This window comes from Lolium rigidum, chromosome 3 (assembly GCF_022539505.1).
Source record: "Lolium rigidum isolate FL_2022 chromosome 3, APGP_CSIRO_Lrig_0.1, whole genome shotgun sequence".
In the NCBI taxonomy this organism is placed as follows: Eukaryota; Viridiplantae; Streptophyta; class Magnoliopsida; order Poales; family Poaceae; genus Lolium; species Lolium rigidum.
Window position 1 is genome coordinate 143,394,163 of NC_061510.1, and position 72,089 is coordinate 143,466,251.

General features: G+C 45.4%; 1 protein-coding gene, 1 long non-coding RNA gene and 1 pseudogene across 2 annotated transcripts; all 3 read right to left on the reverse strand.

Moving 5' to 3' along the window:
- Positions 1 to 6,037: 6,037 nt before the first annotated feature.
- Positions 6,038 to 9,629, reverse strand: LOC124702428 (tubby-like F-box protein 6). The gene is made up of 6 exons (XM_047234570.1): positions 9,267 to 9,629; positions 8,611 to 8,698; positions 8,390 to 8,519; positions 7,805 to 7,984; positions 6,927 to 7,401; positions 6,038 to 6,406 (listed from the first exon to the last, which is right to left on the reverse strand). The coding sequence occupies exons 1-5, from the start codon at positions 9,612 to 9,614 to the stop codon at positions 6,933 to 6,935; spliced, it is 1,215 nt and encodes a 404-aa protein (XP_047090526.1). The 5' UTR covers positions 9,615 to 9,629; the 3' UTR covers positions 6,038 to 6,406; positions 6,927 to 6,932.
- Positions 9,630 to 25,043: 15,414 nt separating this feature from the next.
- LOC124698338 lies at positions 25,044 to 25,438 on the reverse strand. The gene is made up of 2 exons (XR_007000936.1): positions 25,373 to 25,438; positions 25,044 to 25,225 (listed from the first exon to the last, which is right to left on the reverse strand). It is a non-coding gene; the product is annotated as an uncharacterized LOC124698338 (long non-coding RNA).
- A 13,963-nt stretch (positions 25,439 to 39,401) lies between these two features.
- On the reverse strand, positions 39,402 to 45,401 carry LOC124695601 (annotated as a pseudogene).
- Between the last annotated feature and the right edge of the window lie 26,688 nt (positions 45,402 to 72,089).

Genomic DNA, 72,089 nt, shown 5'->3' on the forward strand with positions numbered 1-72,089 from the left:
CGGGCTCGGTCCATATTTTATAGCCCGAAGCAACAATTGGGTCGGGCCTAGGCTTCCATTTTCGGCCCAAATTTAGCCCAGCCCGACCCGACTACTCTAGTCTATGTGTGGATCTGGTATGCCCCGCCCCACAATTTTCATCACAGCCGCCATAGAAAAGCCACACTCTGCCCGCTACCCCCTCCTCACAACCCTAGATAACAAAAATCCCCTCTCCCAACTCACAACGCCGCCATGGAAGACGCGAGTAGCCGAGCACTCCACCCTCCCCCGACACATCCAGGCTTCGTCGTTAGCTCGTACACAGCTTCCGCCATCCGCGCGTATATAGCCGACGTCGTCCACTCGTACCCGGCCACGGCCGTCCGCCCATGCGTGGCTGCGCTCGCAGTCTTCCTGCGAGTCAAATCCTCGTCCTCAATTTGGCATTCTGATGCTACTAGTTTCTCTATTAGTTATCTCTTATCTGTGTATGTCCGTTTGTAGATCTAGCTCTTGTCGTTACCAACATGTACCTCTTAAAGTCGTAACTTGTGCATGTAGATAGATCTGTTTATGTGAGCAGTGAGCCTGTGAGGGACCAATGTAAATGTGGATGTTTATCTTATTTTCGTGTATGCATGGAAATCAAATGGATCTATACGACCTAGAATCTATCCATCCATTTGTTTGATTTCTTTTTCTCCCCTTTTTCATACGGATTTCTTCTGGAGTCTGCAACAACCAACAACACAACCTAATTTCACCCATATTTTGCTGCCGAACTTGCAATGATTTGCTTGGAAAGCATCAGATTTGGGCCATCGGGCCGGGCCTCGAGCTGTCAGGCTTTACCTTGGGCCGGGCTCGGGCCTGCAAGGTGCTGAATTTTGTCGGGCCGAGCCGGGCTTGGGCTTGACATATTGAGGTTGGGCTTCTTTTGCCCGGTCCGTCCCGAGATATGCCCAGTTATAATCAAGAGCAAATCCTATGTGTGCATGATGCAAGCCCATCACTTGTTGTGACCAAAGTCTTGACAACCCATGCACTCCCCAATGAAGACCAAAGATGCACCATCTTCTAAACAAGAGCCGGAATCAATGGCAAGTCAATCAAGGTCATCATCGATGGAGGAAGTTGCCACAACCTTGCAAGCACCAAACTATGTTCCAAGATCAACCTCCTGCTCCGAAAACATTCCCATTATTACCATGTACAATGACTAAGTGACAACGGAAATGTGGAGATTCAATACACCGTCACAATATCCTTCAAGATTGTAGCATATGAAGACACCGTTAAGTGTGATGTGGTACCAATGACGGTGTGACATATGCTATTTGGTCGCCCTTGGCAATATGACAAGAAAGCAAACCATGATGGTTACACAAATGCCTATAGTTTCAAGGTCGACGACAAGTCCTTCATCCTACACCCAATGACTCCTAGCCAAGTAATTGCGGATAATGCAAAGGCTTTAGCGAGGGCTAAGGAAGCTACTACCAATAGTGAAATGAGAGATGAGAGATGAGAGAGTGACCCACCTAAAACAGACTCAGCGCCACAAGCCAAATGTGAGCGAGATGAAGAGTGTTCTCATAGCCACCAAAAGTGAGATGAGAGAAGTGCACCACAACCCATCCACAAAAAAGCACTATGTGCTCATTTGCAAGGGGTCGCCCTCAGAGACTAACAACTTAACAACACTTTCTTCGTCTTTGTTGTCTCTTTTGAAGGAGTTCCAAGATGTCTTCCCCGACGAGCTCCCTCCCGGTCTACCACCGTTTAGAGGAATCGAGCACCGCATCGACCTCATACCCAGCGCTCCACTACCAAATCGAGCCGCCTACCACACCAACCCCGAAGACACAAAGGAGATTCAACGACAAATTCAAGATCTCCTTGCAAAAGGGTATGTTCGTGAAAGCATAAGCCCTTGTGCGCTTCCTGTCATTCTAGTTCCTAAACCGGATGAGTCGCAAAGAATGTGTATGGATTGCCGTCCTATCAATGCAATTACCGTTCGATATCGCCACCCCATTCCGCGTTTAGATGACATGCTTAATGAGTTGTGTGGTGCTACTATATTCTCGAAAATTGATTTGCGTAGTGGCTATCACCAAATTCGCATGGCCATTGGTGATGAATGGAAGATAACATTCAAGACCAAACTTGGTCTCTATGAATGGCTTGTCATGCCGTTTAGTCTTTCCAATGCTCCTTCAACCTTTATGCGTCTTATGAACCATGTCTTGAGACCTCTCATTGGCAAGAGTATTGTTGTATATTTTGTTGATATTGTCATTTATAGCAAGAATCTCGAGGACCATGTTGGACATGTGAGAAAAGTTTTATGCATCTTACGCAATGAGAGGCTCTATGCAAATCTTCCGAAATGCACTTTTGCACAAAACAAGTTGGTTTTCCTTGGTTTTGTTGTTTCCTCCAATGGCATTGAAATGGATTCTTCGAAAGTTGAGGCTACTCATAATTGGCCTACACCAACCACCGTTGGCCAAGTTCGAAGTTTCCATGGTCTTGCCGGTTTCTACCGACGCTTTGTGAAAGATTATAGCACCATTGCTTTCCCTTAGAATGAGCTTACAAAAAATAATGTACCATTTGTTTAGGGCAAGGCCCAACAACATGCTTTTGATGAATTTAAAAATAAACTCACCGAGGCACCATTCCTTGTCCTACCCAATTTTGCTAAAACTTTTCAGATTGAATGTGATGCAAGTGGACTTGGAATTGGTGGTGTTCTTATGCAAGATAGCAAACCCATTGCATATCATAGTGAGAAGTTAGATGGTGCACGCCTAAACTATCCTATATATGACAAGGAACTTTATGCTTTAGTTCGAGTTCTTGAAGTTTGACAACATTACCTTTGGCCAAAAGAGTTTGTCATTCACTCCGACCATGAGTCTTTGAAGTATTTGAAAAGTCAAACCAATTTGAATAAAATACATGCAAAATGAGTTGAATTCATTGAGTCCTTTCCATATGTAATCAAATACAACAAGGGAAAGGACATTGTAATTGCGGACGCTCTTTCCCGCAAGATCACTCTTTTACTCACTCGTTTGGATTTCCATGTTTTGGGTCTAGATGAAATCAAAGACATATATCCTTCCGATACCTTCTTTGGCCCAATTTTTGCAAAGTGTTCTATTGAAAAGGGCATCGATGATTTCTATTTGAACCAAGGGTTCTTGTTCAAGGGTAACAAAATTTGCATTCCCAAGTCTTCGCTTCGCCTTTTGCTCTTACAAGAATCACAACGGTGGTGGTCTCATGGGACACTTTGGACGAGAGAAGACGTATGCCATGCTAGCAAGCCACTACTATTGGCCAAGAATGTACCGCGATGTTGAACGCCTTTGTCGAAGATGCACAACATTCTTACAAGCTAAGTCCACTTCCAATCCTTACGACCTTTATACTCCTTTGCCTATACCTTATGCACCTTGGTCCGACATAAGCATGGACTTTGTACTAGGATTACCTCGCACTAAATATGGCAATGATTCAATTTTTGTGGTGGTTGATAGATTCTCTAAAATGAAACATTTTATACCTTGCTCCCGAACGGATGATGCTTCACACATTGCCTCCTTGTTTTTTAGGGAAATTGTGAGACTCCACGGTGTACCAAGAAACATTGTCTCAGACCGAGATGTCAAATTTATGAGCTACCTTTGGATGACACTAATGGCCAAGTTCAACGTCAAGTTTTTGTTCTCTTCATCCTCGCACCTACAAACCGATGGGCAAACCGAAGTGGTGAACCGACGCCTCTCCACACTACTACGAGTCCTCGTCAAGAAGAATTTGAAAGCATGGGAAGATTACATCCCACATGCGGAGTTTGCCTACAACCGCGCCAAGCACTCAACAACAATGAGAAGTCCCTTCATGGTCGTCCCACCAACGGCGATCGACCTACTACCTCTTCCGCTACATGAGCAAGTAAACATGAACATCGACAAACAAGCCCAATACATGAAGAAACTACATGAACACACAAGAGCAACAATCGAGCAACAAGTACTTCGTCAAGCCACTCGACTCAACACAAAGAAAAAGCAAGGATCTTCAAAGAAGGAGACCTAGTATGGATACACCTTCGCAAGGACTGGTTCCCTCAAGAACGCAACTCGAAGCTCAAGCCCCGAGGAGATGTTACCTTCAAGGTCCTCAAGAGCATCAACAACAACGCCTACGTCATCGACATACCAACATCCAAGTACTTGGTGAGCAACACATTCAACGTGTCAGATCTCTCACCCCATCATGAAGATGAGGAGAACATAGAGTCGAGGACGACTCTTTCGCAAGGGGGGGGAGATGATACGGGGTGGCTTTTGGACACCTCCGCCTCAAGACCGACAAGCCCTACTCGTGGCCCAATGACACGAGCTCGGGCTAAGGCCCTACACCAAGAGGTTAATTCGCTCCTTTCTATGTACACATTCGACACACCTTTGAATGGTATTCTATTCATTCCGAGACCCTTTGTGTGATCAGGTACGAACCTCGGGAAGAAGGCGTGGAAGAGCGCTCCGGAAAGGACCACGAGGTGGAAGAGAGTCAACGTGACCACGCCCTTCTGCTCCAGGGCGCCAAGGACCAACAAGGACATCCTGCAGGCACGGCACGACACTGCCGCCAGCCAAAGCGGCACTACCGCCTGGAGGACCGGACCTGCCGCCAGACAAAGTGGCACTACCGCGTGCCACAACGGTACTGCCACCAGGAAGAGCAGCACTGCCGCCCGTGCCACCGGCACTGCCGCCAAGGGGGCCGGCACTACCGCCCCAGCCACCAGCTCGACGCCCAGGCCGGCACTACCGCCCATGAAGGCCGGCACTGCCGCCACAACAAGTCAACAGCGAATCTGGGCCGTTCATCTGCCCATCTGTGGCCCTGTTCGTTTGTACCAAATTACCAAATTACCCCTGCTCGAATCTGGAATATAAGTACTTCCCTTCCAGCCCCTCTCTAGGGTTAGACTTGTTTTGAGATAGATATGAGCTTTGCTCCTCCCCCATGGGAAACCCTTCTAGATATGAATCTATGAAGTTTATGAAGGATCTTCTAAGTGATTGGTCTCTTCCATTCTAGGGATTCTAGTGTTCTTGGATCTTTTGCTTCTTGCAATTCTATCTATTTGCACTCTTTCTCTCTTTGGAACTCTACCAATTGCTTGCCAATCTTTTGTGAGGGATTCTACTTCTTGTTGGTCTTTGCCTTGCAATTCTACTTCTTGTTATTCGTGTTCTTCACCACCTCCCTCAAATCCGTGAAGATCGGACCTCCCCTAGGGCTCAGCCCTCACCATCGATAGTCATGTTCCGAATTTTGTTGTGTTTATGAAAAACTAGACAAATATTGTAATATTGAATGTATTTGATTTTTTTGGTACTTTCTGAAACTTGGTAGAATTTTATGAAACCAGGTTTATTTTGAGGTCTTAAACTCATTAGAACTTGATGGAAATTCTTGTGTTTCATCAGGTTTCATAGAGTTCCATCATGTTTCAAAATTTAATTTTTGAAACTTGTCAAAATATATTTCAAACTGATCTTGTTTCGAAGTCCTCGTCATTTAGAACACAAATATGCACTTGAAATATAAATTGGACATATGATTTAAAAGCAAGATAAGATGTATACAAATTTTAGAATCTAATAAAAAAAACATAGGATGAGAGGAGATAAAGCTAGGTGGTGGTAAAGTGAATAAAAAAATGCTTGCACATATTTCAGATTATGTCACCTGCTCGCGATGGGAGTGTTCGAATCTAATTGCAGATGAACGGTGACTAGGTGCAGTCCCGTGCATGCTACAAGTGGGTACTCTAAAGTTTTGCCAATCGAAATCACTCAGCAATTCGTGCCCCATCCCCGCTTCTCCGCTGTCAAGCGACACGGTTTAGTGTCAGATCTAGAACAAAGCGACTCGTGTGAGGATCATGGGTTCATCCGCTCATGGAGCGGCGACACTTGCAGGACAGGCGGCTTCCAATTGCAAATCCAATGCTAACACAACTGAACACACGCCCGTACATGCCTGCTTTGCAATATGCATAACGGTTCTTCCAGCACACAATTTACAGCTACACTCGAAGCTGCCGAACTGCAACGATGACCGTCTTATATAAACTCATCAACTGACAAAACAGATTCGGCCATGGCCCATGGCCACACAGCACAAGCCTGCTCACTGGTGGAAAAACCTCTATGTTTTCACTTGCCGGCACCGGCACAGAATGTATTTAATCAGAACGGAAATATAGACTACATATATATAGCTGCTATATACACCCTGGCGCCACTGGAATAACAACTTCAAGGCGACGATTTACCAATTCTTCAGCTTTGGCATTCCTGCTTCCTTCCAGCTGCCATGATTTTCCCAGCACCTGTAGGTACATGAGGTCCATGGATTCATCAAAATGTGAAGTTCAAAAGCAAGATTTAGGTTGTGAGTAGCTGCAGCACTAATAGCTTTCTAGCAGGTGCTCTCAAAGTTGTAAATTCATAAGTTCAGCATAAGAGATTGCACGTAAAAATTGTTTGATGCGCAAATATCAGTCTACTGTCAGCATCTACTGTCAGCATCTACTTTGCAAGGTAACTCTGTGAACAGAGGATCCCAGTTGGAATTGGATATTGACAGGTTGGATCGTTAGAGAACCCAATAGTCAGTTAGAATGTACGATCTTGTCCAACTGTAGCTATCCTATTGTCTCTGAAGTCTAGGGAGTCAATGCGAAGCAGAGTTAAAGCTTTAATCAAGCAGCTCAATATGTAATGTTGGGCGTTACAGATGGACACGTGGATGAAAGTCGGTATAAATGCCAGCATATTCAGCAGACTAATCAGCCATTTTCAGGATGTAGGTAGTGTTAATACGAAAAAAAAAGAGAGAGAAAGGATTACCTTGTCTCATTCACAAGCAATTTTGGTATCGAAACTGCTCAGACATATTGCAAACGCCTGAAATGCTGATATGGGATACCGGTAGTCCATGGTGAACAAGTCTTTGCCTATCTTTCCAAACTGGAGAATCACCTTGTCCTGTTCCTGGCCAGCGGGTCCAGTTTCGTCTGAAGCAACCAGCTGAAAGTTTTTCACTGAGGCAACAGTCACCCGTCCACGGAAATTGAGGCACCAACATTGCAGCTGTTCATGCCACCTAGGAGACTTGTTCTTCAGCACCAACTTCTCTTCGTTCTGAGCAGGTATCTGTGGAGCTGTACTGTCCATATGAGCAGATTTGGATCTGAAGAATGGAATGGACGGGAAGGAGTCGATGTTATTGAGAGGAAATTCAGTCTGTGTTGGAGCTTTGCCCCCTTCTTCAACAGCTGATGCAGGGATTGAACTCATAACACAGTTCATCCTTCTTGGACCTCTGCAACAAGACAACACGAATGATATCATTTCATCTCGCATGCTATAGGAGAAATGTAATACAGTTTTACAATGCAGTGTCAATGAGCATCTAAATGTTCAGCTTATTAACGGAGACCTGTCTTTATATATACTTCTTTCGTTCTTCAATTAAATCTAATCAGCTTATGCAGTGGTGACACCATCACTATTTTAATCAATGCATTTCAATTAAATCTAATTGGCCTATGCAGTGGTGACACCATCACTATTTTAACCAGATCAGAAGAGGTGATTAACATAGTGCTGAGAGGTAATTCATATATTTCGTGTTTGCTACTGATCAAGTGTTAATATCAATATTTACAAAAATAACAATATAGATCTAACCTAAGGCGGCGGAACAATAGTGAGAATTGCCATACCTGGAGCCTAACACATTCAATTCAAAAGAAATCTGTGAAACTGGATAGTTGCCAGCAGGAATTCTTGGGGAGACCTGGTTCAAACCAACCATACGCGCAGACCGGCTCTTCGAGACCACAGCTCCATCATATGGTGGATGAGCATCATAGACGGTAAACTTCGTTCCCAGAAAGTTTGACCTGCTCAGAAAACAATTGGTTTAGTCATTTTTTCTGTTGTTATTGTGGACTAGGTTTCACCGTGAAAATTATTCAGACAACAATAAGGTCAAAATATTTTTCCAGTGAAAACTTCCAAGAAGCAAATGTACTTATATACAAAATGCGTGTTCATTGTAATATGTAAGACCAGCTATTGCTCGATCTGATGCCGTGGGTACAACCTACTTTTCTAAAAAATGATTTAATGCTTAGTATTACCTTTAATCATAGGATTAACAGAAAAAGAAAAAAGAAAACACTACTGCCCATGAGAATTTATCTGAGATAACCTACAGTAGAGCTAAAGGGTGTATCTTTCGCATAATACGAAGGAAACTAGCACAAATTATAGCTTTAAGTGGAGATCAAATCTCAAAGGGTGACCTTAGCTTGCCAATATAGGTGCTGCTCCCCTTTGACATATCACCCATATCCAGGGAAATCAGGTAGTCTGTGTATGTGGGCTTTCTGCATTTGCGTGCAGCAAGCAAGAACTTGCCATCATCAGCCAGTGCTGCAAAAGAAACAACCGAAAAATAGTAAGCATATATCGACAGTATAAGACTTATTTGGCCAAGCAAAATAGGAATGACTAAGCAACATACCTTCCGTGATTCCAATGTATAGATAATACGTCTGAGTAGTGCGGTTTCTTCTTATGAAACATTTAAGAGTACTCTCCTTTGGGCCAGGCTGCACATTATGGAGACAACACAGATTCAGTACTGAAACAACATTACATTACACTGAAATGGGGCAATTTCTTACTAAATCGTCAACGCAGTGCCCATTGACACTGGGATTTAAAGACAGATAAGCTTGTGAAACACCGTATTTAAAAGGAAAAAAAGGATACATCAAGTACTAGCATTCTTTTATGATTTTTATCTGACTTCGCACAATTTGGTTGATGCATAATTGTACGATGTGGCAACAACCCTGTCCAGTGTGTTCATAGGATTATTATGACCAGGAAGACATCCGACATTACAAGTTTCGAAATATAAGAAGCCTTTATGGTTGGCACCTTCAATGAAAAAGATAGGTCACTGATTTGATCCCCTGAGATTTGAGCAATAATGCAACATAAACCTTCCCAAAAACAATGCAACATAATGGAGTTATCCAATCACTGTCCCTCACGCAACCACTTGTTAATAGAAACGCGTGACCAACACTTGATGGTCCTAAATACCGAGAAAAATTATCCTAATCAGCAGTTAGTACACCGTCACAGTCAAGGTGCATGATCGAATCGAACCTGCTTGAGTGAGATGGGGAAGGTGAGCTTGCCGGAGGCCTCGGGTACGCGCACGACCTCCTTCATGATGCCTCTCCATGCCCTGCAGACGCCCGCGCAGGCGACGACGTCCCGGCGGGAGGGCCAGAGGGTGTCGTCGACCTCGACCCTGACGAGCACCTCCCTGAGCAGCTCGGGCGGCAGCTGCGCCCAGCAGGTCCCCTCGAGCGCGTCGACCAGCCCGGCCGCGGCGGACGCCCCCACCCCGGGGGCGGCGACGGCGCGGTGCGAGCGGGAGGCGCGCAGGCCGTGGCGCGAGATGCTCCCGAACTCGTCCCGCATGTCCTGGATGAGGCTCCGGAAGGACATTTCCCGCCACCACGCCCCGGCGGACCCGAGGAATTCGAGCAGGGAGGCGCCAATCCCGTCGCAGAGACGGCGAATCAGCTTCGCGCCATGGCGCGGCGCGTGCGGGAACCGGTGGATTGCGCTGGAGGCTGCCCCAATCGCGAGCAGCAGCAGGGAGGATACGTTGCAAGCTAGAAGGAGAAGGTTTGCCGGAGGCAATTCGGAGAGCGGTGGCCGGAGCAGGAGCAGCGCGATTTGGACCCACGGAAGGATAGAAAGATAGCAAATTGAGTACCAAATCGCGGCTGCGATCGACGGAGAGATTGTCGGTTCCGTGGAGGCGGTTGGTGAGGACACCACCGCCAACAGGGAGAAGATGAAGAAGATGATGATGATGATGAAGAACAAGAATTGGAAGGAGGAAGAAGAAGAAGCAAGATTCGAACAAAAGAGAAGGGAAAGGATGATGAGGAAGCTTTGTTGGGATGAGGGGCAGGGTTAGGTGGCCGGGGAAGGGAATTTGTAGGTGGCGGAGCGAGGTGGATTGGTGGCACGGCAGGGGAATCGGGCGGGGAATGAAATGCTCGTGATGTCGTGGTTATATAATGGGATTTGAGCGGTGACGGGACGGGATTAGGGTTGGATCTCTATCCGAGTGGCTGGCTGATGAAAGCGGCAGCCGCATCATCATATATCCATCCGGCCACGCCCACGGACACGGACTCGTGTCCCGTTAATTACGCCACTAATCAACTAAGCTAATGCGCGCACGGGGACAGCCCAGCCGAGCCGAGGGACGAGACAATTCTTTTTGGCAGAGACATGCTGTCAAGCCGGCGCGCGTCAGTGTCATGGAATGGAAGGGAGGTGTCAGGATGGCGATGGAAACATCATTACCCAAGGCAGGCCCGTGCCGTGCATGATTGATCTCTGCCGTGCTCTGCTCTGATCATCGGCTTTGGGGTTTGGAGCTCGACTGTTTGGTGCTTTTGACTCCACCTTGACCTGCCATGACCTCACTCCTCCGCTCACAAGCGACTGAGTAGTACTACATTAGAACACAATTAGGGCATCTAACCCATCCCCTAAAACTAGTTAACCATTTACGCAAATTTCGTAGGATTTAAATGATTTCGACTACAATTTACACATAGTTCATAGAAATAAATAAACTAAAACATGAACGTAATTTAAACTAACAAACTAAAACTAGATATTCCTCCTCCTCCATCGTCGTTGCCGCCTAGTCGTCGAACGCCGATAAGTCGAGGCTGTAGTGCTCGTTGTCGCTTCCTCCTCCGTCGCGGCGCCTCTCCTTGTACATGGTATACGCCGCCGCCTCTGCCACGACGCGCTCGGGATTTTGGCGGTGGAGGTTTGCCATGTACTCCTTGCCGGCGCGCTCGGCCTAGAGGAGTTCCCACGCCTCGCGGTCCTCCCTCGCGAGTTGGGCCACGCATCCGCGATGGGAAGGCGCGACGAGCTCCAGCACGGGCTCAGCGGGGCTGACCAGGAAGTTGAGATCGCCACCCTTGCTGCCGGGGAGCCTGACATTCTCGATATTATGCCTCCACGCCGCATCGCCGCGTGCGCTGCCGACTGGAAGGTGCCTAGCCAGATCCGCCGGTGAGTGTTCTGGCCAGTGATCTCGGCCACCCAGGTTCCCCACTCGCGCTGTCGCACGCCATGGTAGCAGCTATGCGGTGGCGGCGGGAGGTCAGCGGGGGAGCCAGTTTGGCAACGCTGCGATGGGCGGTTGCAGTTGGCGCTGCGGATGGGCGGAGGGGAGCGCCGGCTGGAAGATCCAACCATGGGGATGGTTTTGGCGGCGACGGGGATTGGTTTGGCGGCGTGATACGTCTCCGACATATCGATAATTTCTTATGTTCCATGCCACATTATTGATGATATCTACATGTTTTATACACATTATATGTCGTATTTATGCATTTTCCGGCACTAACCTATTAACGAGATGCCGAAGAGCCAGTTGCTGTTTTCTGCTGTTTTTGGTTTCAGAAATCCTAGTAAAGAAATATTCTCGGAATTGGATGAAATCAACGCCCAGGGGCCTATTTTTCCACGAAGCTTCCAGAAGTCCGAAGGAGAGACGAAGTGGGGCCACGAGGCGGCCACACACTAGGGCGGCGCGGCCCAGGCCCTGGCCGCGCCGGCCTGTGGTGTGGGCCCCTCGCGTCGCCCCTTTACCTGCCCTTCCGCCTACAAATAGCCTTCGTCGCGAAACCCCCGATGCCGAGAGCCACGATACGGAAAATCTTACTGAGACGCCGCCACCGCCAATCCCATCTCGGGGGATTCTGGAGATCACCTCCGGCACCCTGCCGGAGAGGGGAATCATCTCCCGGAGGACTCTTCACCGCCATGGTCGCCTCCGGAGTGATGAGTGAGTAGTTCACCCCGGGACTATGGGTCCATAGCAGTAGCTAGATGGTCGTCTTCTCCTCATGTGCTTCATTGTCGGATCTTGTGAGCTGCCTAACATGATCAAGATCATCTATCCGTAATTCTATATGTTGTGTTTGTCGGGATCCGATGGATAGAGAATATTATGTTATGTTGATTATCAATCTATTACCTATGTGTTGTTTATGATCTTGCATGCTCTCCGTTATTAGTAGAGGCTCCGGCCAAGTTTTTGCTCTTAACTCCAAGAGGGAGTATTTATGCTCGATAGTGGGTTCATGTCTCCGTGAATCTGGGAGTGACAGAAACCTCTAAGGTTATGGATGTACTCGTTGCCACTAGGGATAAAATATTGATGCTATGTCCGAGGATGTAGTTATTGATTACATTACGCACCATACTTAATGCAATTGTCCGTTGTTTTGCAACTTAATGCCGGAAGGGGTTCGGATGATAACCTCGAAGGTGGAATTTTTAGGCATAGATGCATGCTGGATAGCGGTCTATGTACTTTGTCGTAATGCCCAATTAAATCTCACAATACTCATCATATCATGTATGTGCATTGTCATGCTCTCTTTATTTGTCAATTGCCCGACTGTAATTTGTTCACCCAACATGCTATTTATCTTATGGGAGAGACACCTCTAGTGAACTGTGGACCCCGGTCTATTCTTTTACGTCGAATACAATCTACTGCAATACTTGTTCTACTGTTTTCTGCAAACAATCATCATCCACACTATACATCTAATCCTTTGTTACAGCAAGCCGGTGAGATTGACAACCTCACTGTTTCGTTGGGGCAAAGTACTTTGGTTGTGTTGTGCAGGTTCCACGTTGGCGCCGGAATCCCTGGTGTTGCGCCGCACTACATCCCGCCGCCATCAACCTTCGACGTGCTTCTTGACTCCTACTGGTTCGATTAAACCTTGGTTTCTTACTGAGGGAAACTTGCTGCTGTACGCATCACACCTTTCACTTGGGGTTCCCAACGGACGCGTGATGTACGCGTATCAAGCTAAATTTCTGGCGCCGTTGCCGGGGAGATCAAGACACGCTGCAAGGGGAGTCTCCACAATCCAATCTCTTTACTTTGTTTTTGTCTTGCTTTATTTTATTTACTACTTTGTTTGCTGCATTATATCAAAATACAAAAAAATTAGTTGCTAGCTTTACTTTATTTACTGTCTTGCACTCTATATCAAAAACACAAAAAAATTAGTTACTTGCATTTACTTTATCTAGTTTGCTTTATTTACTACTGCTAAAATGGCCACTCCTGAAAATACTAAGTTGTGTGACTTCACAACCACAAATAATAATGATTTCTTATGCACACCTATTGCTCCACTCTGCTACTACGACAGAATTCTTTGAAATTAAACCTGCTTTACTGAATCTTGTTATGCGAGAGCAATTTTCTGGTGTTAGTTCTGATGATGCTGCTGCCCATCTCAATAATTTTGTTTGTGTGAAATGCAAAAGTATAAAGATGTAGATGGTGACATTATAAAATTAAAATCGTTTCCTTTCTCATTAAGAGGAAGAGCTAAAGATTGGTTGCTATCTCTGCCTAAGAATAGTATTGATTCATGGACTAAATGCAAGGATGCTTTTATTGGTAGATATTATCCCCCTGCTAAAATTATATCTTTGAGAAGTAGCATAATGAATTTCAAACAATTAGATAATGAACATGTTGCTCAAGCTTGGGAAAGAATGAAATCTTTGGTTAAAACTTGCCCAACCCATGGATCGACTACTTGGATGATCATCCAAACCTTTTATGCAGGACTGAACTTTTCTTCGCGGAACCTATTGGATTCAGCTGCTGGAGGTACCTTTATGTCCATCACTCTTGGTGAAGCAACAAAGCTCCTTGATAATATGATGATTAATTACTACTGAATGGCACACGGAAAGAGCTCCACAAGGTAAGAAGGTAAATTCGTCGAAGAATCCTCTTCCTTGAATGATAAGATTGATGCTATTATGTCTATGCTTGTGAATGATAGGACTAATGTTGATCCTAATAATGTTCCGTTAGCTTCATTGGTTGCCCAAGAAGAACATGTTGATGTAAACTTAATTAAAAATAATAATTTCAACAACAATGCTTATCGGAACAATTCTAGTAATAACTATAGGCCATATCCTTATAATAATGGTAACGGTTATGCTAATTCTTATGGGAATTCTTACAATAATAATAGGAACACACCCCTGGAATTGAAGCTATGCTTAAAGAATTTATTAGTACACAAACTGCTTTTAACAAATCTGTTGAGGAAAAGCTCAATAAAATTGATATTCTCGCTTCTAAGGTTGATAGTCTTGCCTCCGATGTTGATCTTTTGAAATCGAAAGTTATGCCTAATAAGGATATTGAAAATAAAATTGTTACTACAGCAAATGCCATCCAAGTTAGAATTAATGAGAATATAAGATTGATGGCTGAATTGCATGCTAGGTGGGAAAGAGAAGAAAATGAAAAACTAGCTAAAGAGAACAATGTAGCTAAAGTTTGGACTATTACCACCACTAGTAATGTTAATGATCCACATGTTGCTGCACCTCCTACTATTAATGGTAAAATAATTAGTGTTGGCGATGTTACTACTCCTAGTGCAAAGCGTGCAAAATTGCCTGAAACTGCTAAAACCGCTGAAACCGCTCGTGATAAAGCTGCTGAAATTTTTTCCAACATTGGGGATGATGATCCCATTGCTTTAGATTATAATGGTTTGGATTTTGATGATTGCCACATCTCTGAAGTTATAAAGTTCTTACAAAAACTTGCTAAGAGTCCCAATGCTAGTGCTATAAACTTGGCTTTCACAAAACATATTACATATGCTCTCATAAAAGCTAGAGAAGAGAAACTAAAAATTGAAACTTCTATTCCTAGAAAGCTAGAGGATGGTTGGGAGCCCATCATTAAGATGAAGGTCAATGACTTTGATTGTAATGATTTATGTGATCTTGGTGCAAGTATTTCCGTTATGCCTAAGAAAATTTATAATATGCTTGACTTGCCACCATTGAAAAATTGTTATTTGGATGTTAATCTTGTTGATAATGCTATAAAGAAACCTTTGGGGAGAGTTGATAATGTTCGCATTACCGTTAACAATAACCTTGTCCCCGTTGATTTTGTTGTCTTGGATATTGAATGCAATGCATCTTGTCCCATTATATTGGGAAGACCTTTTCTTCGAACTGTTGGTGCTACCATTGATATGAAGGAAGGTAATATTAAATATCAATTTCCTCTCAAGAAAGGTATGGAACACTTCCCTAGAAATAGAATGAAGTTACCTTTTGATTCTATTATTAGAACAACTTATGATGTTGATGCTTCATCTCTCGATAATACTTGATATACACTTTCGCGCCTAGCTGAAAGGCGTTAAAGAAAAGCGCTTATGGGAGACAACCCATGTTTTTACTACAGTATTTTTGTTTTATATTTGAGTCTTGGAAGTTGTTTACTACTGTAGCAACCTCTCCTTATCTTAGTTTTGTGTTTTGTTGTGCCAAGTAAAGTATTTGATAGTAAAGTGAATACTAGATTTGGATTACTGCGCAGTTACAGATTTCTTTGCTGTCACGAATTTCGACCTGCCCCTCTGTAGGTAGCTCAGAAAATTAAGCCAATTTACGTGCGTGATCCTCAGATATGTACGCAACTTTCATTCAATTTGAGCATTTTCATTTGAGCAAGTCTGGTGCCTCAATAAAATCCATCTTTACGGACTGCATTCTGTTTTGACAGATTCTGCCTTTTATTTCGCATTGCTTCTTTTGCTATGTTGGATGAATTTCTTTGATCCATTAATGTCCAGTAGCTTTATGCAATGTCCAGAAGTGTTAAAAATGATTGTGTCACCTCTGAACATGTTAATTTTTATTGTAGACTAACCCTCTAATGAGTTGTTTTGAGTTTGGTGTGGAGGAAGTTTTCAAGGATCAAGAGAGGAGGATGATACAATATGATCAACGAGAGTGAAAGCTCTAAGCTTGGGGATGCCCCGGTGGTTCACCCCTGCATATTTTAAGAAGACTCAAGCGTCTAAGCTCGGGGATGCCCAAGGCATCCCCTTCTTCATCGACAACATTATTAGGTTCCTCCCCTGAAACTATATTTTTATTCCATCACATCTTATGTGCTTTGCTTGGAGCGTTGGTTTGTTTTTGTTTTTGTTTTGTTTGAATAAAATGGATCCTAGAATTCATTGTGTGGGAGAGAGACACGCTCCGCTGTTGCATATGGACAAATATGTCCTTAGGCTTTACTCATAGTATTCATGGCGAAGGTTGAATCTTCTTTGTTAAATTGTTATATGGTTGGAATCGGGAAATGCTACATGTAGTAATTCTAAAATGTCTTGAATAATTTGATACTTGGCAATTGTTGTGCTCATGTTTAAGCTCTTGCATCATATACTTTGCACCCATTAATGAAGAAACACCTAGAGCTTGCTAAATTTGGTTTGCATATTTGGTCTCTCTAAAGTCTAGATAATTCTAGTATTGAGTTTGAACAACAAGGAAGACGGTGTAGAGTCTTATAATGTTTACAATATGTCTTTTATGTGAGTTTTGCTGCACCGGTTCATCCTTGTGTTTGTTTCAAATAACCTTGCTAGCCTAAACCTTGTATCGAGAGGGAATACTTCTCATGCATCCAAAATCCTTGAGCCAACCACTATGCCATTTGTGTCCACCATATCTACCTACTACATGGTATTTCTCCGCCATTCCAAAGTAAATTGCTTGAGTGCTACCTTTAAAATTTCCATTCTTTACCTTTGCAATATATAGCTCATGGGACAAATAGCTTAAAAACTATTGTGGTATTGAATATGTACTTATGCACTTTATCTCTTATTAAGTTGCTTGTTGTGCGATAACCATGTTTCTGGGGAAGCCATCAACTACCCTTTGTTGAATATCATGTGAGTTGGTATGCATATCCGTCTTGTCTGAAGTAAGAGAGATCTACCACCTTAATGGTTGGAGCATGCATATTGTTAGAGAAGAACATTGGGCCGCTAACTAAAGCCATGAATCATGGTGGAAGTTTCAGTTTTGGACATATATCCTCAATTTCATATGAGAATACTAATTGTTGCTACATGCTTATGCATTAAAGAGGAGTCCATTATCTGTTGTCCATGTTGTCCCGGTATGGATGTCTAAGTTGAGAATAATCAAAAGCGAGAAATCCAAAATGCGAGCTTTCTCCTTAGACCTTTGTACAGGCGGCATGGAGGTACCCCTTTGTGACACTTGGTTAAAACATGTGTATTGCGATGATCCGGTAGTCCAAGCTAATTAGGACAAGGTGCGGGCACTATTAGTATACTATGCATGAGGCTTGCAACTTGTAAGATATAATTTACATAATACATATGCTTTATTACTACCGTTGATAAAATTGTTTCTTGTTTTCAAAATAAAAGCTCTAGCACAAATATAGCAATCGATGCTTTTCCTCTGCGAAGGACCTTTCTTTTACTTTTATGTTGAGTCAGTTCACCTATCTCTCTCCACCTCAAGAAGCAAACACTTGTGTGAACTGTGCATTGATTCCTACATACTGGCATATTGTACTTGTTATATTACTCTATGTTGACAATATCCATGAGATACACATGTTACAAGTTGAAAGCAACCGCTGAAACTTAATCTTCCTTTGTGTTGCTTCAATACCTTTACTTTGATTTATTGCTTTATGAGTTAACTCTAATGCAAGACTTATTGATGCTTGTCTTGAAGTACTATTCATGAAAAGTCTTTGCTTTATGATTCATTTGTTTACTCATGTCATTACCATTCTTTTGATCGCTGCATTCATTACATATGTTTACAATAGTATGATCAAGGTTATGATGGCATGTCACTCCAGAAATTATCTTTGTTATCGTTTACCTGCTCGGGACGAGCGAGAACTAAGCTTGGGGATGCTGATACGTCTCCGACGTATCGATAATTTCTTATGTTCCATGCCACATTATTGATGATATCTACATATTTTATACACATTATATGTCGTATTTATGCATTTTCCGGCACTAACCTATTAACGAGATGCCGAAGAGCTAGTTGCTGTTTTCTGCTGTTTTTGGTTTCAGAAATCCTAGTAAAGAAATATTCTCGGAATTGGACGAAATCAACGCTCAGGGGCCTATTTTTCCACGAAGCTTCCAGAAGTCCGAAGGAGAGACGAAGTGGGGCCACGAGGCGGCCACACACTAGGGCGGCGCGGCCCTGGCCGAGCCGGCCTGTGGTGTGGGCCCCTCGCGTCGCCCCTTTACCTGCCCTTCCGCCTACAAATAGCCTTCGTCGCGAAACCCCCAGTACCGAGAGCCACGATACGGAAAACCTTACTGAGACGCCGCCGCCGCCAATCCCATCTCGGGGGATTCTGGAGATCACCTCCGGCACCCTGCCGGAGAGGGGAATCATCTCCCGGAGGACTCTTCACCGCCATGGTCGCCTCCGGAGTGATGAGTGAGTAGTTCACCCCTGGACTATGGGTCCATAGCAGTAGCTAGATGGTCGTCTTCTCCTCATGTGCTTCATTGTCGGATCTTGTGAGCTGCCTAACATGATCAAGATCATCTATCTGTAATTCTATATGTTGTGTTTGTCGGGATCCGATGGTTAGAGAATATTATGTTATGTTGATTATCAATCTATTACCTATGTGTTGTTTATGATCTTGCATGCTCTCCGTTATTAGTAGAGGCTCTGGCCAAGTTTTTGCTCTTAACTCCAAGAGGGAGTATTTATGCTCGATAGTGGGTTCATGTCTCCGTGAATGCTGGGAGTGACAGAAACCTCTAAGGTTATGGATTACTCGTTGCCACTAGGGATAAAACATTGATGCTATGTCCGAGGATGTAGTTATTGATTACATTACGCACCATACTTAATGCAATTGTCCGTTGTTTTGCGGCTTAATACCGGAAGGGGTTCGGATGATAACTCGAAGGTGGACTTTTTAGGCATAGATGCATGCTTGGATAGCGGTCTATGTACTTTGTCGTAATGCCCAATTAAATCTCACAATACTCATCATATCATGTATGTGCATTGTCATGCTCTCTTTATTTGTCAATTGCCCGACTGTAATTTGCTCACCCAACATGCTATTTATCTTATGGGAGAGACACCTGTAGTGAACTGTGGACCCCGGTCCATTCTTTTACATCGAATACAATCTACTGCAATACTTGTTCTACTGTTTTCTGCAAACAATCATCATCCACACTATACATCTAATCCTTTGTTACAACAAGCCGGTGAGATTGACAACCTCACTCGTTTCGTTGGGGCAAAGTACTTTGGTTGTGTTGTGCAGGTTCCACGTTGGCGCCGGAATCCCTGGTGTTGCGCCGCACTACATCCCACCGCCATCAACCTTCGACGTGCTTCTTGACTCCTACTGGTTCGATTAAACCTTGGTTTCTTACTGAGGGAAACTTGTTGTTGTACGCATCACACCTTCCACTTGGGGTTCCCAACGGACGCGTGCTGTACGCGTATCACGGCGGCCGGAGATGCTACGGTGGGCGGTGTGGCAATAGGGATGGATTTGCTCCTCGGTCGGCCGCCGAGCAAATATATGGGGGGATTGGGGATATTTGCTCCTCGTCCGGCTATATATGCACCGCTAATCGATTTAGGGTTTCGGCTAGAGTCGGTTCTTTCGGTTAGCGGCACAAATTTTCTCCCCTAAAGAGTTTTAGGGGATCGATTAGACATGCCCTTAGTTCCCTAAAAACTATATAGGTCACCAAAAACTGGAATATAGGGCGCCAAATCAGTTTTTTGCTTTGCAAGAAGACTAAGGGGGTGTTTGGTGTGGCTTTTTTTGGCTTTTGGCTTTGGCAAAAGCCACCAAAAGCACCTAAATAGGTGCTTTTTTTGGCTTTTGGATTTTGGAAGCCAAAAGAATAGGATCTTTGTTTTTGGCTTCCAAAATCCAAAAGCCAAAAAAAGCACCTATTTAGGTGCTTTTGGTGGCTTTTGCCAAAGCCAAAAGCCAAAAAAAGCCACAACAAACACCCCCTAATTTAGGGCACGGATTCTAAATGACGTCATCGTCGCATCTCCTTTCCGATAGACGAGGCTATAAATGAAAGAGAGGAACAAGGACTTTCTATGCACTTCTCGCGTTGCTCGGCTCCTCTCCTCACCCACAGGGAGGGGGGTTGTTGCGCGGGGCTCGATGGTGCTTAGATTGTCGCTCGATGGCTTCCTCCTGGCTCTACGCTTCTCCCCATACTAACGGCTTCAGCGTCCGTCCTCTCCCTCGAAGGGATAGGTGGATCTGGATTTATAGGGGCTGGGGCGGTTGATGCCTCGGTGGGGGCTCCTAGGCACCGGAGCGGCAGCTCCGGGTGGTGGTTTCGGCACTGTCTCTCTGAGCGACTGATGTGCCTGGCTCACATCTCCAAACGTGAGGGCGGGGGCGGCGGTTATGCGAGGCAGCGGCCCTAGGAAATTTGGTTGTCGTTGTTCTAGGGGTGGGAAAAGTCATTGACGCTGCTCCATGGGGCATCACTCTTTGGTGCTCGATTGTTGCCTATCATGGTCGCACGGGCGATGTGGTGATTGTATTTTGTAGCACATGTCTCTAGCTATTGCCTCGTATGCTCTTGGCGGGGTATCGTGCTATGCTACGAACCTGGCTTTAAATTAATAAAGCCTAGAACAGACATACGCGAGTACAACGACACTTATAGCGACCTGCTAGGGTTACCAGCTAATATTACACCAAAGGAGGACAACAATAGATAGAAGGGAAGCAAGTTTCACTAACTAGGACTAAACACTAGGCTGACAACTTGATCCCATCGATGAAGGCAAAGACTTATGTTGAAAGGGTGCGGTGTTGAAGCTAACCAAACCAACAGACCTCACATGCCCAAATATAGCACACCCATGACCAAAGGAGCTTGGTTGACTTCATGACTCGAGATTCTCAAGGAGGGAGGCTTGAAGGCGACGCCTCCAAAAGGAGGGGAACAATGCCGAAGGATGTCGTCGTCGCCTGCACTAGCCAAGGCCTTTCCCAACCACCACACCAAAGATGCAACCTTGACACTTTTCCAATGACGCATTGAGCCCACAACCTGAAGAATATATCGACGGCGTAACCTGTGGCATGACGCATAGCTATATAACCACCCTTGGGTTTCTAGGTAGGCGAACAAACTGGAAGAATCACCGTGTATGAGCAGCAATGGTGACAATAGCGGTAACAAGCTCAAAGAGGATGAGAGGGTGATCCTAGAGTTGGTGAAGAAATACCTTCCCCCGGCGGGCGAAGCACACAAGTTTTGCAATGAGGCGTGATCCTGGTACGCTAAACGAGTGACATTTTGGTGGCACCTCCAAGAAGGTATATGGGGTCAAAGACGTCATCGTCACTAGTACCGGTCGTGGTTGTGCACGACTTTCACCGAAGTCCCGGCCACGGCCATGAGATCATAGAGAGGAAACATAACCATACACTGCTGACAACACCTCCTCAAGTGTTGCTGGCCCAAGGAGACGAGGTGACCTAAGCCTAGGAGCAACTACGTCGAGCTCATCGCCAACACCAATCGCACAATCAAGAGAACCACAACTCCAAGATTGCACAATGGCATGTCCATATACCGCCCTACTCCATCCCTGATCGAAGAGTGCCCCAACAAAGCTTAGATCTAGGTGAAAGAATGTTCATTGCTCTTTGAGCCTTGTGTTAAAAAATGAATAGAGGAGGCTCTTGCGTCGCGATGAACCAAATAGTGGCAGCCTCACGACCTATTTGTCACCGGAAGGGCTCTAGCAATGAGCGTCCTTGGCGGCGCACGGTAGCTCTCGCCGGGACGCCGACTGGGAGCGAGAGGGAGGGGAAAGGGGTCCACGGGGACCGTGAGCTCACCCTGAGCATGACGATGTGCTCGATGATTGCATGGGTGGACGTAGGCGAGCGTATCGATGATGGCCCGAGTTTGAAACGATGATGACATACTAGGGCATGTAGCGCCGATTCCTTCGAGTAGGGTGGCATGGAGTGTCGATGTGGAGCTCGTTCTTAACTCAGCGATGAGAGAGGCGGATGGAGGCAATTACCGAGACGGCGTGCATGAGCATGAACATTTAGTGTGATGGTGGGTGCACGCACAGTGGGCATGAAAATTCAGCGTGACGGTTAGGGATACACGTGCCATGTGGATTTGTTTTGCATCACCTGACAAAATGCATCCTTATATAGCTATATACGGTGGCATTTGTAGAAAACAAATTTGCCCAAAGAAATGTAAAAATTAATTTTTCACATCACCACCCCTATTATAGATGAGATGCTCTGAAATGTGGTACGCAAATTAGCTCTGTGGCACCATCTGTGAGTGAGACTGTGACCCAACTGTTGCTGTCGTAATTCACGCTTTTATTTTTTCAGATAGGTGATGCATAAGGGCCCAGTAGGCCTTACCGATCGATATCGATCACTACACCCGTATTTACACGGCCACTTGTTTAGCTGAAAATCTAAAGGGAAATTGCAGTGTCTAGCCAATTCTGGCGTGTGGTTAGAGGCACGTCCGGCCGGTAGGTGTATGTACGACGACGTGTGCGTGCATGTAATGCGCACGCGTGATAGCGGCGTCATGTGCGTGGGAACGCGCGGCATCTTCGCAGTGACTTCGACCAGTAGTGCACCCTAGTACCGTGCGTGCACCGCAAGGAAATGGTACCGAACTTCTGGGGCACGGCGGGCGGTACCGCAACGCTGAGCTCAAAATGGCAACACGCGTGCTGGTTCCACGCGCGTGATTCAAGCCAGTGTACACACATAGTAGATTGCACACCCCTGGGGCTAGCTCTTCCGTACTGGTTTCATGTGATCGAATTGATAGCCTCGAACGCGCAAACTCGTACGAGCACAGCCTACCAGATTAACCGAGAAAATTGCAATTTGAGGCTTGGCTTAAAAATCCCATCATTTTTCAATTCACAAAAAATCACCAGCCTACCTTCTATTTTTTATAAGACTATTTAATTTTTTTTAGAAAAGCAACAGGACTCTACTGCGAAGCTTTGTTAATGAAATATTCTCTAAAACAAAGCTTTATTAATCAAATAACAGATACATCCTCAATTAACGAAAAATCAACGGAATTTGATGGATCTCATCAACCCAATCACTAATGTTTAGGCATGCTAAAGGGGTTTCTGATCAGCTGGGCCCATAGTCCAAAAAGAACAACACCACATCTAGCCACGTGTGAGGCTCCCCACCGCACAAGCCCCCCCCCCCTCCCCGCCCCGCCCCGAGATGATCTGCAATATCGATTCCCTCTTTTCTTGTACTCTATCTTGTCGCCGTTGTCGTGTTTTCATGCCGTCGTCTTTGCCATGGACCACCTTGAGAAAATTGGCACGCTGACCCTCACGCCGACTTGGTCCGTCGAACAAATTGGCATCCTCAAATCCTCACCGGATTAGTTTCCAGCGCACAATCCTCATTCCCGAATTGCAGCAAAGTCCTCTTGCTTTTTTTTTCTCGGCATAGTCAAGGAAGTACTTCTTGAAATTGCATTTCTAGCTAAGACCTCTAATCACTTAACTTGCATTTATTTGTTTCTACCTTTTCCGTGTTTATATATTCTCACGTTGATGATATCTATATGTAGTATCCGGTTGGTGGTCAGGTGTTGCACTTCACTTGAGGAGGAACTCCACGCCCGGACCTCACTTGAGGAAATCAACAACTCCAAGGGGTTCGTGTTGAAACGAGGTATACCAAGGGGTTATATTGGCACCAAGTCTTGGAAGACTGTAGTGGCATTATCCTTTCGGAACCACAAGCAGATAAAGAGGAAGCCATGAAACTAAAATTATCTACTTTGTATATCTCTTGTATAGCTAGCAATGATTACATGTTAAAAAAAATGCATTTATATGTGGTGAGTGAAATGTACATGCATTTTCTTTTTCGTTTGGGTTCGGTTGTGCTGCGGCCCTAGCTGTCTCGTTGTATCGGTCGGTTGCTATATTAATATAGCGGGGCGAAAGCCTGTTTCGAGGATGTGGTGAGTGAAATGTGCAATCAAACATTCCGTTTGTTTTAGCAAAAACATGTCCATAATTGGCGAAATCTTTGCTGCAATCCAACTTACAACTCTTGAGTTGCATAAATCACGATGCAGGTCCATTAGTTTCAAAGCTCAATGAGCACTAAGCTAGCAAACCACAACCCCTAGCATCAGTCGCCATGTCAGCCCGGCTGTTGCGCAATGAATTGGACATTGCGGTGTTTTTATTTTCCAGTTTTCTCCGGATTAGCAATATGAGACCTGGGGGGAGGGAGGTGGCTGGGACGTTGCTAGCACGTTGATTGTTCGAACTTGAACGCACTGTTTGCCGCGGCCGGTAGTCCGTACGATCCACAGACACGCCAGCGCGGCGCTGCCCTGTGTGTCTGGCCTGGGACTGTGGTCTGTGGGCGCGACGACGCTGACGGAGAGGAGAGAATGGTGAGGATGAGGGCCCATTTCCGCACTAGTAAATGCGAGGCCGAATCCCAGAGCAGAAACCTGATGACGACCGAGGATGAAAAGCGGCAGCACATTCACTGTCCCTCCAAGACGGGCCCGGGCCGGCCGGCCGGGGAGACACGCGAAGGGCAAATGAGGAGGCACGCTTTCGGGCCCCGCTGCGTACGGGGTATGCCGCGATTGGAACAGCCGGGACCTTTCGCGCTCTCGAACTACGTACGCGACCTCAACTTTCCGCGATACTTCGTGCCGCGTCTCCTGCACCAGATTAGTAGTACTAGATTTAAATGTGCGCCTTGGCGCACGATCCCGTGAAATTCACAACAATTTACATTTTATACAACGATGATAAAATAAATTGGAGAAATGGTAATAGGTTTCTTTGATTTTACAAAACAAAGTCTATAAGATCAAATTAGGATAATGCACACGGAATACAAACCTTTATATACAATAAGGGAAATAGAAGAATATTATTATAGTAACTAACAGTCGATGTGTCTGTCAGGAGTACGAAAGCAACATCAAAAACAATATCTACATAAGCTGTTTATGGGCGTTGTCGTGGCATGGTTTTTAGAGGCCACAACACAGAGAAAACGTAGATTTAATAGGTACTTGCACCACCAAAACTTAACACCACTGCAAATGAAAAGATATAATCAACCAATTGTTAAATGTGAGCCAAATGTAAGAAAAGGTAAGAGAAGAAGATTAGCTCACGTTTGATACAACAGAATATTGTAATCTCATAGGCAATTTGACAATAAAGAGAAGATAATAAATTACCGTTCAACTTGTATACCGAGATTGCCTTAAAACCTTCAATAGCTATTGGGATGCCTTAAAACCATCAATAGCCATTGGGTTAACACGAAATGAATTTATCCAATTGAAGAAAACAATGCATTCACACTAAGAACAGTTTCAGAAACCAACAGGCAAGCACACATTCTAAGTCAAAGGACATGGTATAAAACAGGAGGTCTTCTATTTATATGATCAACAACAGGCAAAGCACTTCCATCAGCTTCGATAATTGGTTCAAACTTACCATAACCTGCAAAATTTATGTGGAATGAAGTAAAGAAATTATTCAACAACGGATGTCTTCCAAAATACAAATGTACAGCTAGAGTTTTTTGTATTATAAAAATGAATACAACTGCCTAAGACAACCAATTCCTCGTCTTCTAAATCAAATGCACATACATGTAAAAGAATTTAATTTTCCATGCTACAATACTTCAAATGTCCATGCGGTTGGATTTTGTTGTGGTTCCAAGAACTAAAGAATCATGGTGTGATCAAACCATCTTCCATCAAGAATTTAAGCATACAAAAAGAATCCATGGAGAATCTCTCCAAACAGAGAGAAGATCCACAATTAAACACACAAGCAGGAGCAAATGATTACCATCAGCACATAAAAGGAGAAATGCAAGCAACATATATATAGACTTGTACTGCTGACTTTGAAAGGATCGTATGCCGCACCTAGAGGGGGGGGGGGTGAATAGGTGCTAACCAATTTTTAGTTCTTTTTCAAATTAGGCTTGACACGAAAGGTAAATTCTCTAGATATGCAACTAAGTGAATTTACCTATATGACAAGGATATCAACTAAGCAAGGTATAGCTACGCAATAGTAGATAGAGTGGGATAGAGGTAACCGAGAGTGTAGCACGCGATGACACGGAGATGATTCCCGTAGTTCCCTTCCTTTGCAAGAAGGTACGTCTACGTTTGGAGGAGTGTGGTTGCTACGCAAGCCAAACCAACAGCCACGAAGGCTTCACTCGGATCTCCCGTGAGCAACGCCACGAAGGCCTAGCCCACTTCCACTAAGGGATTTCCTCGAGGCGGAAACCGGGCCTTTACAAAGTTCTTGGGGCACACATCCACAACCAAATTGGAGGCTCCCAAATCCGTAACAATACAACAATCAACAACAATACATCAACAACAAATCAACTAGAGAACCAAATAGGAACACTAGCATGAGATCCCTCAAACAAGAGAGGGGGAAATGAAGAACGCTTCGGTGAGGATGTAGATCGGTGTCTTCTCCTTCGAATCCCCAAAGATCAAGAGCTTTGGTTGGGGGAGGAAGGAGATCTTGCAAATCTTGACTTTCTTGAGGTGGCTCTAATGGTGGTGAAGCTTGGCAGATTTTTCTTGCAATGATTGAGCAACTTGTCCCTTTGAAGGAGAAAGCTATTTATATGGGAGGAGCTTTCAGATCTGACCGTTGGGGACGAAAACCACTAACACCGGAAGTTCCGGCCAGGGTGGCCGGAAGTTCCGGCTTCCACCGGAAGTACGGCCACTCGGGCCGGAACTTCCGCCCTGTAAAAATACCCGCAAAGCACATGAAGGGGCGGAACTTGGGCGGAACTTCCGGTGGCCGGAAGTTCCGCCAAGTTCCGGCAAGTTCCGGAAATTGGCAAAAACCTTACGGAGACATGCCGAGCCACAAACTCGCAATTCGGAACTTGCCGGAAGTTGGGCGGAAGTTCCGCTGGTCGGAACTTCCGGCCAACTCCACCGGAACTTCCGCCCCGAAGAGAAAACGTGTCCGGATCGCGCCGAGAAGCTACTCGCTGAAAAATGACAGGCCGGAACTTCCGCCGGACTTGGCCGGAACTTCCGCCATATCCGAAAAACCCGCGAGAACATTCGGAACAGACAAAACCAATACACCGATCCATCAATTTTTGATGGCTTGTACCTGTCTACATAAACACACATAAAAATATACATAGTGTTGACGTCAAACACACAAAACCCAAAAGGGCGGGAAATGTTCTTTCAATCTCCCCTTTTTGGTGTTTGATGACAACACAAGTATTTGCAAGGAATAGTCAATGTAAACAACAATGTGAGAGATATAGAGGAGCTCCCCTAGATATGAGCAATGGTACATAAGAAGCTCCCCCTATATCTTGCATCCAGTCTTCCAAGGGTTAGCAATACAACATAGTGATAAGCATATACATAGTAAGATCATGCACACATAGATAACCAAGGAAGACTCACATACGGAGTTTACCATACACAAATAAGGTTCCAAGCACATAGATAGAGTTTACAAACCAAATAGCTAAGACATAGTTCGACACCATAACACGATAAATAGAATCACAAGCAATAAAAACCAAAGTCAACACGAGCTTGTGACTCGACTCCCCCATGCAAATACCCACCGAAGAGAAACCTAAACGGTCTCATTCTCCCCCTTTGGCACCAAAGCACCAAAAAGGAGAAAAGAGAAACTACGCGCCCCAAGGGTCGGCGTTAGCCCAGCCGGGAGGGAGGTTCGATGTAGCGCCGGGGTAGGGAGGAGTGTGTGGAGGAGACTCGATCTCAAGACCATGCGGGGAAGAGGCATGCCATGCTGAGATATCCATTCCGCCTCCGGAGTGATGCTCTCCTCGGATCCGGGAGGAGACACGTCCACCGCAAGTGCCCTCATGATGCTCTTCTGACGAATCCGAGACTTCTTGGCTTCTGCATGCTGCTGATGCGACGGTGGTTGACTGCGGAGGTGAGGCAAAAAATCTGTCTCATGCGGCGTGCTAGCTTGGAAGCCCAACTTGGTGGCTTCTCATCCATGGGGTCAACCTCTTCAAGAGCAGAGTTGTGGCGCTTGGCCCTCAAAGTCTTCACTTCATGGGATGTGAGAGAGAGTGGAATGGATTGAACAAGTCTAGCATTGCAAGTCTCCATCCAAGTGTCCTCAATGAGCTTCATAATGTACGGAGCAAAGGCGGGAAGCTTCTTCTCATACACACATGACCACATCTCATGGTAGATGTAGTCCATCACATCAAGCTTCTCACCGGTGCCCTTCTTAGCAAAAGAGTTTGCCATTAGATCCACTTCATAAAGATGTATCTCATCAAGGTTGCCACCCTTTGGTCCAATGGTTTCCCGGTAGACTCTAAGCATAATATCCCAAGTAGGGAGAAGATCCGCACTCTTGCCCGCTATACCCCAACCGGGGATGTAGAGGTGCGCCAAGACTTCCCTTGTTTGAGCCCATTGGCTATCATGGCATCTCCAACCATTTGCATCAACGCCGGGTAGCGAGGATATCCAAGGGCGGTTCCAAACTTTGCCAAGTTAGACTCAAGGAGCCTCTCATGAGACATCCACCTAAATGTTCTTGCTTCATCTTGCTCAAAGTGAACGGTGGCATAGAATTGTTGAATAAGCCCAACATCATAGTCCTTGCTGAGCTCCATAATGGGATAGAGCCCAAACTCTCCACACATGGCATAGGCTTCTTCAAAGTACTTGTTAGCGGCCATCTTCCCGGTGTCAATAGCATGTTGGGGGGCTACTCCCTTCTTGAATGGAATGTAGATCTCATAGAATATCTCCTCTTGGGTCTTGTTGTGGAACCGCTTATCCCCAACCCTATTGCTCCGAGGGGTGAGGTAAGGGTTCAAGTCACGAAGCTCCTTGTACTCATTGTATTGCATTCCCTTCACGAATATGTGTACGTTCTTCCCACGAACAGCCGGTGACTTGTGCCTCTGAGCAGCTTGCTGGCGAGCGGTGAGCTTGGATGGTCGGATTTGCTCAAACTCTTCCTCAACCTCATCCACATGATCCTTGCCTCTCTTCTTGGAACCACTCGATAACGAAATCAACATGATAGGAGTGATGAATGAGTGCACATAAGCAAGGAGGCCAAACACTAGAGCATGCACGGGATTTCGAGGTAATAGCGAGAAAAATTCTCCAGGCCGGAAGTTCCGGTGGGAACCGGCGGAAGTTCCGCCCACGGCGGAAGTTCCGGCTTGAAGGCCCGGAACTTCCGGCTGTTCGAAAACAGCTCTCGTTTCCCACCAGATCCGAGGCAATGGCTAACTAGTTTGCATTACCATGACATCCTACGCACGATCTAGTAGAGGAAAGACATCTAGAGGATTTCCACCAAAGCTTTGCCTAGAGTATGCCCTATATTTCATCTAGTGAGGTCTACCCACACGTAGAGAGGAGAGGGCACAAACCGGGGGAGCCATGGAGGAGAAGAGGGAGAGGATGCCGATCCACGGAGACGATCCGACGGGGAGCGCCGGAGGAGGGAGATCCGGCCGGAGGAGCAGCAGCCGGCCAAGGGGAGGAGCACCACCAAACGAGATCTTGGAAAGGGGAAAAGTGGGGAAGAATGAACTGCTCACCCGTTCGGCCCCTTTATATAGTGGCCACTTAAGGCCGGAAGTTCCGCTCGTTGGAGCCGGAACTTCCGGTCTCGCAGGGATCACTTTTCCAGGACACGACAGAATGAAGCTGGCGAAGAGGAAATACCAGCCGGAAGTACCGGCCGAAGTGACCGGAACTTCCGGTGGAACAAGGAACTGTGCCCAAAAACAGGATTTTGACACGAACAAGGTGGGTGAAAGATATGTCTTAGATGAGATAGGCTTAGGACAGATACGCCAACTGTGAGATGGTACATGATCACTCATTTTTGCAAATAAATCAAATGAAGGCCAAAAATGAGTGATTTCCCATAAACAAGGAGATGTCAATAAAATCCAATGAAAATCCAAACAACTCCAACTCTTCACAAAGAAGAGTGTGGTGGCCTAGACCACCATATATGAGTGTTGTGGCATGGCACCGCGAAGATATATCTTGGGTCCAAGCCACTACTCATCATTGAAGCTCACATATCAACATATGATATAAAGAGAATGATTTCTTAATGTTGGCATTATGGGGGGAGAGATAGCTCAATAATTTAAACCGCACTCCCCCTATTTCCATGCCCACATCTAAACCAAATAAAGTTTTGAGACGAAAGTGTGTTTGCAAGATGGTCAAGCTATACTCCTTGAATCAATGATATTTAGCTCATTCCTCAAATAAGAGAACCTTGCTTCATCAAGAGGCTTCGTGAATATATCGGCAAGTTGATCTTTGGTAGGAACATAGATAAGCTCAATATCACCCCGGGCAACATGATCCCTAATGAAATGATTCCGGATCTCAATATGCTTTGTTCTTGAATGTTGCACCGGATTATAGGCAATCTTGATGGCACTTTCATTGTCACATAATAGAGGCACTTTGTCACAAATGACACCGTATTCCTTTAAAGTTTGCCTCATCCATAACAATTGAGTGCATCCACTTGCGGCGGCAACATATTCGGCTTCGGCGGTGGAGAGAGATATACAATTTTGCTTCTTAGAAGACCAACACACCAAGGACCTACCAAGGAATTGGCAAGCCCCGGAAGTTTATTTCCTATCATCCTTATCACCCGCCCAATCCGCATCGGTATAACCATTTAGAATAAAACTTGAGCCTTTGGGGTACCAAATACCATATCTTGGGGTATCAACCAAATATCGAAAGATTCTTTTGAGAGCCATCATGTGGCTCTCTTTAGGAGAAGCTTGATACCTTGCACACACACCAACACTCAACACTATGTCCGGTCTAGATGCACAAAGGTAAAGCAAGGATCCAATCATGGAGCGATATACCTTTTGATCCACCTCTTTACCACTGGGATCTAGTGCAAGATGACATTTGGTAACCATAGGAGTGGCCACACCCTTCATCTCGGTCATCTTGAACCTCTTGAGCATGTCTTGGAGATATTTTGCTTGGTTGATGAAGGTTCCTTCCCTCAATTGCTTGATCTCAAAACCAAGGAAGAACTTCATCTCTCCCATCATAGACATCTCAAACCTATCGGTCATAAGCTTTGAGAATTCATCATTGAAAGCTTTGTTAGTAGATCCAAATATAATATCATCAACATATAATTGGCAAACGAAAAGCTCCCCATTGACCCTCTTAGTAAAAAGAGTGGGGTCGATTAGCCCAACATCAAACCCACGGTCTACCAACAATTCCTTAAGGTGCTCGTACCAAGCTCTAGGAGCTTGTTTGAGACCATAAAGTGCTTTATCAAGCTTGTAGACATGGTTAGGAAAGTTGAGATCCTCGAACCCCGGGGTTGCTTAACATAAACCTCTTCATGCAAAGGACCATTAAGAAAAGCACTTTTCACATCCATTTGTTGTAACTTAAAGTTATGATGCGAAGCATAAGCAAGAAGGATACGGATGGACTCAAGGCGAGCCACGGGAGCATAGGTTTCTCCAAAGTCAATACCCTCAACTTGAGAGAACCCTTGAGCCACCAATCTTGCCTTGTTCCTCACAACATTTCCAAACTCATCTTGCTTGTTCTTGAAAATCCATTTAGTGCCTATAACATTGCGGCACTCCTTTGGCTTCTTTACTAAAGTCCACACTTTGTTGCGCTTGAAGTTGTTGAGTTCTTCATGCATAGCTTCCAACCAATCCGAATCTTCAAGGGCTTCAAATACTTTCTTGGGTTCCACTAAGGAGATATAAGCATGATGATGGCTAAAGTTCGCCAATTGCCTTCTTGTGGAAACCTTTGCCCTTACATCACCAAGAACCTTGTCATTAGTGTGTCCAAGACGCTCAAGTTGCCTTTCTCTTCTTGCTAGACGACGGGTCTCGATCTCCTCCTTGGTTCTTCTTGGCCTTGGAGGTGTCACTTGATCAACTTGATCATTTGGGTCCCCGTCTTGACCTTCAACTTGAGCTTCCTCAATTACTTGGGGTTGCTCAACATCATGTGCTTGATCTTGGACATCATTTGGTGCAGAGCAAATATCAAATGGATACTCATCGGAACCATCATGAATTCTTGGTTGATCTTGACCTTGATCTTGCACACTAGAGGGAGGGTTTTGTTCTTGTTCTTGGGTTGGTGCATCATTTGCTTCACTTGATGGGGTTTGTTGATGTTGAGAAGATGAGGGCTCCACCGTGGTAGAGCATAGTCCTTCCCGAGACGCCACACCGTGTCCCTCAATGGGGCGGAAAAATCCCACACCCATTCTTACTATGGCATCTTGAGGTATTTCATCACCTGCACAAACATCAACTTGCCCCACTTGGGAGCCATCATTTTCTTCGAACTTCACACTACAAGATTCAATGATAATCCCGGAGGATACATCAAAGATTCTATAAGTGTGAGATTCGGCACCGTAACCAACAAATATACCCTCCAAAGCTTTAGGAGCAAATTTAGACAAACGAACTCCTTTGATTTTGTAGAAACACTTACACCCGAACACCTTGAAGTATGAGATATTAGGCTTGTTCCCGGTGAGTATTTCATATGGAGTCTTGTTCAAGCCCTTGCGGAGATAGAGCCGGTTGGAGGAGTGACAAGCGGTGGAGATGGCTTCGGCCCAAAAGTTATAGCGGGATTTATACTCCGCCATCATAGATCTTGCCATATCCATAAGAGTCCGGTTCTTCCTCTCCGCAACACCATTTTGTTGAGGGGTGTAAGCAGCGGAATATTGATGACGAATCCCCTCATCACTAAGAAAATCATTGAGTGTGTAGTTCTTGAACTCGGAGCCGTTGTCACTTCTTATTGCCATAATGAGGAGGTTGTGTTGGCGTTGCACCTCGGTGGCAAAGTCAATGAATATTTGTTGAATCTCATCTTTCGTCTTGAGAAAGTAGACCCAAGTGTATCTTGAGTAGTCATCGACAATCACCAAGCAATGTTTCTTCGCACCAAGACTTGCATGAGTAACGGGACCAAAGAGATCCACATGAAGGAGCTCCAAGATCCTCTTGGAAGAGATAATGGTCTTGCTTGGGTGCGGAGAGTCATGCATTTTGCCTTCAACACAAGCCCTACAAACACGATCTTTGGCAAAAGACACATTTTCCATTAGTCCCACAATATGGTTCCCCTTGTGAAGACTTTGCAAAGTTCTCATGTTGACATGGGCTAGGCGGCGATGCCACAACCAACCCACGTCCGCCTTTCCGAATAGGCACATCGCACTTGACGTGGTGGTCCCCGAAAAGTCCACCACATACAAGTTGTGTTCGCGATACCCAACGAAAGCGACTTTTAGAGTCTTGCTCCACAAGAGGACCACAATATCATTATCAATAAAGACGGCGAAACCCATCTTGCCAAGGGCGGAAACGGAAAGCAAATTGTAACCAAGGGTTTTGACAAGCATGACATCTACAAGAGTAATGTTGTGTGCAACCACAACCTTGCCAAAACCCAATACCTCGGATGTAGAATTATCGCCAAAGGAGACGGTGATATCATTAATGTTAGGCCTCAACTCCTTGACGAGGTTCTTGCCGCCGGTCATATGACTTGTACATCCACTATCAAGTACCCACTTTGAACCTCCGGCGGCATAGTCCTACATGAGATCAATTCTTGGATTTAGGTACCCATTTTGCAATGGGTCCTCTTTTGTTAGCAACAAGGGTCTTTGGGACCCAAATAGACCAAGCAACATAACCATCATATGGGCCAACATATTTAGCATAAACATCACCATAATAATCTTTAAATAAAACATAGTGAGGGTTAGCAATTCCCGCATCATCATCATTCATGGTTTTGCCCTTGGAGGCTTCACCATTAGTGACGACTTTCTTCTTTTCTTGTGCGGGCTTGGCCTTTTGCTTGTTTGCCTTCTTTGCCTTGGCATTAAAACCAAGGCCCTCCTTCCCATTGTTTGATCTTTGCTTACTCAAAAGATCATCCAAAGAAAGTTTACTTTGGGGAGAGGAGGCCTTAGCAAGTTCATCCTTCAACCTAGCATTTTCCTCAACAATGTTTGCATGATCACATAGAGGAGTAGAGGAACTAGGCACATCATATGAAGCAAGCCTAATTTGAAGTTGCTCAAACGACTTGGATAGGAGAGTGTATTCACTCTTCAAAGCTTTGTGAGCTTTGTCTAGTTCATCTAGATCCTTCACAAGTTTCTCATGATCAACCCCAAATTGGGCCTTTTCCTTTGTAAACACTTTATTCTTAGCCCTAGCAAGATCTCTAGCTTTAGTGAGCTTGTTAATTTTATCTTGAGGCTCTTCAATATTTTCTAACCTCTCTTCAAGAGAAGATATGGTTTCTTGACATTCCTCAAGAGCATTTTTAAGAGCATGGATTTCGAGAGAGTCTTCTCTCTCTATTTGACCCTTTTTCTCAAGCATAGCACTTTGTTGAGCTAAACGAATCATGAGGTTTGAAACATGCTTTTTAGTGTTACCTTGTAGGTTGAGGATGAAATCATCAAAATCTAGCATTTCTTGTTTCACTTTTAGACTAGCATCATCAACCCCTAGTTCACTAGATATGTTAGGGATAGAGGGGTTAGGAGATGATACCTCGGAGGATTTAGCCATGAGGCAACTTTCTTCCTCCACAAGGATGACCTCATTGGGGGATTCACTTGGTGATGAAGAGTTAGTGGAGAGGGAGGCAAGAGCAATCAATCCATTGGAGGATGCATCTTCTTCATCATCAACATCATCATCTCCAGGAGGTATACTCTTCTTGAGTTGATAGCACGATAGATGTGTCCAAGGAGGACCTTGCCATGAAGCAATGTGCATTCTTGATAGGAGGGTTCTCATTGGGAGATTCAAAGAGAGATGAAGAGGGTATGTTGGTGGTGACAATGGCGGCCAATTCCTTTGAGCTTTCTTCATCTTCATCACCACTAGAACTTTCAACTTCATCGGAAGAGTATTCTTCCCTTGTTACTAGCACAACTCTTGAGGGCCTCTTGCCCTTCTTGGTCTTATTGTTGTAGAACTTCTTGTTGGGGGCTTTTGAATACTTGCCCTTGGTATCCTTGCTCTTGTCCTTGGGAATGAGCCTTCCATTATGAAGCTCTCTATTTTCATAGGGGCATTCGGCAATGAAGTGGCGCTTGTCATCACAATTGTAGCAAGATCTTGTCTTTGGACCAAAGCTAGTGAAACCACTTTTGTTGTTCCTCTTGATGTTGTCTTCCTTGGCCTTGGAGGGATCAACCCAAAAGGATTTTGCATGGAAGGCCATGTGATCATGGTAGTGGCATTGTAAATCTTCCGTATAGGACATGCTCCAAGATGCCCTATAAGATTCTTGAGGAGTCACTTCATCGACGGAGTTGACCACCAAGGCAAGATTGGAACCTTTTGCCATCCCAAGAGCACGATTGCGAGAATCATGAGAGGCTTCCTCAAGCACCTTGACAGCTTGCATCTCGTGCACGACTTGTTGAGAGGTGAGAGAGGAATAGCATTCCCTCCCCACAAGAGTCTTGACATCGATGGGTACAAATGGCATCATGCATTCAATGTACTTCTCCTTGATCCAAGAGTCATTTATGTGGGTGGCACCAATAAGCCGGAAGGCATTGGCAACGGTGAGAAGTCTTCCATACATGAGTTCATGATCTTCATCCGGTAGCCTCAAGAATCCTTCGGCTTTATTCTTAAGAGCATTATACTTGTTCCTCCTTGTGCTCTCACTTCCAATGCAACTAGCGGCCAAGCCGTCCCAAGCTTCCTTGGCGGTGGTGTAGTTCCGGACACGATGCAATTCCGGAGTCCCCACACTAGTTTGAATCATGTGAAGGGCGGTGTTGTTGAGTTGACTATCAACGACTTCTCTTCTAGTCAACTTGTCGGGGTTGTATGGCTTGAAGCCCTCCAAGATGATTCTCCATAGTTCATTGGAGGCACTACAAACATGAGAGCGGAACTCAAATTGCCAAGTATCGAAATTATCAACGGAAAACTTAGGTGGGTCGCCCCTAATGTTCAAATGAGGCATGGGAACCGGTATATCGGGTGATTGGAAAGGTGGAGGTACTCGATTGTAGCTCTCACTTTCACTAGTTCCCTTGGGAGATGCACTTGTAGCTTTGATAGTGTTTAAGTTGTCACCTTCCACGGGTTTGGTAGATGAGGGTAAGTCCGAAGCCTCTCCATCATCTAACGCACCCGTGTCTTTTACCTCTACACTAGGTGCCTTGGGTAGGGCCGGAGCCAATAGCTCGGCAATCATCTTTTTCATGCTTTCCATTTGGGCTTCCATGGAGGACTTCAATGAATTGAAGTCTTCCACGGAGACCGTCCGGGCGGCCTCGCCGAAGGCACCTCGTCCGGCATACTCTTAGGCGGTTAAGCCCGAAATAAGAGCCGAGGCTCTGATACCAATTGAAAGGATCGTATGCCGCACCTAGAGGGGGGGTGAATAGGTGCTAACCAATTTTTAGTTCTTTTTCAAATTAGGCTTGACACGAAAGGTAAATTCTCTAGATATGCAACTAAGTGAATTTACCTATATGACAAGGATATCAACTAAGCAAGGTATAGCTACGCAATAGTAGATAGAGTGGGATAGAGGTAACCGAGAGTGTAGCACGCGATGACACGGAGATGATTCCCGTAGTTCCCTTCCTTTGCAAGAAGGTACGTCTACGTTTGGAGGAGTGTGGTTGCTACGCAAGCCAAACCAACAGCCACGAAGGCTTCACTCAGATCTCCTGTGAGCAACGCCACGAAGGCCTAGCCCACTTCCACTAAGGGATTTCCTCGAGGCGGAAACCGGACCTTTACAAAGTTCTTGGGGCACACATCCACAACCAAATTGGAGGCTCCCAAATCTGTAACAATACAACAATCAACAACAATACATCAACAACAAATCAACTAGAGAACCAAATAGGAACACTAGCATGAGATCCCTCAAACAAGAGAGGGGGAAATGAAGAACGCTTCGGTGAGGATGTAGATCGGTGTCTTCTCCTTCGAATCCCCAAAGATCAAGAGCTTTGGTTGGGGGAGGAAGGAGATCTTGCAAATCTTGACTTTCTTGAGGTGGCTCTAATGGTGGTGAAGCTTGGCAGATTTTTCTTGCAATGATTGAGCAACTTGTCCCTTTGAAGGAGAAAGCTATTTATATGGGAGGAGCTTTCAGATCTGACCGTTGGGGACGAAAACCACTAACACCGGAAGTTCCGGCCAGGATGGCCGGAAGTTCCGGCTTCCACCGGAAGTACCGGCCACTCGGGCCGGAACTTCCGCCCCTGTAAAAATACCTGCAAAGCACATGAAGGGGCGGAACTTGGGCGGAACTTCCGGTGGCCGGAAGTTCCGGCCAAGTTCCGGCCAAGTTCCGGAAATTGGCAAAAACCTTACAGAGACATACTGAGCCACAAACTCGCAATTCCGGAACTTGCCCGGAAGTTGGGCGGAAGTTCCGCTGGTCGGAACTTCCGGCCAACTCCACCGGAACTTCCGCCCCTGAAGAGAAAACTGTGTCCAGACTGCGCTGAGAAGCTACTGCTGAAAAATGACAGGCCGGAACTTCCGCCAGACTTGGCCGGAACTTCCGCCAGATCCAGAAAACCTGCAGAACATTCAGAACAGCAAAACCAATACACCGATCCATCAATTTTTGATGGCTTGTACCTGTCTACATAAACACACATAAAAATATACATAGTGTTGACGTCAAACACACAAAACCCAAAAGGGCGGGAAATGTTCTTTCAGACTTATGATATTTGAAGTTCATAAATTATCCTAGCAATTTGATATAGGAAAAGTAGAGATGCGGGTATAGGAAAAGAAGAGATGCAAGCTACTGATACTGAGGAATCAGGAAAGCATGCAGATTACGTCAAATTAGAGTAACATGTATATAAGTGGTGGAGGATCATCTGTTCTAGAAAATACACAATAAATAAAAGAAAATCATCTTCACACAAGGTCTGAATTAAGATATCCCAAGCTTGAATATGTTGTTCTTGGTTAATGCATGCACTAAAGACAATACCTTACCTGGTAAGCAATCAAAGAAGTGAGGATGCATCAAGGGAAAACATCAGAAATATATGGAAAAACAAAGCAAAGAAAAGGGGCATCCAGTACCTTTGTTTTCTCAAATAGCCACTGGGCATTGAACTCGTCCCTCTGACCTTGGTCGCATTTCACCGAATAAAGAAGTTGCTGAGAAATTTTGCTGCGAGGGAAATTTCCTTAAACATCCGTAATAAATAATTTATTTTTTCAAGAATAAAATTCTCGTAATTATTTCATCAAAATTGAATGCACAAAGATAAAATTTTAGAACAAACTCATCTCTGTTTCTACCGTCAGTAATCTCACCCTTGAATATTGAAGTGGTACATCTCTTCTAGTTGTACTCAAGGATTCTTGACATGTATAACGCAATTTTGACATGCTCAATCATCTTGGGAAAAATAATTCCTTGCACGTTTAAGCATGTTTACCTAGCACATATCACTGGATACTTCCTTGCTAACATATATACAACAGATTCCCTTTTTTCCTAGTTGTCCTAATCAAAATCTGAGTCTACAGTATTGTTCATGATCTAAACCGTGTCACTCGCTCATATACTACTCGTCACTACCACAATTTATCCATCTCCTCTGACAATAAAGTTTCAAATTTTATTTAGTTCATCACCTTTCTTTTAAAGGCTCACATGAACATGACAATACCTATGGCCATAATATGGTGACTGTAAAACTAAAATTGTTTGTTCATATGCCCAAAATATGAGAAGAGCGAGGAACGAACCCGGCCATGGAGGCCGGAATGGGACCAGGAAAAATCATCCAGGAATGTGGTGTTTCAGATTGCTATAGGCTAAAATAGTGATGCCAAAAAACAGTCCCCAAAAACCAAAGCTGCAAGCAAGAAGCAGCAATTTCAGGAAAAAACACCATCAACAGCCACGAAATTACAAAGCAAGCACACCCCAAACAATTAACACTCATATTTAATTGATGACCTGGCAAATCCTCAACAACACTTACCTTGGGCAAGCAGATGTTCCAGCCGGTACATGTGGAATAAAAATTCTCATAGCTTGATCGAATATGACAGGATTAATTACATTTGTAGAGATAATAGCAACTTTCTCATCTTTCTCCATACCAGACTCGTCAAACACGTAGAGATGAGCTGAACAAACGCGGGTGGCCAACCTAATACGAAAGCAATATTCAACAGAATTCAATGAAATAAGCACAAACAATACATGAAACTGATCCGTTTAGGTATTAGAACTTTGGGTATACTCTGATTTTTCAAGTTGTACAATCTGAACAAAAGAAAAGCATGAAAGGAAAGCCTGCAAAGTAGCATTCATGAAGCATGTATTTCCTGTATTTTTCAAACTGGGAGGAAGCAATGGCTTGTTATGATAGGCTTCGTCAATGAAGATCGTGTCAGACTCGTCGAGCTGCAATAATACATGATCCAAGGAAAGAACCTTATTGACAACCTGGATTCGTATGATATTTAATCACTGGCGCTATAAGAGTATCTCCCAGTAGGACGTTTTGGAAGGGGAGTGCATGTTGATCCAATGAAAGAACCTTATTGACAGCCTGCATTTTTACACAACAGAACTGCTTATTAGAACAGCAAAACATAAGAAGGCCAAACAAACAAATATATCGAAAACAGATGAACGACTCACACACACCTCTTCTAGCTTGTATAGGTGTTACACTTATTAGTTAAACCGGATGGAACGCAGCAGTGGTAAAAGGAAATGAAAAAAGGCTTAAATAAATCATGCCTCCCATTCTGAATGGTAACTCCCCGAAGCCTGTAGTCCCTTGGATAACTGTTCTTCGAGTGTCATAGTATTCGTCAGGTACTGAGGCGTGACATAAGCTCTGAACAAAGCAATAAACTGCATGGCATCTTGATGAGGATATTCTTAAATGATAGATAAACCTGGAAGAAAATGGTTAGCAACCGCTAACGAGCAAAGAATTCACATGCACACTTGTTCTCAGCTGCCAAGCTTGCCCTTTTAACCATGGAAGAAGCAATTAAATATATGAAATTATGGCTTACTTATAAACAAAATAATTGGTTTGTAAGTTGTTAGTGGATCCTGATTTCATAAAGTTGCACTTGTATTACATAGCAGCCATCCTTGGAAGACGAAGAAAAGAAAAGGCTTAAGTTCAGAAGAACACAAACACTGTTCAGTTCTAGAGATATCAGAAATATGAGATGCCAAAATAAACACCCACAAAAAAAATCACTCTAAAATAGTGGAACATACAGAGGCATATTAACACTTAAAAACACGATTGAGCTGTTTGTAAAGATTATACTTTTGGGTGAAAAGAAACAAATTAACTTACAACCAAGCTAGCCACATGATTATAGAGTCATTCTTCAGCTTATAGCATTGCCGACCAACCACATGCAAAATTTGTAAATGTAGTAACACATCATCTATTTCTACTTCTTCAAAACAGTTTTGACATATAAGAATAATATCTATATACAGAAACTATTAGAGCAATCAGAGACATCAAAAGCTGGTACTAAACAAATAGGAAGACAAAATGATCTGGAAATGCAACAGCTGAAGAGAATGTCATATGTGTCATCTAGTGAACTCGCATGTGTGTGGCAAACAAACATTATCCATACCTCGGTAGAGTTTCTACTTCCTACGGGGAGTTTTCTTGTTGTTGCCTCCTTAAAACCTGCATTGAACCAAAGCATTACTCATTTCGTGCAGACTAAAATAAGTAATCAAAGAGAAGTCTGAACAACTTCCCTGAAAATAGGGGCATGCTTGATGAAAAAACACCATATTGCAAAGAGGTAGAAAATATTCAGATGTAAAGATGGAGAGCGGAAAATAGAGTAATAGCCTCATAGGGAAGCATCAACTTTAATGTGCTTCTAACCTTGTAGGTATGGAGAGCACTCCAGTGGTGATTTGGACACTAAGCAATCTATAATCATGGGGCCTTATTGAGATGCAAATTCAAAAACTAATTTTAGCATGGCTTACCAACTGCACGTCGAGGGCAGTGTAGGGAGTTGGAGAAGCAGGCGACAACCATTGCGACCCCCCAGCCGAAGCCCCCAAAAGAACCTCATTTAGATTCCTCCTCTAATCCGAATCCTTTACTGAAGGAAAATCACTGCTACCCACTTCTCCAATTGCACTTCATGGGCAGTGCAAGAGTTTGAAGAAGTAAGCGACAACCACCGCAACCCCCAGCACAAGCCCCACCTAGAACCTCATTTGGCTTAATCCTCTTCTCCAAATCCTTTACTGAAGGAAAATCACTGCTCCCGCTTCTCCTCCCTCTCTAGCCCCCACAAGCTAACATGCACCTGGATGCATGCCAAAGCGCTAAATGCTGAATTTGGTAGAATCATATATCCAGCCTGGAGCTCCGTCCGGGGATCGACGTTGTCGTCACTTGTCAGTTCCCCTCATGCACGTCCGGGGATCGACAATCGCAGCGATCTTTGCAAAAATTATGCTTAATAAAACTGCAAGCATAAAAGAAAGATTTTCAGACTTCGATTTTTTAGACTTCCCTGCGCTCTGTATAAGAGACAAAACCAATAGACAGACGAACGAATCAATATATACTATTTTTCAAAGCATTATAACTAATAGGAAGAATTTTGGATTCGTAAGAAAACCACAAACAAATAAAAACAGAAAACTGCTAAAAAGCTGCTTTGCAAGAAAATGTGTAAACAAAATTCAAAGTTGCGTTATGTAAGCACCAATTTCTTTCTCTCATTTAATAGTAGTAGCAAGCAATTTTTAGCGGCCTAACCAAAGCAAATCAAGATCGAGCATTACATGCTTAGGGAAAAAATTGCTATGTCGAATTCGAAGATCAACATCTATCAAATCAATGTTAGACCCAATGCAGATATCTCTGAACAGAAATTGTATGATACTCAGAGACCAAATCAACAAGCCGACTGCCTCCAACTCATTTCCTCTGGCATTGTGGCCTTGATGCTGAAAGTCACTTGTAATAGCGAAGCATGAGGTAAGATTGAATGGATCAAATGCATTGATGACTTTTCAATAGATCTCACTGAAAATAGTAGATACATGTACGTACAGAAGTTTCCCCAAAAGAATTTAGCTCTAAATACACACAACTATTAGCTCGATAGGAAAGAGCTAAATAAAGCACGGGCTGCGGTTTAAAAGGGGGCACAAAAACACGCAGTTTAATAGGAAAGATTCTCGGAATGAGAGCAAGCTTACAGGTAAAGCTGTAGCTCACAGTGAGGCCTAGTCATCATTGTTATAGAACTGTAACAGGATAAGAGTAGAAGTGATAATAAGCTACTGACTTCACACAGATTTCATTCATCCAAATTATGTATTTTTTCGCAGAAGAGACTAAAATTGCAGAGTCTAAGCTAGTATCATAATGGATAGTTATTTCAAGCATGGATGATAACTGAAAATCTTGGAATACTAAAGATGAATATGCTTAAGAACTTGAAATAAAAGCAGGCTGAGAACAAAACCAACCTTTTCCAGAAGTTGCAAATAATTCTCCGTAATATTATACTCCTCTAATTTTCCAAATTTATCACATCAACCCAGACATCATGCACATGACTGGGGATCATATGTTACCTCACCGAAAAGGTTTTTAGTTTACCCATTCTCAGGCCACAAAACTTGACAGCAGCATTCACCTTATCTCCCATATCAAGATTCCACAAGAAAGAGAAGCCACACTGAAATCACATCACGATCTAACACAATCACCTTCTTTAAATCTTTAAGTATTTCAGGAATAAAGAAATTTAAGTGACTAAACACTGATAAATACTCCGTTGTTTTATACCTCTCAGTAGGCCGCTCAAAACTACTGACGATAACAAGGAATTCCTCACGCATATATAATTTCTGCATGCACTCTGGCAAATTCTCCAAAATATAATATGCTCATTGTTAACGACATTGACAGCTGATTCTCTGTAGGTGTTTCTTAAGAACTTAAACCAGTGCTTCATGAAATAGAAATTGTGAGCATCAGTTAGCACATAAAAGACTACATTCCTTGTCTCCCGCAAAACACCAGAAGGAATATCAGCAATCCCAAACCCAGAAGATGTTCTATCTGCATAAGAGTAAAAAGTTGTCGCACCTTAGAACTACCAACAGATGAATTGATGACAAGAAGCTGCAAGCACATTGTAGATAGTATAACATAGTACCGATATTCGGGAACGTTAATAATGAAACTGTGACAAGGGGACAAGGGTTACAGTAAACCAATTTGTCCCTGGATTGAACTATCTAGTCTTTACAGTAACTTATGTGCGGGAATATGATCAAACCATTGCAACATTAAACATAGAGTAAGGCAAGATAGTGCAACTGGAGCAACTGACCTCAGTAGCCTCTGGGAGAGGAAAGAGCTTCATCATTTCACATTTTGTTTGACGCCATAAATTTGGTTTTTCTCTCAGCTGGTTTCAGAATTTGAAAAGAACACATCAAAGTTTCATCAACACTCATCATTGCGTCAGCATTATCAAATTCACCACATTTGTTGGGAGCCGAGAATATGGTGACCAGTTGTCTGTCAGCAAAGAATTCATACCCATCCTCAACAACCTGGCATCAGATGAAATAGGTTAACACCTTAATTACCTAGAAAGTAATAAACAAAACGATGATGCACTATAGTTCTACCTGGTGGGCAAATGTGGATGAGACACCTCTATCATTCATGCCCCATCCATTGACATCTTTTCCTCGATCAGACCAAAGAAGATCGCATAGTAGACATGTATCCGGCACATCCTCATATTAAGATAATGATGACTTTTGGGCGTATGTGAACATCGAGGTTGTACAAGTTTGCACTCTGCTTCATATGAAAATGAGCTTCATCGTCTGCTATATGAAGTATCTGGCAAAGCTTTTTGTCAACACTGTTACAATCCAAAGTGCATGATTTGGCTCTTCTGTTGCTTGGTCCATCTTCGCTATTGGCCAATTCATTTTTCTTTAGGTCAGATGGCTCGCCGTCAAACACAAACCTGGCAAGAAGTTCAGCAGTTTAACCCCTCCCCTGTTCGTTTCTATGGTCGTCCGCCGAGGGGCGAGAATGCCGGCGATGGTGCCATGGATGGGTCAGCCTCCCTGTCCTTCTTTGTGGCTAGCCATCCTCCTACTGTGTAGGAGGAAATTTCCCAGACCCTAAGACAAACGTAGTTCATTCAGTTTTTGTCCAATACAAACATGTGCATCACACAAGCAAACGGCTAGACCGACAACTTGAATTACTATTCTTGATTTGGGATAAATTTCAGAAAAAATACTGAGTAAATAGCAGAGAAAATATAAGACATGGATTAATCTTCCCTGCAGGATTTTTGTCAAACACCTCGTAGGCATTGATAAAATAAACTTGCAGAAATAAAGTTGAGGATCTGTAGGGATTAGAGAGGGAGAGGACAGGGGGAGAAAGAGAGGTATGAACTTGTACGTGGACTTGTTCTTGATGTTGAGGGCCACGATGGTGGTGCCATGGTAGGTGACGGCGGTGGCCCATGGTGCTCCTGCCGGCGAGGACGAGCTGCCCTGTGAAGAGGAGATGATTCCAGACCTCGCTCGCCTGCTCCTCCTCGTCAAGCTCTGCCTCCTCAAGACATGGCACCCTGCTGCCCTTCCCCTCCTCTCGGCGGCCACTCATGTGCCCCTCCCTGCGAACGTAGGTCAGCATCCTTGACGGCGTGTTGAGGTCGTGGCCGCTCCTTCTCCAGGCGACTTCCGCTGCGGCTTGGGTCAGGAAGAAGATGAGGTGAGAGGGGAGTAGAAGATCCCGTCGCCGGCGTAGAGGACGAGCCCGTCACCGGCGTAGAGGACGAGCCGGAGAAGGAACCGGCAGCACCGTGGGGCTGAGATGCGTGCGAGATGGCGGCGGGTGTGGGAGATGCGAGGGGACGGGAGGAGAAGGCCACATCTGGTCGCTACTTTTTCCCCTCCTCCGTTCGCTTTTCTTTCTCCTCGCCGAGCCAACCGCATCGTGACGCGTGGACCAACCCGTGGAGACGAGCGAGGCGAGCGCCCGGTCCTTGCACGCCACTTGCCTGGCGTGGATAGCCTCAGAGTGCCCCATGGGGGTGCAACAATCATACCTTTAGATTGTTTTTGAGGCGTCCCGGAAATAGTAAAAGCCACCACATTCACGCTGACGAGGTGAATTGGCAGCCTACTCATCGCATGAATGAAGACGACACGAGAACGGCAAAGTTTCGATCCAACCGCGTAGGCGATATATATGATGCATGCCGCCATCGGAAACCAGGGCCCTTGCGCGAGGTGCCCTCAAGCTTCTGTGAAACTTCCGCCCTTCCTACGTGCCAAACAAACAGTGCACTGCAATTCACTCTTGTTTCGAAGGCATGCCTCCGGGAGATACTAATAAGAGCGTCTCCCCAATAGGCAATTTAAAATATATCACTAAAAATCAGTTTTACATAACCTGTTTTTTTGTATGCTATCAGTTTTTGTATAGTTAAAAAATTCTACTATTTCACGTCATGTAAAATAAAGGACCACACTTGTCTCTCATCTTTACAATTGCAAATAATAATCTAAATTTCTCTCAAATTTTATCCAAATTACTTCGAATAGAGCGCTAGCAGAGTTGAGCAAAAGAGCTAGCTGGTCGCTCAATCTATTCCACCCAATCGGTTGAGCAGAGCTAGCTAGCCTTGTCCGTGCTCTGCACCCTAGTTCGACCGCATGCGCCCGCGTCATCCCAGAAAGAAGTGGGCTTGTTGCTATAAGTGGCAGTAGTGGTCTCGTCGTCACCAGTAGCGTCGCAACGCACGGTCTGCGAATTTTTTCTTCTTGCGGCAAAGACCTAGTGCTAGAAATTGAAATTAATCAACATTTTGGTAAAACATTGTCAGTTCATTTAAAATACTGTAAAAAAATACATTTTCCTATTCATTTCCCATACATTGACAAAAAACCACATGCGCCTAAATCGAACCCTAACTCGATCCAAAATTCGACGGGAGGCGGCGGAGGCATAGAGTGGAGAGGGGAGATGCCTCACCATCAGGGGAGCGGTGCGACGGCTTGGTGGTCGATGGAGCGGTGCATCTGCTTGGCGTTCTCGTGCCACACACCTCCTCCTGCTTGGCGTGCACCACTTCCTGGTTGCCAGCTTGGCGAGTGGCGCAGCGGGTTGCTAAGAGCGACCTTTGTGGTGCCAAAGCTAGCGGGGACGACATCGAATCAAGAAGGGGCGGTCTTTGCCAGAGAAGAGACAACCACTAGGGGTTTTATGGAATGGAGAACGACAAGGTGCTGCATACGTCTGACGTTTTGGTTTAAATCAAAATAGTGGTAGCATACCCAGCTGGGGCGCTCTACTAGTAACTTACTCGTAGCGCATCATATATACTAGGGAGTTTACGGCGCGGCGCACGCCGCGCCCTTGCTGTATATGGTGCGGTAAATGTAGTTTACCATGGAGGGAGGCACGTATTTTAGTCTTGTCACACAGAAACTAAACAGCAAGGTTCATCTTTAACTGACAACTGCATGAAGAAAGAGGTGGAAAGCAACTTTTTCTTTAGGTTATGAAACCCGACGTGCTTGCTCCCCAAACCTAATGTGACCGACTAATAAGAAAGCGATAAAAGTTGTGCCCGGATTTCTTTCTTGTTTCGCCAAGTGGTTATATACTTAATATATATTTATGTAGTATTTGTGGAGGTAAAAGGTAGAAAATTTGAAAAAAGATACACCGCAAAATGTTCTAGAAAAGGAAGACCAAGCTGCGCTGCACCTAATGAAAATAAGTTAATCAGTCGAATAAATTACTTTAGTCCTTACAGATCAATCGAGAATTCTGAAAATATACTGATTTGGTTCTTATAGACATAACAACAAAGGCTCGTTAAACACCAAAATCACAATCAGAGTATCTAAGGTTTGTGAAGTTGTTGCGCCAATCATTCAGAACCAGCAATGATGTCTTCCATCTACTGAACAATAGAGATTTTGAAACATATAGAAATTTTTTGGTGAAGAGGAAATTGACTTCCAGCTTGAGGTTGTCTGGCCGAACCGCTGAGTTAGCTGTCCAGGAGGGTGAACTGTATGGCCGGTCACGGGATGAAATAGCTGCACTTCACCTCTGTTGTCGTGTGGTCGACGGCGAGGTGACTTCAACGCCATGAACCCAAGAAACAATTTGATGCTCTCATAGTCCTATCGTACAGAGCAAGCAGGCGCAACTCCCCCGCGAACGTTACCAACATTTCGGGTAGGCAGGAAAACGTTTCGTCCGCTCCGCTCCCCCGCGGGCGGAGACGGGCGAACTCCAAATACCTAGCGCCGCCAGGCCCGTCTCCCTCTCCCCTCCCCTTCGCCGCCGTCGGCGCAGGCCGCCGGGCAAAGTCCCGAGCGGTGCCGGCGGCGGCGGACTCACTCCTACCCGCGCGCGAGGCGGGCGACGCGGGATCTCCCGGAGCTGGCGGCGGTGCACCTCGGTGGGCAAGGTTCCAGCGGCGGCGGCGCTCCTGCCGGGAGGCGGCGGCGCTGGGTGACGTGGTGGCGTCGGCGCAGCCTCTTGGCGGCGGGGCGGCATGGAGGTCAGCGACGGCGCGGGCGGCGCGGTTCTGACCCAGATCTGGGCCTGCCTGGGCCCCATCTAGGCTTGGGCGGGCTAGGTCTGGCATCCTAGGTCCGCTCCCGGCGGCCGGTGGTGATTCTCCCGCCGAGTGTGGCTAGGACGGCGGCGCGTGGACTGCAGCGCGGCCACGGGAGCTTCACGAGCCCGTCGGGCTCGGCCGGGCCGTAGGGGCCCGGTTTGCTCCCGTAGCCGCGTCCGGCTCCGTCACCGCAGCCGGCGGCGGAGGTGGCGTCCTCCCACGTGGCCGCTGTCCGTGCTCCCCGGCTCGGGGTGATTCCTACCGGTTTCGCTCGGTCTTCGTCGCTGGGTCACGGTGAGACGGCGGTGGTGGTTGCGTGACCGTGGTGGCGCGAGTTGGTGGGCGGCGAGGTTGGCGGAGCATGACGGAGTGTCCGGGGCCGAGGGTCTTTGGGGGACGGGAGAAATCCTTGTCGATGGCCGACACCGACACGGTGACGCTCGCGGGCGCCACCATTCCCTCTTGAGGGGTGTCAGGGCTTCCCCTTCCCATTGCCCTTCCGCATACCGGGGGAAACCCTAGGCTTGTCCGGGCAGCAGCGTCGTCATCATCGCATCCCTTCTTGAAGGTGCTGCTTTGGTATGTGGCGCTTCGGAGGGCTAAGCTCGTGGTGGGAATCTTCCGGAGGGCGCAGCGGTTGCGGATCATCAGCGTTTTCATCGATCCGGCTTTGTCATCCTTTCTTTCTTTTTTCTTCTTCTTTTGTTTTCTCTTGGGCTTTGTTGTGCTGTTTGCCCCAGCGGTGGTCGCTATCTTGTATCAGTTCGTTGCTATATTAATATAGCGGGGCGAAAGCCTATTTTGAGGATAGTCCTATCGTACATAAACCACATACAATTTTGATGACCATAGGTTAATAGGAGATTACCAAAACAACCTTAGGTAGTCATTAGTTGTCACATTGTCTGATGGCTACCTGAAGAAAATTCCAACTGGCCTTTGCCTCTCAACAATGAAGATTCGACAGTAAGCAACTGAAAAACATATACACTCTTGTAACAAACCATGCTAATATTTGATTTCATACTGAGTCATTAGATTCTATGAAAATATTGCAGAATTTTTTCAGTTTATCGCCATCTTCGCAAGTCTTGATATTTCATTCCTAGAAAAGTCTAGTTAGTAGCACTCTACATATGCACAACTAAATAGTTCCCTTAACGACAACTAAAAAATATTCCTAGTGACATTGAAAACTCAAGTTTTAGATTAAGCAAGATCATTGTGATTAAATAGAAGAGATGTTCTACTCCCTTCAACAGTAGCAATACCTTGATTTCATTTGCACAAACTAAATTATAGATCTAAGTTCTTTTATACAAATTTCATATGCTAAAAACCATGTCCTGCTTGTCAAACATAAAACAATGGAAGTGGAAGGTTCTCAGATTAATTTTTCAACTCATTAAACATTTCTTGCATATGCAACATCAGCCAGTAAGAAACACATTGCCACTGTGTGGAGTAAAGAATGAATTTCTCAGAATTCAGAATAAGAAATGGAGCGGTTATGTATCATTTATCTTATTCTGAATACGGGGCATGCTTGACGGAAAAAATACAGAAGTGTCTACTGACTCAAACATAGTGGTTGAATATTTAGAAGGTACCTCTTGGTCAATTTGACTCAAACATAGTGGTTGAATATTTAGAAGGTACCTCTTGGTCAATAACAATGAAGTCTAGCTCAAACAAATTTTGCCAGTCGCTTAATCCCTATGTTTCCTGATTCAAGCGACACACACAATGACCTTCCATGGAAATCCTTGAGGTGACAGATCCTTCACCAAGGTTGTCTGCATGGCTGTTCTTCTAGTGTCACTGTAAGAAAATACGTTAAGTAACAGTGGACATGAACAGTGGTACAAATTGCAGCTTCAATAATGCAAAAACTAAATGTAAATTGGCCAAGTAAAATGGATGCTAGCATAAGTGACAATCTAAGCCAACGAATAAATCAAAAAATAAGAACATCAACTGATGCCAAATGATAGTTATTCTCTGCATTCAAATATAAATACTATTATCCATGATTTTGAAAATCAGATAATTTGTGAGCAGACCTTGTGATTCAGAAAGACCAAAGTAATACAAACTAAAATATATAAATATGTCGTAATGTGTTTTTTCGCACACATGTATTGCTTATTGGTATGCTTATGTATCATCAATGCATTACACACATGCATTGCTCGTCACTATATGCTTACGTAGTATCGATGCTAGGAGAAAGGCAGGCAAATACTGAATATCCAGCAATATACTATAAAAGCCAAATGAACCAAAGGGCAGTTAGTTTACCTGTACTAATTAGAGATTGGGTGGGGCTCATCGAGATGAGACACAAATTGAGAGCCAACAATGCATCCCTTCATTCATCTCAAACCGATAGGGCTAAAATACTTACCTTTTCCATCTACGTCAGACATAAGCCGATTCGTCAGGTTTTCTTGATGAATTCGGCGTGCTGGGAATTTATCAGTGAGTGTTACTTACTTGCCTGTGTAGCATGGGCAGCATATAGTTGGTCCACTCTGCCACCTCGCTGACCGTTAAGTCTGCTGACTCTGCTTCAAATTACTGGTCGTACACATCTTCATCTGGTGCATCATCATCAGACTGTGCAATTGATTCACTGATTGTTCAAAATTTTGTGAAACTATGGGGATTTGAAGTATGGACACAGTTGATTCACTGATTGCTCAAAATTTTGTGAAGCTATGGGGATTTGAAGTATGGACAGGAAGGGGGCCGTGGTAGGCTGGTTAGATTAGATTGAATCTCTTACCTTTCCAAAAATTTGGGAATGTCACAGAGGGAGGACATTGGTTGCCGACGCATCTGGGATGGGAGAATCTTCCCTTTGTCCTCGCCAAGGTCAGCTGCAGCTGTTGCTAGTCCTCGTCCTGCCTGCAGGAACGTAGCGCTCCACCTTAGTGCTCACCGCGGATCCCCGCCGCTCCTTGCGTCGCCGAAACTTGGCAACGGGGGCAGAGATGCGCCGGCTGGCGGATAACGCCGCTACTGGTAGCAGCGGAGGCAAGGACGTGGCGGCGAAGATCGAGATCCTCGTGGGGGCCAAGCACTGCGCTCGTTGCCATCTTAAACGGCAAGTTTCTCCTCTCTTCACATCCACCTAGAACAACACAGGGAAGCCCAAAATCAGCAGAAAACAAACTGTTGAGCCTCAAGATCCCAGCAATGGTTATAGCCTTATATGGAGGTGAGAATCAGGCAACATCGCCGCCATGGCTGCCTAGTGGTGACGCACCAGGCCAGGTGCGGGGAAAGCCCATCCCGGGCAAGGAGGAGGAATAACGCCCGCCCCTACACTGGAGCCCATGACTCTCCATAAATGGCATCTCTAGATCTTGACAGGGGCAGCAAGTCAGCCGGCCACGCCGGCCAGACTCGACAACGCCGACCACGGCCATCTCCAACTCCGGTTTCCCGCACAACCCCCAGCCAGAGACGACCGCCGCGGCAGCCATGGGCGCCACCTCGACGGCACATCCACGTCGAGAACCAACGCACACAACCAGCGCTCACCGCCGCGCTGGCGCAGCGGTCGCCGCCAAGCCGGCGCGGCCTAGCCGCCGCGAGGCCGCGCCATACGCCAGCGCAACACCGCCGCTCGATGGGGTCGTCCAGCGTCTTCCACCATGGAGCGGGGAGAGAGAGAGAAGGGCCCATCCACGTCGATCGTGCTTCGCCCGTAAACGCGGCACGACGGCGGCAAGCAGAGGGAGGAGCGGAGGGGATTAACCTGGTGTCATCTTGGCGCAAATTGAGATGGAGGAGTGGAGACTGAGAGAGGGGAAGAGAAAAAGGCACGACGTTTCCAGAGAAGGATGTTTCCAGAGAAGTCGCGCCACGCCAGGAAGTGAAATCTTATCCCTCGGACATCTCTGGAATCAGTCAAAGCGGTGAGATCTACATTACTACCAATTATTATCCATCTACAGTGAAAATGGTAACGTGTCAAATTTTGTAATGAGAGGGATATTGAGATTGGGGTACTGCTTTCACCGGAAACGCCATCAGACGTGTCAACATTTAATTGGATAAAATGCTACTGTGAACAGTACTTTGCCCAAAACGCTAAAATTTGAGCAAAGGGGGTCAGCTTTAATATATGTAATAATAATAAAGGGCATGTTGTCGGTAAGTTCACTCGTATCCTACATATAGAGGGCACGCTACCGTTAAGTTCACTTGTAGCACACACAGAAACTGCACACTAGTAAATAGTGCCTAATAGTCGTGAATAAAAATAAAAATACAACAAATAATTAAACTTAGTTGATGCCTTTTAATTTATAACATATTATTATTAAGTTATAATTATAAAAAATTAAACGTCAAACAAAAATTTCTCCCAATTATTTTAGATAAGGGGAAAATTTTAATATGTAATTACACTATTTTTTCTCACTACCAGTATGTGTGAGTTCACTTTTGCTCACATGAGTCCGATTGAAAGCACACCAAATGTAAGCTATTAGTATTCTAGTACCAGTAGTGTATGCCAATAGGGGGCACCGCCAGCAGGTGGACAACACACAGACGCACTCGTACCACCTATAACGGTGGCGTACTACTTACCTTGTACGCTACCACTACCAGTGTCTTGTTCCTAGTAGCATACAGACAGTGGGCCATGATGTGGGTAGGCGAGGCTCGCACGGTAGTAGTATGTCCCTTTTGCGCCTACAAGTAACGCCATACTAGTAGCACGTTCTAATTACCTAGGCCACTGGCAATACCATTGATGTAGAAAAATTTAGGTGCGCTACTAATTTGTTTCTTTCTATAGGCATATTCCTACTATTGAACAAAGATTTCATTCCAAGTTTTCCGCCACATAAAAGAATATATGAGATGTAAAGAAACGCTAGAATGTTCAATTTTCTTACATACATAATCATACAATAAGAACGCCTATAAATTATATAGAAGCTATATATACATATAGTTCATTCGTGTGTCAAAAATTAACACATGCATGGAAGCATTTTGGGGGATGCCTAAAAAATATTTTTTGTTTCAAGATATGGTTCAAATTTATTATAGCACAACTTTAGTTTTCATGGTAAATGGTAAAAATGTAACAAAGACCAGCATATTTAATATTTCACAACATTTGTATTTATAATGCTAGCTAATTAATAAAATAAATCATACACAAGCATAAAAGTTCAATATAAATATAATTTACTTAAATAGGTCGGGTATTTTCATCAACACCATTGTTTCTACAACTTTAATTTTGTATAGTTATATATCAGATGAGTGGTGATTTAATGTTGATGGTGATGCAAGATTGTGATAAGTAACAATTTAAAGATGTATTGCAAGAAAATTCTCGAGCAAGAACTTCCAGCAACTAAGGAGCGATGAGTTGCTTCTTCAGTTGGCACACTGCTCATAGAATCTTCTGGTGTAATTCTTTAATTGGCTCATCTCTTGCTTCACGCTCGTGTCGGTGGATAAGAGTCTTTGCTATAAAGTGTTTATGAAATAAAACTGGCTTTGTGCAAATAAACCTAGAAGCTTAGAAAATCCATTAGAGCTATTAGTACTTCTATTAGTGTGAGTTTGCGAGTACTTTAAAAGTACTCATGGCGTTGTCAGATGGCCAGACTATGAAGATGAGAACCAGTACCAGGAAGGTGGACAGCAGGATGTCTACGATAACTAGGACTACCTCCCGCCTGTGGAACAGATGGACCGCTACTACGTTTCTTCCGCTATGTGTTTTGTAATTGATCCTTAGATCAACTGTTGTTTTAAGACTTAGATCATGAGATCCTTTGTCGTAGATGCGACCTTTTTGCTACTGTTGTTCCACATTGGTGGTTGGAAGGAAATACCTCCGAAGACACCGCGGTGAGGAACTTTGCGGGTAGCTGGAGACACCATGGCACGATAAACTACTGCTTTGGATTTGTTAAAGTGATGACATATAGGTCCAACTAATCAGTGAGATATAAAATAAAGAGAAATGTATGAAGAACCTGGAACGGCAAAACTGCTTATAGACTAACGATGGAGATGACAGAATAGCAAAACCAAGGATTGTTGTAAGTTGTAACAGAGTAGTGATAAAATTGAGGTTTCAATTGGTTAAATGGAAAAAGTGAGATTTGAGTCGGCCATAGTGGCAAAATGATAAAAACTCTTGAAAAATATGAGATGTAAAGAAAATCTAGAATGTTCAATTTTCTTACATACACAATCATACGTACACTAAGAACACCTATAAATTATATATGTTGAACCTATACATACTTATAGTTCATTGATGTGTCAACATTTAACACATGGAGGCATTTTTTCATATATTGGACATGAATTGGTTTAAATATCATTTTGGGAGTGCCTAAAATATCTTTTGTATCTAGATATGGTTCAAATTTATCATAGCACAACAACTTTAATTTTTATGATAAATGATAATAGTGTAACAAAGATCGACCAACATATTTAATATTTCACAACATTGGTATTTATAGTGCTAGCTAATTAATAAATTAAATCATACATAAGCATAAAAGTTCGGTATAAATATAATTTACAAGCCTGGTGTTGTAATCTGCACTATTTTTTATACGGCGTTGATTTTGTATAGTTATATATCTGACGAGTGGTGATTTAATGTTGACCGTGATGCAAGATTAAGATACACATTTGGTAAAAAAATAGAATATCATGTCGATGGTTTGGTAAGATGACTATCGCCTTAATTGGTACTATGCCACAACTAGTTAGATTGTGTGCTTTAAATATAAAATTTATTATTTTGACAAAAAAAAGAGAAAAAATCAAAAAAAATATGTGAAAGCACCCACGTAAAAGTTCCTCACCATGCTAAAAATCATCGAAAACAAGCCTTTGAGACCCTTTTTCCGATCGAGCTCACCCCTGTCTATCGACCCGGATCAGGACCCTATCAGACCTCAGAAACCGTTTCCTCTAATAGTAGTTATTTTATCAATAAATATTTGTTTTTGAAAATAAGAAACATGCATCTAAAATAAATGTCAGTGACTTCCAAAACAATTGTTCATGTACCTCGAGAAGCACAAGAAACAATTTCATAAAATTATAAGAACATAGTGGAAAGACATAGATTTCATCCAGATGGGTATGTGGATGAATAAAGCGTAAGAAAGGAGTAGGTTAATTTACCATATGAAAATGCACACGAATGCTTTATGTGTTTCCATGATGTACAGATGGGTCTAGCAGGCTTGCCGGAGTGCACATTGAGATGTGTTTACACGAAAATCTAAAGGGAAATCGAAACACGTTAGGCAGGTATTTTATTTTCCTTCTATGGTACGCGCAAATACCGGTATAATCTAATATAAAGTTTTCTCGGTGATAACTGATACAACCGTTTTTGTTAGTTTTTGAAAATCTCGACCGAGAGAAAAAAAAAACTCTAGCTGCTAGGCGTAGGACGACGTGTGCGTACGTGCATGTAATGCGCACGCGTGATAGGGCGTCATGTGCGTGGGAACGTGCGGCATCTTGGCGGGTTGACTCCTTGGTAGTGGTACACTGTACGTACTGTACATGGCAAGGAAATAGTGCGGAACTTCTGGGTCACTGCGGGCGGTACCGCCACGCTGAGCTGAAAATGGCAACACGCGTTGGTTCCATGTGATTCAAGCCAGTCAAGTTACGCAGTACTAGATAGCACACACACCCTAGCGGCTGGCTACGCCCCCGTACCGGTTTCATGTGAGGAATTGATGATAGCGTCGAACGCGCAAACTCGTTCATGGAAGGAGGTGGCTGGGACGTTGCTGCCACGTTGTGTGTTTGAATGCACTGTTGGGTGTGGCGAGTACTCCCTACTCCGTACTACGACCCAGACAGCAGAAACCTGATGACGACCGTCCGTCCAAGGCGGGCCGGGGACGGGGAGAGACGAGAAGGGCAAATATATATGGTGGCACCCTTTCAGCTGCGCTGCGTACTGGGGCCTTTCGCGCTCTCCAAGTAGGATCCTGCGCGTGGCACATGAACCGTGGCAGTGGCACCACCACCAGATTCTTGTTTTGGAGGCGTCCCGGAAATAGTAAAAGCCGCCTACGTACACGCTGATGAGGTGAATGTGAATTGGCAGTCTACTCATCGCATGCAGCAGAGAAACCTGACGAGACAAAGCCATTCATTCATTCACCGTACGTCCTTGGCATGCCACTAGCTAACACGAGAACGGCAAAGTTTCCATCCAACCGCGTACAGTAGGCGATATGCATGCCGCCATCGGAAACCTTTCGTTTAGCGAGGTGCCCAGAAATTTCCCTCAAATTCCCGCACTTTACCTACTATGTGTACTCCGTTTAAAAAAAAAACCCTACTACGTGTACTTAAACAGTGACACGGCGTCCGGGAAATGGTAAGCCAAGTGAAATGACGATCTAGCCTCATGCGGATGTGCCTGCATGCACACGGATGAAAGTAAAAAACGTACAGCCTCGTTTCAAAAAAAACGAAAAAAAAACGTAGAGTCCAATTTCAAATAAACCTAGACATTTGTTTGGCCTAAATCACAAACAAGTACTCCCTCCGTTTTCTGGATTTGAATCGTCGTGATATATATTTTCATGCCATGTGCATTTGGTATTATAATTGTTGATATTTTTCACTATAACTGTAATAACCCTAATTTTCAGAGTTATTAATTATTTAATGATTTTGTTAGTAAACTCATAATATTTTGTTTAGTTGAAAAAATAAGATTTTGGTGTTGATTCAATGCTTGATAAAAATATAAATAGATGAGTTAATTACAGACTTGCCTGAATCATCTTAGTATGGCCACTAGTAGTCTAGTACTAATACATGTACTATGCATCGATGGAGCTAGCTTGTAGCCTAGTACTAGTTTGTGTTATTGTTAAGAGAAGGATATAAGTGTAGATCTTTTCTGAAGCTTGTTAAGTCGGCAGCAATTGTTGGTTCAGCTCAAGTCAGAGCCGTGAGCGGCAAGGTGCACGTTAGATATTTAGCTGGTCTTGTCTTACGTGGAAGTGTGCATGGTGTTTTAACCTGTGACTTAGTGACACGTAGCTAGCTTAGCAGCGAAGCAGTTCAGATATTTCAACTAGCAGACGGTGGTCATCTCCTATAAATAGGTACACACCAGTACACCAGCCGCTGCAGCTGCCTGTATCCAGAGAAAGCGAGCGAGACCAGTGCAAATCAGAGAGCTAGTGAGAATAGATGAGGAGAGGCGTCTGTAGAATATATATATGCTTAGATGATGCAGTTCGCTGATCGACATGGATACTGCTAATATGGTTTATAATATCGTCATCGAGGCAAGTAGATGTTCCTTCTAATCTTTGCACGTTTTGGAAGTAGTCCCTTTGCTACTTCTAGATTATATCTTATTGATATTTCATTGAGGTGCTGGTACTCTACTTGCACCATATTCTGTTAATCTTGCTTGATCCTAATATTGTTGAACATCGATTGTTGGTCCTGTTTGATCATAATGTTGTTGGAGAGACGGGTAGTCATCTCCAGCTTTCCGAGTTGCATTATTTGCGGGAGCTCATGTGGAGCCTTGAGGTTATTGACCTCAAGATAGTGATTTGTATCACTTACCTGCGAATATCCTTGGTCTTGTTGTATTGGTGTCACGACGGCAAACATATTGTACCGGTCACAGTTCAGGTATGGGAATGTCTGTGTTCTCCGCTGGGAACGGCCTCTGTTCGGGAACGTGTCGGTGATGGATCCGTAGGAGCGACCGACATCAGTAGGTCAGAGTGTCCGGGTCTTAGCGGGTAAAAGGGCACTGCTTGGCTAGCACGGTGAAGCCAGTCAAGACTGTCGATGTCGGAGTACCCCTCTGCAGAGCGTAAAAGTGTGGATATTCACCCCTGTGACTCCCGGGTTGGGAAGCTTGCTGTCATGTGTGATGCCAATATTTTCCTGGTCTATTTCTGTTAAGTTCCATTCCTTTGTTGTATCCATGATATCCGGTTCCGACTGACACTTTGTTATTCTTCTTCGATTCCGCTAATCCCTTGATCATCTCTTGTTTTCTTGTTATATCTACTTGCTGAGTATGCCCTCATACTCACCCTTGCCTCTTCCATTTCTTTTGCAGAATTAGGTCTTGTTTGAGGATGACGGCGGAGCGTAGGAATAGTACTACGGGAAGGGAAAATAAATATTGTATCTGGATTTGTGTAATAGAAAAGATATTTAATAAAGTGTTGTTTTAGCTTTGTAATATGTCTTAGTTTGAGCCTTACATGTTTATAACCGCGAGATTATAAATATGTGGCGTTGTCACGACTAGGCCCGGTTTCGGGGCGTGACAATAACTTTACTCAAACTTGATAGTGCGTGACTTGGAAAAATGGCAGAACACAAAGTAACAAAAAAATGTTCAAATTTGAGACATTCTTTTATGGATGTGTCTATTTCTAAGTTGACTGAGATTTTCAACTCAGAAAAGTGCAACTGCAGTTCAAAAAAAAGTTCAGCTCGATTCAGTTACACATTTCTAGCAGAAAAGTGTAATTGCACTTGTAAAAAAAGTGCAACTCAAGCACTTTTTTTTGTATGTGACATAGACTTAAGAAAATCTCAGTTGACTGAGACATAGGAAAACCGTTCTTTTATAGATGGGGCAAGTATTATTTATGCACTTAATAAATTTTTTTTTCGAGGTTGTTATGCACTTAATAATGGTCTATTATGCTGGGCTAGATTGATTTTCGGAGATTTCCATCTAATAGCAAGTGAAATGAAAAGTGTCCTATTAGGTTTAGATATTTTCTCGCCGTCTCGTTTCATTGGGATGGGATATTTATCCATGCATCAGCATCAGCATCCAGCTTTGCACGTTCCAGTAGTAAGCTGACAGAGACAGTGATGGAATCGACATTCTGTAAGCGAGCGTGTGGACCGACGGGCCAGCTCTGCACAGGACCCCGGATGTTCACGTCCAGAGCAAATGAAAGCGAATAAACAACAGCATGTATATGCACGCGTGTTTGCTGATTGAACTTTCCTGATGGTTTAACAGTTATTATAACCTAGGGTTAATCATCTATATGACACGGTACGTATTCTGTGGTAAAAAAAAATCATGTTATGCATGCCCAAACATCTTCGTGATCTTTCCCTAGCTAGATAAAATGGCGTGTAAGAATTTTCAAGCATCGCTGGAACTTGCGACAATTTATCCTCTGCTTCTTTTAAACAGATAAACTTTGCCTCATCTCATTGATTTAAAAAGGAGTTATACAAATATTACAATCGAGCAAATGCTTGAATATCCAAGATTACTCCCGTGGCATAATTGAACACAATGTTTTTGCGCCCGCAGTGCTCCATAAAGCCACCTCAACTTGAATTTTTGCATAACAAACAATGCATGGTTGAAATATTGCGAAAAACGCTCACATTACATCCGTTCCAAAGCTACCATGAGGTGAGAATGATGAGAGACGTCAACGATTTTTTTTTCTAGTGTCATTAGTGTAGATAATCGGCTCCCACCGTTCCTTTACCGAGTTGTGGTTTGCCCGAAGTGAAATATACACCGAGGTAAGCCCAATCCATGAGACGATAATATTCCAAACCGTACCCGGATAGTGTATCGTCATTTGAAGAAGAGATGAACCCTGGTTTCATCCTCTTGGTTGGAGTAAATTACAAGGAACTACCACAATTGGGGCGAATTCGACGGGTCAGTACTGGTTTTGCTAATTTTTTCAAGTCAGTACCATCTCTGGGGCGGACAGCAACAAATCGAGCAAAACCTCAGTAGACAGCGTCTTAACCTTCGCGACCCCACTGTCAGTGATGACGTGGTGAAACGGCCGTCCTTCCTGTCCACTTGTGTTAACGGAGGAGCTGAGATGGAGATGGGCCCACCTGTCAGTCCCATTTTTTATTCTATGTTCTTCTCCTTCCTCCCACACCAACCAACGGCGACCGCCTCTCCAACCGGCTCCGGCGCCCGTCTCACTCCGGCCGAGCGCCATTCACCCGCGTCGCGCTCCTCCGCATCCACGCGCGTCCCAGATCCTCCCCTGCCATGCTCCGCTCACGCCGGCGACGCCCTCGACCGCGCCCGTTCAGCTGCGCTCCGCTCGCGCCGGCGAAGCCCTCGGCCGCGCACGTCTTGTCGCGCTCCGCTCGTGCCGGCGACGCCAACGACCATGCCCGTCCAGCCGCGCTCCCCTGTCGACGCCCACGGCCGCGCTCGTTTGGGAGTCCGGGCGCCGCAACCACGTGCACGGCGGACGGGCGCGCCACGCCGCACGCGCGAGGCGGCGCACGCGGACCGGCGCACGCACGCGAGGGTGGGGGCGCGCGGGGGCTGCTGCGATCCGGCGACGCTGGCGGAGCTGGGGGCATGTTTTGCGGGCCGCGTGCGCGTGCTCTCCATCGGTGGGGGCACGGACGGCGACGCGGTAGCCATGGACGCGGCCACGCTCGTCAGGCTCGAGCGCCATCTGCAGGAGCTTTGTGCCGACCCTGCCGCGTGCGTCACAGACAAGACCTCACCGTGAGGGACGCGGCCAAGCCACTGCTGATATCCTCCTACGACATTCGTCTTCTCCCGCGCCGACGCCGTCGAGGCCGAGGCCACTGAGCTGCTGCGCATGCGGAGGCGATGTTGGAGACCACGCCGGCGAAGGGAGGGCCACGACCTGCTCTGCGCAGAGGACCACTGCAACGATGGGAGGGCCGCGCTCGGCTGCAACGACGGGAGGGCCGCAGGGTGCTCCTTCGTGCGTTCGGAGGAAGACCAACGGGGCACTGGGCAGCGCGCGCTTAGGGTGTGGTGCTTGCTAGGAGAGCTTGTCGTTGCTTCATGTGCCGATGGAGGAGAGACTCGCCGGCTGAGCGGAGCCCGCCGGCGGTGACGAATTGGTGTCCCCGCTCGCACGCCCTTCATCCGGCGACCGGCGCCGCCCGCGCATGCCCTTGGTCCGGCGATGTGCCTCGTCGTGTCCGGCGATGTGGGTCGGCGGCCTACACAACGACGAGCAGCCCGACGCTGCTCGCGTTTCGCTCCACGCTCGCCGGCCACCCGCAGCCCCTGGCGCTCGGTTGGAGCCCCACGGCTAGCCCCTAAAACCTCCTGGAACATGCTAGCACTCAGTGCGCTCGTCACTGTCCGGCACCGGCGCGATGCAGACGCTCCAGCTCGCCAGCGACGACAAATGGGCTCTCAACAGCCTTGAGCAGCAGCGGCCGTCAGCTCGGCTTGGAACCAACTCCTGGCCTAAGGCTGGTGCCAATGCACCGCCCCACTCCCGCCCCGCCACGTCAGCTTTTCTCTCACTCTCACCCCACTCTCACCCCACCTTGCCAATGCATGGGCTATAGTCCCCACTCTCACTTCTCTCTCCTCCACATCACCATTTCTTTTCCACATTAAGTTATTTCACTCGATTTTGTTTAGACATTCAAAATAATGCAAGAAATTATTTTATTCAACTTAAAATGTTTACCGATTACATAATAATTAATAAAATTGCATAATAAATATTAAAAATTACATAATAAATAAAAATTCTACTCTTCTTCCTCTCGTTCCTGCTCCTCCACCTCTTCTTCCCCTTCTTCCAGACCAAGCTCTTGTTCCACCATCTTGATGGCCTTCGCATGTTTGCGCTTTTCTGCTTCGTTCATGTCGACGGTTGATCGGTCTTTCATTTTGTTCCATTGCTTGAATAGCTTGGCCTTCACTAAACCCTTCATCATGGTACTCATCGCGAAGGATTTACTCCCTACCTCACTCGCTTGATGAGGTTTCCTTCCCTTCCTCCTCGCCCTTACGTGCCGCGGCCTTGGCCCTATCGCGGCCCGTTGGACGCTCTTCCTCCGTGTCGCCTGTCGCGTCGCTAGAGCTGTACTCACCAGAAGGTCCTAGACGGCTTCTCTTGGAACTGGAGTCGGTTCCACTACCAGGACCATGTTGTCCTTTCCACTTCGCTTCATTTTTTACAGCATTCCACCAGTGGTGCTTTCTGAACGGCTGAGTCACTCTTTTGTCATTCGCGTACCTCTCCATTGCCGCCTTCATGACCATATCATCGTCTGCTCCACTCTGACGCATATTTGTTTCTTGGATGTGGTATGCATGGAGGGAGGGAAGGTGATGAATGGAGATGAAATGGGTGTGGAGTGAGTGAAACATATGGGGGGTATTTATAGGGTGGAGCTGAAATTTTGAACCAGCAACGGCTAGCTGACGTGGACCAATCGCGTCGCGCCACGTCAACTAGCCGTTGCCACTGCCGCCCCACTCCCGCCCGCTAACGCCCCACTCCCGCCCGCATCCCGCCCGCCTCTCGCCCGCTCCCGCCCCACTCCCGCCCGCGTCGCTCTCGCCCCACGCCGCCATCGCGTCGCCCCGCCTCCCGCCCCGCTCCCCGCTCACTCCCGCCGCCAACGCGGGCGCCAGCCGGGCGGGAGCGGGCGCACCGCCGGCGCCCCCGCCGGCGCCCTCACTCTCGTCCCGCCCGCCTCCCGCCCCTCTCCCGCCCCGTCGCCGCCGATACCGCCCCGCCTCCAGCCTCCAATGGCACCAGCCTAACGGGAGAAAACAGACGTTCAGCCTAGTTTGGACTGACAATGGGCCCGTCAAGCCACGTCATCACTGACAGTGAAGCCATAAAGGTTAAAACGCTGTTTACTAAGATTTTGCTTGATTTGTTGCTCCATGTCTCAGAAATGGTACTGACTTGAAAAAATTAGCAAAACCGGTACTGACCCGTCGAATTCGCCCCAATTATGGTAGTTCCTTGTAATTTACTCTCTTGGTTGCAAAGATTGTACACGCCCACAAATTAGCCACCCACAGTTTTGGAGGCTTGCATTTTGGAGGAGCCCAATTCTTCACTACCGTCTCTGGCATGTAAGAGCGCACCATGCCTTTGAATTGGGCTCTATATGCCGATGCCGCTGAATATTCCCTCGAGGATGTGAATTTTCATGTGATGTCGTCTGCGTGCCTTCAACAAGATTGACCTCAGAGATCCTTGTCCAAAGATCAACAAACTCAGAGATATGTCGCGTAGAGAGTCCATACGTGGTCTTGGTTTAATTTTAGGAGTGGATGAAGCTTTAATCCCACAGCAAGAATGTCGATCCTAGTTCTGATGGACGTGCGGGTAATTCTTAGGGCATCTCCAGCGGCGCGACGCAAACGGATGCTGAGCGACCGTTTGTGTCCGCCGTGACCGAAAATGCGTCGTGCACCACCTCCAGCGGCGCGACGCAAACTGACCGGGCAGTCCGCAGAGACGCAAACCTGGCCTAAATATGCGCCAGGTTTGCGTCTCGGTGGACGCTGCGCGGACGCGCAAAGTGACCGGTTGGTCCTGGCACGGGCCCGCCTGGCAGCGGCACAACTGCTTCGTCTTCGGCGGCATTACTTGCGGGCGGCGCGCCGCAGCCTTTGCAGGGCCGCGTTAATAGCGTGCCTCGGCTTCCGCGAGCGTGCGCAGCTAGTAGACGTGGGCAGCTAGCAGACGCAGCGTCGATGCGTCTTCTCCGCCGCGATCGCGCAGCGAGGCGTCGCTTCGGCGGCTCGCGGCTGCCTCGCGTGCCGCGCATAGTAATGGCGATGCCCCGCGTGGCGCGGCCGTCGCCGTGCCTCGGACCTATATAAACAGGGGGGCCAGCATCTCATCTCATCCGCAAACCCTAGCCGCCGCTGCCGTAGCGCCACTCAGTAGATCCACCATGAGCAGCGCCGGGCGCGGCCAGGCTGCCTCGCCTCCACCTCCACCTTCACCTCCCACTCCACCTCCCCCGGCCTCGAGCTCCGACGACGGGTTCGACTCCGACGACAAGACCGACCTCCTCCACCCGGTCGGGGACGCCGCGGCCCCGGGCCGAAGCGGAGAAGGAAGCGAGAGGAGGAGCGGGCGGGCCATGCGGTCGTCGACGCCGAGCCGGAACAGCCGCAGGCTGGCGGCCGCCGCCGCGGCCGAGGACTCGACTCGGAGATTTCATGGTCATCCGATGACCTCGTTGCGCCAACGCCGGAGGAGAAGGCGGCGGAGCGACGGGCCCTCGTCGCGTCTTTCGAGACGCTCAAGGACGAGGCCGCCAACGCGAGGCTGGAGCAGGCACTGCAAGAGGACGCGGCGGCGCACCGAGCCATAGCGGCCGCGCGGGAGGCGGCGGAGAAGCAGGCCACGGAGCGACGCAACGACGGTGCCGCCCCGTCAGGAACCAACTAGTCTAGGTCTTCTATAGTTTTTATGTACTTTCTATGTTTGGTTTTCATATGAATCAATCGCTCGTGGTAGAAAACCAAAGGGAACTTTGTTGCAATTTAAAAATGGGTCGTCCCGGTGGGAGCACACCCAGACGCAAACGGACACGCGGTCAAAATATGTCCGCTGGGCGACGCAAACGGACGCTGCCGACCACTTTTTGGCGTCCGAAATGCGTCGCGCCGCTGGAGATGACCTTAAAAGCCAGGTAGGCTAGCGCAGCGCTGCCCTGTTTGGCCTCGGATTGTGGCCGTGACTCCGACACGAAGGCTAGAGCCATCAGGATCATGGCCCATTGCCAGACTAATCAGTGCCCCGTCTTGCGCGTGCAACAAAATCCTAAAAGTAGGTAATGAACTAATGATGTATAATGTATCTCACGAACATTCAAAATCTCAATTCAAAATGCTTTGTATCCTTAGCTATACAAAAATGAAAATTCTGAATTTTTGTGGAGATTTCAAAATCACTTAAATCCACACTTTTGACATTTTTTGTGTGTATCCCAGAATATAAAACATCTCAAATTGAGATTTTGCATGTTTGTATTATACTTCACTGCCTACATTCTTATTTATTTTCAGAATTTTTAGAAATTTGAAAATATGATTTTAATTTTCTTTTAGAAAAAGAATAACTGGTGCCCCACGTGCACCAAATTTCCACTCGCTCAAAATAACACTATAACGATCGGAGTTAAATGTTCCAAGTAATACAAATTCTCATTTTCTATTTTCGTGTAGGCCTTGTACAGTCGTATTTTGTCGACAAGTACCAATGTAATATGTTATATGTACATGCAGGAACTATTTCAATTTTCCTGAAACATTGCAATAACTTTTTTTCGAATTTATAAAACCGGTCTACCTAGACCCGTGTCCACCGAATCCGGGTCGCACCGGTGCTGTGCTGTTATTAGAGCATCTCTAGCAGAGCCCGTAAAAACGCGAACCGAAAATCCGGAGTTCAGTTCACCGAACTCGTGTTTACGGGTCGGAAAAGTGCTGGCGCAGAACAGAGCCCCTAATCTAAAACCGTGAACACCAAAAGGTCCACCTGTCACCTTTTTTTTCCTTTTTTTCCTCTTTTTCTTTTTTTTCCCTTTCTTCTTCCTCCTCTCACCAACGAGCTGCCTCCACCAACCGCCCGCCCGAAGCTACCCTGCCCCGCGCCACCGCAGCAAGCCCCGCCCCGTGCCCGCCCGCAGCTGCCCGCCCCGCGCCCGCCCGCAGCTGCCCCGACCCGCCGGCCCCGCCCCGCGCCGCCGCACCGCCGCACACATCCCGCCCCGCGCCGCCACGGGCCGGCTCCGCCCCGCCGCGCGCCGCCACGCGCTCCCACACGCCGGCCTCGCCCCGCCATGCGCCGCCATGAGGTCGCCTGGCCTCGTCCCGGGCTTTCCCCTGCCTCGCCCCGGCCAGCCTCTCCTCGGCCAGCTCCGGCCCTGCTCCGCCCCGCCCCGCGCCGCCCCACGCCGTCGCGAGTTCGCCGGAATTTGATTGGATTCCGGCGAATTTAGTTGGATTCCGGCGACTGTACTGGCGGAAGCGGTTAGCTCGAGCTGAATTTCAGCGCGCCACGAGTAGGATTCTTGTTCAGTTCGTGTTCAGTTCGCTCTTTCAGTCCCTACAAATACAGGCCGAGTTGGGTTTTCGGTCTTGGCCTGAAAAAATAAATTCGGTTTTGCCTCGTTTACGGTAACTGATCTGCGCCGTTTTTCTACCCGAACCCGTAAACTGGCGGTTATTTTTCAGTTTTGCCCCTTTTACGGGCTCTGTTAGAGATGCTCTTACTCGTCGCCCAAGACGGGGCAGGATAGACGAGAAGGGCAAAGGAGACGGCACGCTTTGGAGCCCCTGTGCGTACGCGGTTTGCCGCGATCGGAAAGCTTCGAGCTTTCGCGCTCTCGACGTCCCGGAGATAGTGAAATGGCAATTAATCTAGGCATCACATGCACGAACACGAGGCCATTTATTCACCGTCCTTGTCCCAAACACGAGAACAGCAAGGAGACGCCTTGGAGCTCAGTGCATGTAGGCGGTATTCCCGTAATCGGAAACCAGAAGCCGTTCACGACGTGCCCTTCTGAAACTTCTGCACTTCATGCGTGCCAAATACTTAAACAGTGACGATGGCTTTCAATCTTGTTTTGGAGGCCTCCAAGAAATAGCAGGCCTTACCGCGCAAGTGAAATGTCGATCTAGGCTCATGTGTATGTGCGTGCACCTAGATTAAAATGAAACAGAATAAACGTAAAAACCAATTAAAAAAGACATATAAAATTGTAGAAATGCAATATATCTAGGAAGCCCACAGAAGCTCCCTCAAAAAAAAGGGAAGCCCACAAAAGCATTATCTAGTTTAAACCTAGTTTAAAAAGTTACAACTAGGCTAACCAATTTCGACTACCCGCAAAAAAAACCAATTTCGACTAAAAAGTGGGGCAGATCAGGTGTTACATCCTAACTCTATCCCTATGTTGAAATTATTATATACACTTACTCATGGCCTAATATACTGGGCTAAGACTGATTTTCAAAGTATCAGATCGGTAAGCGAAAGGAAAGTTTGGTGTTAGGTTCAGATTTCTTTCTTCGCGTGCTCCTTTCACTCGGATGGGGATATCTATCCGTGCAGGAGTAGCACCCAGCTTGTAGTATGTTCAAGTAAAACCTGTGCGCGTCCGTGATCTACACGACGGCCAGCTCTGCACGGGTGACGGGCCCTGCCTATTGCAGTCCGGATCCTAGTGAAAGCGAATAAATATCAGCCACGCGTGTTTGCTAATTGCCTTGCTCATGATTCTCTCGAAGAATCCTCCCGATGGTTTAACAGTTATTACTAACCTAAGGTTAATTAGCTATATGCCACGGTATGTACTCTGTGGTAAGAAAAAAGATATGTTATGCTTATGCATACCCAAGCATCTTCGTGATCTTTCTGTAGCCAGATGGTGTGTAAGAACTTTCAAGCATCGCTGGAACTTGCGAGAATTTATCCTCTACTAAGTCTACTACTACTCCGTATGTCTTTCTTTTCAGTTGAACTGTTGCACAAGGAAAGAATGAAGTCACGGGTGAACTTCTCAGAAGCAAATCGCGAGTAATGTAACCAGGGAAAGCTTTGCAAAGAAGCAAGGCGAACATCTGAACCTTTTCCTTGGAAAAGGAAAGGTGTGTCATCGATATACGGTCGATACTCAAGAAAAAAAAACCAGTTCCTCACAATCCAGACTACACCTTTACTTGTGCTGCTCCATCTTCTTTTCTTGTGGATCAAAAAAGTGGATGAAAAATATAAGATTCAGAAATACAATAACATGATTATCCCAGAGACTTGGGTATGTGGAAAATCTACAAAAGTATCCTTTCCATCTGATGGGTCGAGCCACAAAGATCATGCACTATGTGCGTTCGATTTAAAAGAAAATGTGTTACCGTTTTGGGATCGATGGGTTTTGTCTGCTATGTGCAACATCAGTTTCCCGGGCAATGTTGGGACCTACAACATTATAAAATATTGCTTTTGCCAATACCTTTACCTCATGTGGCGACTCTGGCCGTGTGGGTGGCAGGGCAGTCGGCTTGGTCGGATGCGTCCTAATGGGGACGGTCGGATGTTATGTCGGGGCGGCGGTCCGGATGAGTTGGTGTGATGACCGTGGTCTGCAGCCGTTTGCCCTGTGCAGCTTGGGTTGCGGGTGGACGGTTTGTGCGGCGTTGCAGCTCGAGAGCGAGCGGTGGTATGTCGGGGCGGCGGCCCCGGAAGGTGGTGGTCTTGGTGGACGCGCAGGGCGCGATGGAGCAGCGGTATGTCGGAGCGGCGGCTCCGAATGTTCGTCATCCTGACAGTGTTGAGGACATCGACTTTGTGTCGCGAGGGCGACAAGGTCGTTTTGGCGCAGTTCTCGGAGCGGTTCGTCTTCTTCAGCTATATTGGAGTGTCCCGTGTCTCCTCCTCCCATAGTAGGCACGGCGACTTCTCTTCGGCTTGGTTGGATGACAAGCTGATCTTTGCGAGTGTGTCGTCTCTTGTATCGGTAGTGGGTTTGAGTTGGCTTGCCCTTGTGGCGTGGCGAGTGGGGGCTTGGCCCCGTGGTGTCTTGTTGTATCGTTTTCGTCCGGTTTTCTCCTAAAAACTGTGCACTTTCTGCTTAATTAATGGATGAGGCAAAACTTTTGCCTCCGTTTAAAAAAAATGCAGTCCATCTGATGGTTGTTCTTTGCTTGTACCAAGCTTTTTTTCAGATAGGAATCGAACCAACTTATTGGTTCGCTTTTTTGTCAGTAGTTTAGAAGGTTTGGCCAGTATGTATTGAACCGGTTCAATCAGCTTATGGTTCATGTTTACACACCACATAGTGGCCGGTCTAAGATGAGCGTCCTGCTGGCTTTTGTTTTCCGGGGACGAGGTAAAAACCTGAGGTCTGTAAACTGCCTCCTCCCTCATCGCTCCCAAGGGTTGAGAATATATGAAACTAGGAAGGTTGGCGCGGCGATATGGTATCTAGATCGTTGGTTAAACTATTGTTTAAAAAGTAGAATATCTGGGTTGTTGAAGTACCAAAGAAGTGCTGATGTGGATGCACTATCCAAATAAGGTAAAAGTGCTAATGCCGCAGCATGATCCATCGCCCTTGGGTGATAGTGAAGCGGTGAATAAAGGGGCAGTAAGGATAGAAACCACTGGATGATTGTAGGGCGATGGGGAAAATAAGGGTAGTATAGCGGTAGCAGTACACGGAGCGAGGAAAATGTGCCACGGTTAAAAAGAGGCGATCGACCATGGAGCAAGTTTTTTTCTAGAGATGCCATAGAGAAGGTAGTAGTATTTTCAATGACTAAAAAGGCAGCATCGAATGGTGAAGTATTTTGTCTCGGGAGTTGCTACAAAAGAAGACGGTAGTATGTTATCCGGCCGACAGAGGCAGTGAAAGATGGAGTAAGCACATTTTTCCGAAGTCACCGCAGAATAAGACAATAGTATTTTTTCCATGTATAATGGATGACGGGCAGTGGAGTAAGTGCAAACTTCTGGTGGTATTGTTGACAAACACAATAATATTTTCTCTAGATAAAAGAGGCGGTGAATATTGGTGTGTTTATTATCCTAAGTCAATGTAGAAAAAAAGGACAGCATGTGTTCCCAAAAAATAAGCATTTTTTGAAGTTTGCATTAGTATTTTTTTCCCAGAGAAAAGAGTGAGCAAATGATAAAACCATTATTTCAAAAATAGAGCTGTGGAATAACTCAAATCGGGCATTCAAAGACGGCCTGGATAATGAAAGCACAATCAAGTGTAACATAGAAAGATATATTTGCCATCATTTCTTTCGGGGGCACGTGAAACATGGAGATTTTGAGCTTTGTCATGTAGTTAGGGAGATTAAACTTGCGAGAACATCTTCATGATGCCCTTTAATGAAGCAAGATCAAGAGTTAAGGCATGAACTAAATACCATCAACTCGAGCAATGTTTCATGAGTGTCTTGCGTACCTACCTGTTTCTCAATGTTTATCTTTTTATTATGTAGGCATGAAAATATGGGGAGTGTAGTTCAATTCATGAACTAATACTTCTCTACTACATGCAAATAGACAAATCAATCATAATAGTCACTTTGTGAAAAATTGTGATTCAATGACGGGTATTGGTTTTGGGTCCAACATATATCTCAATGGTGCTAAGCAAGCATTCATTCATGGTGGCCTCGGCCATCGACCTCATCATGTGAGGATTTGGACTTAATTGGATTTTATTTGTTTTTTAGAACATATGTCAATATATGTTTTTTCCATGGAAAAACACTTAAATCTAGTTTTACGTTTTGATCTTGCAAGTTTGAGTGCATATTTCCATATCATCACAGTTTAGAGTTCTAAACACAAGATAGTTTCCCTATATAATAAATCATGCTCATTTTATAGATTTGTTATTGCATGCCAGAACATTCCGTGCCAAAAGGGCGGAACTTCCGTCCAAACTTCCGCGCCGTACTCTGAAGTTGCCCCGAGTGGTGAAACTCTCTCTAGTGGTCCGAAAGTCGTAGGAAAGTTGGACTTTAACTTCTAGGTGAAGGAGCATGGGTCCTCCCCCATGCATCCCATTTACCCGACCTCTTATTTTCCACGCAATGTTGCTGCCATTGCCAAATCTTCGACCGTGATCTGGCTACTCCGCTGGCCATCTCCTCCTCCAACACCAGGATCCCATCCCTCCATCTTTGAACTGACATGGATTTCGGTACCATCTCCTCTTCGGTTTATTTTTGCCACATTATCTCACAACTATCCATTAATGGCCACATTACTCACACAAATCCATCCGTTAGATTAGCCACAATGGGAGTATCATAAGTAGTATCATGCATGCCATGTTGGCAAAAATCTGATGTGGCGCACCAATTAATAAGGTGAGAGATGAGTGTGGTATCATAATATGATACCGTATCATAGCACATAAAACTAGAAAATTTAATGGCAAATACATCATGTACACAAATTTGCATTGAGATTCTACAAAACATTAAATATGATGATACTATGTTAACTATCTTATGATACTATGCATTGTGGAGGTAGTATCATACACTAGTATCATGATACTTCCCATTGTGACTAGTCTTAATGACCAGATTATCTCACACAAATTACCATTAATATATCCTTTAATGACTATTAGTGCATCCATTAATACATGATTATCCTTTTATTCTCTGGGTCTACAAATACAGAGCAAGAAAAACTATTCTAGACAAAAGAAGAATTGGATTCTGCCAAAATAAGGAAAATGGCATCTGTTTCACCCTTTCTCTTGGGCAACATGATGATCATTCTGCTCTTGACCATTCAGAAACCGTCCGCATATGCCGAGTGTACTCCACCGCCTTGCCAAGGAAGTTAGTTATATGACTTTGCATGCCTTGTTTCTTCACAGTAAATTTTCCCAGCAGTTTTTATTCTTATAGTTGGTGACATGTTTTTATTGGATTTTTTTTGTGCTTAGTCCCGAATGAATTTGGAAGCACATATTAATAGTTTGTATTTCTTTACCATACAGAGCAAATTTGGCCAGAGCTCGTCGGGAAGGACCAAAACACGGTGTACTCTGATATTAAGGCGCGATAACCCCCAAGTGAATAACATTACTTTGTTGATTTCGGATACTCTTTGGCCTATGGCCGACGGTGACTTTTGCTGCAATCATGTACTTTTGGTGATTGGAAATATCCCTTCCGTTGGCGATGGTGTAATTAAGGTACCTCGTGTTGGGTAGGACTAACCAACCGAGCTGTTTTCGTATTGTAAAATGATCAATAAAATTTTAGGTATGATTTTGTTGTTTTCTCCATTTTCGTTTGTACAATTCCTGTAATGTTAAAACCTTTAAAGTCCTTTCTTAAATACGAGAATTGAAGAACAAAAAATTATGAAGTCACACGAATTGAAAAAAAATGCAGGTGTTCCGATGCTCGTCGCATGAATCTATCGAGAAATAACTGCGCGTGCAATATACAATTTTTTTTAATAAAAGGTCATCTTCCTAAGAATTTATGTACTTCCCCTAAAAAAAGTTATGTACTTACAATGTAGACAAGTGATTTATGAAAAAAAATCACCGTACATCTGTGAATCGTTGTGTGGCCAAGAATTCCGGTGGGAATTTTCGTTAGAGTATGCTCTTTTAGGATTACACATATGTAAGATTGAGTATTATACATATGTAAGATTATTGTGGGTAGAATCACTAGTTCAACTCGGGCTTTTTAAGGCCCCCATCGCACACCAAAAGATATTTTCCGTGTGTGGTGTAGAACAACGGTGATTCTAATAATTTGAACCGTGTGCACA

Bases quoted from the DNA above. Each gene is read 5' to 3' on its own strand.
- LOC124702428 (XM_047234570.1), bottom strand. From the start codon at position 9,614: ATGTCCTTCCGGAGCCTCATCCAGGACATGCGGGACGAGTTCGGGAGC. The intron at 8,699-9,266 runs GTTCGATTCGAT...CATAATGTGCAG, and splicing joins TCCCCATCTCACTCAAGCAG to CCTGGCCCAAAGGAGAGTAC. The intron at 7,402-7,804 runs GTATGGCAATTC...GTCTTGTTGCAG, and splicing joins TTGAATGTGTTAGGCTCCAG to AGGTCCAAGAAGGATGAACT.